This window comes from Chelon labrosus (assembly GCF_963514085.1).
Source record: "Chelon labrosus genome assembly, chromosome: 7".
NCBI classification, from domain to species: domain Eukaryota; kingdom Metazoa; phylum Chordata; class Actinopteri; order Mugiliformes; family Mugilidae; genus Chelon; species Chelon labrosus.
In genome coordinates, this window is record NC_140343.1 from 30,748,974 (window position 1) to 30,820,749 (window position 71,776).

Below are 71,776 nucleotides of genomic sequence, written 5' to 3' on the forward strand. Positions count from 1 at the left end.
ATTATTTAGAAAACAATGACACACCAGGCGTCTCAGCATGCACTCTATGGGAAGCAGGGAAGGCAGTGATGCGAGGAAAAATAATTTCTTTTGCATCACATAAAAAAAAGAAAGAAAAAGCAAATATATCGGAATTAGAAGTAAGAATTAAAGCATTAGAGGATGCCTACAACGCATCACCGGAAGAACAGACGCTTAAGCAAATAAGGAAAGCTAAACTTGAATTAAATGAAATAATCAATAAGAAAACACAGTTTATGGTACAACGATTACGCTTGGAGAAGTTTGAACACAGTGACAAATCTGGAAAATTTTTAGCCAACCAATTAAAAATTAACAAAGAAAAATCAACAATTCAATCAGTTAGAGACCCAGCAGGTAATATCACACATGAGCCCAACGCAATAAATGACACTTTTAGAAACTTTTATAGAACCCTATATTCATCTCAACTAGACCCATCAGACAGTGACATCCAGCAATTCCTGAACAACATTAACCTTCCAAAACTAAATGAAGAACAAGTAATGGCTCTAGACTCTCCCCTCACAGTGGAAGACTTACATGAAGCCCTTAAACACATGTCCTGCAATAAAGCTCCCGGACCAGATGGCTTCCCAGTAGAATTCTATAAAGAATTTTGGACACTACTGGCGCCAACATGTTTCAAAATGCTTGCACAAATTAAAGAGGTAAACTATTTAACATCAACCATGAATTCTGCAAGCATCATCGTACTGTTAAAACCAGGCAAAGACCCCACATTGCCATCTAGTTACCGCCCTATATCATTGATAAATGCTGACCTCAAAATAATATGTAAAACTTTAGCTGGAAGGTTAGAGAAAATAACTCCTCTTATAATTCACCCTGACCAAACAGGCTTTATAAAAGGCAGAAATTCCTCTACTAACATGCGCAGATTACTCAATTTAATAGACTATTCCAACATTAATAACCTAGAAACATTTATAGTATCTCTGGACGCGGAAAAAGCCTTCGACAGAGTTAACTGGAAATTTCTACTAGCTATTTTAAGTAAATTTGGTTTTGGTCCATCCTTTATTAACTGGATTAGAATCTTATACAACTCTCCTAATGCAAGAGTCAGAACAAATTATCACACGTCGCCTAGCTTTAATCTGCAGAGAGGCACCAGACAGGGTTGTCCTCTTTCCCCATCACTCTGGGGGTGGGTGCTGCCGGGGTCCCTGGGCGTGTGGCTTGGGCGCGGGGGCGGGTGCTGGCCCATCCCGGGCGGCCGTCTGGGGCGGCCTGGTCCTTGTGGGCGTCAGCTGGGCCTCGTGTCTGGTGGGGGTGGGGGGTGCTGCCCTTGGGCTCGTGGGGCCGTGGACCCTGCTCCGTGCCTGTCCCGGGTGGCCGGTTGCCTGAAGAGGTCGGTGGCTGCCTTTCTTGGGCCGCCGGGGCCTGCTCGCCGCAGCTCTGGGGGGGGGGTTCTGGCGGGGGGCCTCCTATGCCACCATCTGGATAGAGGCATGTCCCTCTGTGGTGTGGTGGTGGGGACACGCACCCTGGGGTTGCTGCTGGTGGTCAGGGTCCTGGGGCTTCCTGTCCATCCTCTGCTCTCCTTGGGGGAACGGTTGCACCATCACAGCCATCTTTAAACACTCTTCACCCTCATTCTGCATGGTGACACAGTCACTGCATCCTCTGGTGAACATTTAAACCGTGTATACAAACCGTGAACATTAAGGACTACTGTGGTTTCCCCAAGATGGCGCCCGCCTGGATATGCGAGCCGGACGCGAACGGTACTGTATTCCTTTTTTAATAAACTGCCTGTATACTTGCAAAGTTCTCAATGGTTCGGTTTACATGTAGAGACCCTAGTTATGCTACTGTGTAAGTGTGGTGATATTGTGAGCCTTGTTAGTGGTATAGAAATAGCGATTTCTTTTTATGTGTAGGTGTGCCCCGAAGGCTAGCGTTATACGCTAAATAGCGGTTTGCAAGAAAACTGGTCACATTTGACTAACAAAACAAATGCATGAAAACAAACACCAGAGAACGGTCGAACTCGGTACTCTTGTGTTATTAACCCCAGGTTCATTTTGCGCCGGAGTTCCCCTTTAAGGAGTCTCCTCTCCTGTACGAGCCTATCGATCTCTTGCTGACGCCTCGATCTAACCACCTGTCCCTCTTGCTTCTTCTGTTTCTCAGCCACACCAAATCTTTCCTTACCATAACCATAAATAAGATCTCCCATTTTCTCCAACTTACTCTCCGCCGTCCCTTTAAGTCTACCTAGTACACTAACCAAATCGCTATTGATGTCCTCCCACTGCCTAATATCTGATGCACCTGGCCATTTGATCCTTGCTTTCTGACCGCTAATTTTCTCCCTTTTTGGCTGGCTGGCCTCTCTGTCTGCCTCAGTGCTTGCACCTGCCTCAACATTAGGGGTGCTGATGTCCTGCGAACTGTGGGTTAACTCCTGTCGCTGGACTTCGACCGACTGACTTAATGCACTTCTTAAGAAATAGCTATCAATGCGGGGTCCCTGTGTTCCCTCTGCCAAACACTTTTTCCTCCCTTGGCGGATTCTGAGGCCCTTTACTGTTGTTATCTTTTGCCAGCCACACACACAAACCTGCTGCTTCTTTCCATCTCCATCTGAACTAGTAGCTTCCAGTAACGTGCCTTGCCTACTCGGTGTCAAATTCATTCCTGGGTCAAAAGCCGTGTCAGTCCAAACTGAGTCATCTTCCGCCCCTGCTCTCGCTGACTCTAGGGGTATTTTATCGTTAATCGTACTTGTAGCAAGTTAGGGTGTAGCCCATTGTAGCTGTTCAAACAGTTTGCAAAAGAGTACCAGTTCACACACATCACGAGCAGCCTGCATTATCCTCAAGCCAACGGAGAAGCCGAACGTGCTGTTCGGACCATCAAAGCCTTGTGGAAAAAGGACAGTGACCACAGCAGAGCTCTGTTGGCATACAGAGCCACTCCGCTGGAGCATGGGTTCTCGCCAGCTCAGCTGCTTATGGGGAGAAACCTGCGCACCTCCCTACTCCAACCAACGACCAAGCTGGATCCTAAGTGGCCGGATCTGCAGGCCTTTCGAAAGAAAGATGAGGAGGGGAGGCGTCAGCAGGCAAAACACTACAACAGCAGACACCGCTCCAGGCCTCTCTCAGAACTCACATCTGGACAGAAAGTCTGGATTACCACAGAAGGAACTACTGGGGCAGTCATCAAGCCTGCCAATACTCCCAGATCATATGTGGTAGAGACTGATAGGGGTCTTATTAGGAGAAACAGAAGTCACCTTCTGCCTACAGGGACTGTTACTAGGTCTGGTCGAGTGGCAAAGCCACCTGATAGAATGGACTTGTGAGCAAATAGAGAGGGTTCATGTAAAAAAATAAAAATAAACGATAAGTGTTTTGTTAAAGAAAAGTAACAGTTAAGCAGTTAAGGTTAAATAGTACACAGCACAGTTGTGTTCATTTGAGATAATGAGTTACTTTATTTCTGTGTGTTTGAAAAGAGTATGATTTGAGCTAAAAGGAGGAGGTGTAGTAGTAGGACTACTATTCCCATATGGCTCGGTGCCACTGCAATGCATGCTGGTTGTATGTTGTCCCGGGTAGTGAAGTAAAGAGGTTCTGAACGAAGTCCGCGGCGTCCAGTGTCCTTTATTATACAGGTTTTAGGGTGCATTCCTTCACACGTTTGAAACTTAGAGAGGGCTCGCTCACCTTCCGCTCTGAAGAAGAAGACGATTTTACAGTATAAAGCCTGTTCAAATTTAATAATGTCATTAAACGTCACAGGAGTGTCGTGTGATAACCCCGCCCGATTCTGTAACACTCTAGCTTGTACGGTGGCCTCGGTTGTGGTTAATTCCCGAACAGGAGCACGAGGTTAATGGCGAAGCATAATTGATTGGTAGGATTAATGACTATATGTAAGCAATGTGCTTTTTTCCTGAAGATTTCATCGTTGAGAATGGTTTGTATCTTTTTTTTAACACCCCCTCGAGGACTACGTACCACCTGCACGACTAATTCCAGCGTGTCATCCATCAGAAGGGACATGTTTGATTGCACTAATCTGTCGAGAAGATTCTGAAATTCATTAAGATCTATATCACCGTCGTGAGCGCCAGTGACAGAGATGTTGTTTAGAAGTCTTTCCCCACCCAATTCTAACTGCACCACATCCCCCTGTCTGGCATATGATAGAGCTCTTTCTACCGATTCTTGGACAGAACCCATCACGTTACAGTAAAACTCTGCATAATCAGGAACAGGACTGGGAGAGGGAAAATTTAGAAATTGTCGTATTTCAACGTTGTTAAATTTGTCTCTGGAAATCACCCTGGGGGGTTCAGGATTTTGTGCTGCACCCCTTGAAGCGGCAGGTGTTGCAGGTAGGCGGCTAGTAGATGGTCTGGGTAACGACTCATCGGATAGACGATCTGCATGCGCTTCAAAGGGGGGAGGTACATGCTCGTGGGATGGGTGACTGGTAGTAGAAGGTCCGGGTAACGGCTCATCGGATGGACGATCGGCACGTGCTTCGGAGGGGGGAGGTACATGCTCGTGGGACGGGCGACTGGTAGGAGGTTCTCTTAAACTCTCGAGGGCTCCATTCACATTCTCAAGATGCTGTAAATCAGAAGGTTCAAGGCGAGCAAGGGCCTCGTTTAAATTCTCTAAATGCTGTAAATCTTTTAATGGAGGTAAAGTTTGCGAGTGCGGCGGATCAAGACGTTGTTGAGGGAGTTCTCTTAAAGCTTCAATTTCTGCATGAAATAACTGAAGAACTGACAGCGGAACTGAATTTTCCCCTTGGTCATTGTCATTCATAATTAAAACATACAAATCTACCCGAGCGATGTTGAGACCAGATTCCAAGCCGAAGAAACTATGTTCCAGAATTCTCTGAGGGTCTTTCTTCTTGCTCGGCGCAGATGTCCTCTCCTTCTCGTCCTTCTAGTCGAGCTTATCACCATTCGGAGAGGCTGGGGCCTGCAGTCTTCTGAATGGTGAGAGACGGATTTTAAATATAATTGGACGCTGTTTAAAATGAAATTTTCAGATAAAATGTTCTTATCGACAGCCGGATCGCTCTCTTGTTTCTCTGACGGTCTGGGGTTTATGGGGTAAGGCAAATCTTCAGTGCTGGAGCTGTCATTCCCTTCTTCACCTTTCCAAATCAAATGTTAGAAAATATCATGACGAGTAACACCACTTACTTTAATCACATTGTAAATAAAATTTAAAAAAATAAAACATAATTGATAAAATGTTCTTACCGGCAGTCGCCTCGCTCTGTTGTTTCTCCGGAGTGTCCGGTATGATGATTAAGGCCTTAGACAGACCATTGATGCTGGAGGATTTACGGCCTTCTTCGTCTTTTAAAATCAGACAGTCAGAAAATATGTTAAACTATCATGACGAGTAACGTCAATTACTTTAATCAGTCATATTGTAAATAATGCACACATCATTGATAAAATGTTCTTACCGACAGTCACATGGCTCTGTTGTTTCTCTGGAGTGTCCGGTATGACGATTATGGGGTAAGATGGGTCCTGCTCATCAAGTCCCTGCTCGCCTTCTAACGTCGGTTCAACCTCTGTCAAAGTACAATTCAAATAAAAGTTTAATACCAATAAAATACAATAAAATACACATATAAATTCTGTATGCGTGTGTGTGTGACAAAGAGTTGGCTACCTTCAGCAGTCTGAGGCACTGACCAGGCTACAGTCTGAGCAGGAAATGCTACAAACAGAAAAATAAAGTGTTTATAAATAAAGTAACTATAACTAACTAAAATAAATTTCTAAAGAAGGATAAGATAGTTTAACTAACCATTCCGCACTGTTATGGAGGGTGTAGCGGGTATTACATCAGGGGTGTCTTGCATTAAATAAAAAGAAAAAGAAAATTGTCATGCAGCAGTTTTTTGTTGTTTTTTTTAAATATATGTAGTCGAATCAAATGACTGTCTTACTTAAGAGGCTCTGGATGTCATCATCATCATATTCACGGAAAAAGATACCTCTTTTTTCAGTGTCTGGAAGAAAGGGCCTTATGTTATCTCTTTACCGTATTAATAAAATATGTATTTAATCATCTAGGTTTTAAAGGGGTTATGTACAAGAATCCATTATCGCTGCTTTCAAAAAATATTTCTCAGTGTCTGAAAAACTAATTTGGGAAGCTATGTTAGGTCTAATAAACAGAATTAACGGATAATAAATCGAAAGAAGTGACTTACCCGCTGATGTGCTTCTTTGGAGGCTTTCAGATAGTCGACACCACAAGATGCTTGTCGGCCTATGGTTCTTGGGAGGCTTTCAAAGTTGATAGTTTCACACTGCAGCAAGATGAAATGCACGCCTGATGCTCAGTGGCCCACAGTTTTATACAAGACTTTGTTTACTGAACCCTGCGAATGTATTTGTGGGTCTCTTCCGTAGACGGGTTGAGGAGGTTAACTTTTCACACGTGTTTTACACAGGGGTCTATGTGCTCCTAAACATGACCTTTGACCACCAGCCTGCGACTGCTGACATCTACGTTTAAACACCCGTCGGCGGCTGCTGAAATCTGCACTTAAACACCATCAGATTTCTCGGCGCCTTCCATACTGAGGCTTCCTCAATGACGCTCACAGGCGTCTCACTAATGATCGTGGATGTGTACGCTCTCTTGCTCATTTTTATTTTTTAAATCTGGCTCGGACTGAAGCATGAAGCAGCGAAACAATCTCATCGACTGAAACTATCTTTAGCTAACGTTAGCTTTTCACCGCGCTCAGAACATGGACGGGCTCGGTGAGCATCACGTGACTGTATAGAAATAAGTCTGCACATGCTCATAAACTTCCGGTTAAACATGTCTGGGCTAGTCCCGGGAAGACTGGTGATGTTTTGTCCAGTCTCCCGAGGTCACCTCAGGCAAATGTATCATGTATCTTGTTTCAGCCTTTGTCTTATATGCTCCAGGGTCTTGGATGGCTCAGGACCTGCCACACACTGCATCCAGTGATACCACAGATCTCCTTTTGATGGCTTTCAGTCGGACCCATTGTGCTGTCGTTGGCGGATCTTGAGAACCCTCTGCAGGACCTCCTGTTACCTGTTTGGAAAAGGCTGAGACAAGAGAGCTTACTTGATCGTAGTAAGGCTTATAGGCCGTGTTTTCTTTCCAGTCCTCCTTTAGTTCCAGTGGCGCCCCTGGTCCTGGGAACTGATGACCAGTGTTAAGTTCAAATGGGTTGAATCCTGTAACGGAGTTCACCGAGCTCCTAATAGCCATCAAAGCAATAGGCAAGGCATTCAGCCAATTCATTTTTGTATCAGGACAGACTTTTGATATTTTCCTTTCACCTGCTGATTCATTCTTTCCATCTTTCCCTGCGTCTGAGGACGATACACTGTTCCAAACTTGTGTCTCAGTCCCAAGGCCTTCTCTACTTCCTCCAGATCTTTGTTCTTAAAATGAGTACCATTATCAGACCTGATAGTCCGGGGGAAACCATGTGTGGGCATGTACTGATTTATTAAAAATGTAATCACCGACTTTTCATATTTACATCAATCTTTGGCAACAGATCATACTTAGTTGTCTGGGCCTGCAGTACCACAAACTGTCCTGTATAGCCTGCCGCCTGCTTTGCAGCCACATCCGCTGCCTCATTTCCCTTAGCCTCCAGTGATGTTTCTGTCTGATATCCTTTACACTTTACAACAGCTATCTTTTGTGGCTTCAGTAAAACTTCCGTCAATCTCTTCATCTCATCTCCATGTTTAGTGGGTGTTCCTGTTGCTGTTAAAAATCCTGCTCTCAACCAGGCTGCCACTTCATAATGGATTGCATTGCAAACATACGCGGAATCAGTGCAAACCGTCACTCGCTTTCCTTTCCCCTCTTTCCACCGCCGAAACCTGTCCTGTCAGCTGTTCTTGTTGCACCACCTGAAACTGTCCTTCCTTGTACTGTACCACTGCAAAACCTGCTTCCAATCCTTCTGTAGGATGTCTAAAGCAGCATCCGTCTGTAAAGTACACTTCTTCTGCATCCTCCAATGACACTGCTGATAAGTCTGACCTCACCTTCAGTTCTTGTTTAACTACTTCCTCAAAGACATGTGGTTCACCCTCTCCTATGGCATTAGCCATGTTAATTTCCTCGTGTGTGTATGTGATGTATGGTTTAGTTAGTTCCTGCTCGATCTTAGTTCTCCTTACTGGAGAGAGTGTAAATGCTGTGGATGTAATGTATGCCATGATCCCGTGTGTCGTCAGCACCGTCAGTGGATGGCACATTACAATGTGGGCAGTTTTTTGCAAAAGTTTTGCCAATCCAGCCGCATATCGACTATGCCGGCTGTCTGTTTTCAGTCAGATCCAGTGTTATGCTCACATGTGTTAGTATCTTCCTACCTCCCCCTTAGTGTGATCTTTCAGAAACATCAAGAAAAAAAATGGCTGTGAGTAATCAGGAATCGCAAGGGCTTCCGCCTGTGAGAGGGTGGATTTCAGTTCAATGAACGCACGCTCTGCATTTGCAGTCCACCGCAGGGAGGCTGTGAGATGTCACACACCTTGTTCGTTAACCAAAGCTCTAAGGGGGCGGTGAGTCCAGCATAATTAGATACAAAGTTACAGCTGTAGCCCATATGCCCAAGAAAGGATAGCATGTCTTTCACCGGAAGTGATTTAGTGTGGTGAAGGATAGAAAACTTATGTGTTGGAGAAATGTTATGACCCCGAGCAGAGACCAGTCTTCCCAAAAAGGAGACAATGGGTCTGCAGCATTACAATTTGGATTTCGAAACTTTAAAGCCTGCAGTATGGAGAGTGGTCACAACTGTATGTGTTGCAGTTAGGAAGGTCTGTGCACTTTTAGACGCGATGAGTATGTCATCCACATACTGGATCACCACGGTGCCGTCCGCCAACTGTATGTTGCGGAGGAAAGTCTGCAGCGCCTGGAGAAATTTGGAGGCCAGGTATTTGTGTCAGGGACCAATCAGTTGCCTGGGAAAGTCGTTTGACCGTGGGGCCTAAATCTTTAGCCTGGTGATATGAGGACAGGTTGTGTCTGCCATCTGACACCACTCCAACTGCTTGAGATTGATCATTGCAGCTACTCTCTCCTCCCCCACCATAATATACAGTGACTCAATGGGCCACACGACTCCCTCCATCTCATCCTGAAACCTTTCTTGACACAGGAAGTCTTGATCTCTATCATAATACATTGCAAAATGTATAGATGATGTCACCCACAGAAAAACCATCACTGTTCGTGCTAACCAGAAACCATGGCTGACAGGAGAGGTTCACAGGCTCCTGAGGGCTCGAGATGCAGCCTTTAGGGCTGGTGACACCGCAGAGCTAGCAACAGCCAGAGCCAACCTGTCACGCGGAATTAGGGAAGGAAAACGACAGTACAGCAGAAAAATATCTGGACACTTCAGCGACACAAGAGATGCCCAGTCTCTCTGGCGTGGCATCCAAACCCTCACAGACTATAAACCCCCACCACGGACCTGTGAGAGCGACATCACACTGCTGAACAGCCTCAATGACTTCTACGGCCGCTTTGACACACACAACAGCACACCGGCTCAGAAGTCCCCACTCCCACCGAACGAGCAGGCCATGTGTCTGGCCCCAGCCAGCGTGAAGAGGACCCTCTCCAGGATCAACCCACCAGACAACATTCCAGGCCGTGCTCTAAGAGACTGTGCCGAGGAGCTCAAGGATGTCCTCACCGATATCTTTAACATCTCCCTGAGCCAAGCTGTCGTCCCCAAGTGCTTCAAAGCCGCCACCATATTCCCAGTCCCGAAGACCCCTAACCCATCCAGCTACAATGACTATCGGCCCATAGCCCTGACTTCCACCATCATGAAGTGCTTCGAGCGGCTGGTCATGCAGAACATCAAATCCATCCTCCCTCCCTCCCATGACCCGTACCAGTTTGCGTACAGGCCAAACAGGTCTACGGAGGATGCTATCTCCACTGCTCTCCACCCAGCACTCACCCACCTGGACTCAAAAAACTCACATGTAAGAATGCTGTTCTTAGACTTTAGTTCAGCATTTAACACAATCATTCCCCAGCAACTCATACCAAAACTGAGCCTCCTTGGATTAAAAACCTCCGTCTGCAACTGGGTGCTGGACTTTCTCACAGGGAGGCCACAAACCGTGCGGGTTGGCAGCAACACCTCAAAGACCATCACGCTGAGCACAGGAGCTCCACAAGGGTGTGTGCTCAGCCCGCTGCTCTTCACCCTGCTAACCCACGACTGTGTTCCAACCTACAGCACCAACCACATCATCAAGTTTGCGGATGACACAACTGTGGTGGGCCTCATCACCAACAACGATGAAGCCAACTACAGAAGAGAGGTGAGCCTACTGGTGCAGTGGTGTAAGGACAACAATCTCATCCTCAATGTGGAGAAAACAAAAGAGATTGTTGTCGACTTCAGGAGAGGTCACCCCCAGCATCCCCCGCTGACCATCGAAGGTGCTGCTGTGGAGAGGGTGAGCAGCACCAAGTTCCTGGGGGTGCACATCTCAGAAGACCTTTCCTGGACTAATAACACAACATCACTGGCCAAGAGGGCGCTGAAGCGCCTCTACTTCCTCCGGAAACTACGAAGAGCACAAGTTCCGCCCTCCATCATGTGTTCTTTCTACCGGGGCACCATTGAGAGTGTCCTCACTGGCTGCATCACTGTGTGGTACGGAGGCTGCACTGCCTCCTGCCGAAAGACTCTGCAACGCATAGTGAACACAGCCAGCAAGATCATCGGTGCCCCCCTGCCCTCCCTCACAGACATTTTCCACACCCGCCTCACTCGCAGAGCCACCAGCATTGCCAGTGACCCCTCCTACCCCCTACATCCCCTCTTCAGTCTCCTGCCTTCGGGGAAAAGGTACCGGAGCCTCCGGGCCCGCTCCACCAGACTGCTGAACAGCTTCGTCCATCAGGCTGTCAGGGTGCTGAACTCTGCCCATCTCCCCCTCCCCCCCCCGCCTCATGCCCCCTGCCGGACCATAACCCACCCATCACACAGGGACTCTACCTCACCTGCCTTCTGACGGCAAACTGCACCTTACCGCACCTTTGCACATTTTTTAAAAAAAATAAAAAAATAAAAATAAAAATACAAGCTGTAACTATACATTGCACTGATGTACATAGAAATTTCTATTTTCTATTTATTCACTATATTTATATTATATACAGATGTTTACATAGCAACTGTTTCACTGCCAACCTCACCCACTTTAGGTCTATTTAGGTTTTTATTTTATTTTATTTATTATTATGTGAGAAAGAGAGAGAAACGTTTTTTCGATTTTTCTGTATGTTGCAAACGTATTGAGAAATTGACAATAAAGAAATCTTGAATCTTGAATCTTGAAATAATACAGGGTGACAGGGAGAGGGCCAGTGGGCTCGGTATAGGGTTGGAGAAGGATTAGCCATGGCTTCCATTGTTGATACAGTGCATATAAGCCGGTCTGTGACTTGACCGTCTGGGAAGAGGACCTGGATGCCATCAGGGGAGCATTTGATGGTCGCTCCGCAGCGGACAAGGATGTCACGGCCCATCAGGTTTGGTAAGTGGCATATTGTCAGTGCTGGACGGTGTGAGGTGGGAAACGGTGGTGAGTCTGGATATGGCCCATGTGGCGGTCAGTATGACGCGGTGACGAGAGTCACCCATCTCGCCCTGGCTGTCCGCAATGGTGACACACATCTGGTCTTGAGCGAGGCCTACCTCCTCCTCCCCCACCTCTTTCTGGTGTTTTTTTAGATAGTGAGTGAGGTGACTCCCCCACTTGGAGCAGTCTGCCATGCGAAGGTCAGGATTATTTTCCATTTGTTCACTCACTCGTTTTGGGAGTCCATTAGTGAATGCGGAACAAAAGCCACTGCATGGGATCCATCCCGGGGTGTACCCCTGTAGACCCCAGCCATTCCTCCTTACACCTGTCTAGAAAAACTGAGTAGGTGACTCTCCTGGTTTTATTTTACATCTTCGGGCCAGCAGGGCCCTAAGATCCCCCATGGCCAAAGTGTGTCCCGTGGTCAACTGACATAATTTTCTTAGCCAATCACCTCCACCGTCTGTCATAGGTGGCAAGCTTTCAATTAACATATTCATGTCTGCAAATCTCAATGGCTTGTAACGAGCTCTCCCGGGACTTTGAATCAATGGGAGCTGGTGACACGGGGCTGGTCTGCGTGAGCAGGTGGAATATCTATGCTGGTGGGGGCCTGAGTGGCGCGTCCTCCTCCACTGTGGACCTATCTTTCTGTCCGCGCGACAGTTGTCACAACTGCAGGAAAGCGCTGTGCTGTGATACCTGGCCCTTTACCTCTACCTTCCCCAGTGCGTTTATGTGTGGTGTTGAGTGTGATGGAGAAGGACGGGACGGTCTGGGGTGGTTTAAAAGATGGCGGGTGGACCTTTTCGCTTCATGTGCCTGCTGGACCTGCTCCTGTGCTTGTGTTAATACATCTATTTCCCGTTTTGCTAATTCTACGCTAAGTCCAGCCTGTTCCCTGTCCTCTTCAATGCTTAAATCTGTCTTATCCTGCAGCTCTAAAATTCCTCCTTTTACTTCCATAACAGACATCTGAGTCAGCGGTGGATGAGGGTACGGAGGGGGCAAGGCAGGTTAAGTCAGGGCCGACGGAATCGAAACTGGCATTGGGACTTCACTCAAACTCTGCTTTCTCACTCTCTTTTCTTCCTCTCCCTTCTGCCTCTGTCTGCTCCGTTGCAAACGCACCATATTAGACTCCACTACAGCTGCAGCCAGCACATGTAACATTGCTCTTCTATTCGATATATCTTCCACCTCTCTCTTCCATTTCCTTCTTACTAAAATTTTCCCCGGGGGTTTTTCACGTAATTCATCCCACTTTTCTTTTGCTTCTCATTCTAATTTTGCCAATACAGATACAAGCTGAACCCTTTCGGTGCCTCCAGGGACCTTTCCCTTTTGTTGGAGGTCTTGCCAAACTCCTTTTACCTCTTTCATCTTTTCCTTTCTCTCCTTCTCCCTCATTCCACTACTCACTTGGGCAAGGATCTTTCCTTCCCACCAGTCCACTGAACATTATCACCATCCGATGGACAACCTCCATATACCTCACATTCCCTATCAAATTCACCTTCCATTCTTATTGTGTTTCCATGAAAATTGTTATACACGTGCACGTGACCAGTGAATGCCTCCATTGGGCAAATCAGGAGATCGTTATGACAAGCTTCTAGACCAAACTAATTTGGTCCGGTCACAACCTAGGGGTTAATTCCCAACCTCCGTAATTCTTTTAATTCACCAGTCAACAGTGTCACCCAAACCTCCCCGTACAGAAACGAGACCGGCAGGATAATCACAGATATCCTTCAATCAGCCCTTGCCTCGGGACCCTCCCTCACATATAACCCCGAAAACAGAGTCAAATCCCACGTATAACCCTTTAAACAGAGTAAAGACACACACTCTTACGGCGCTCCATACCGTAGGGCCTCTAACCCGGTCTTTAGGGACTTTAACCCAGGGCCTCTAACCCGGAGCGTTTTACACAACACTTAAGGCGTCACACGTACATGCGCAGCTTCTATGGGGTGTCTTTAAACCCGCACGTGTCTGATCCCAATTCTAAATTTACGTGGAGACATAAGGTCTCCAGGTGTGCATGCGCAGCTTTTACGCAATTTCTAAATTGCGAGGGTCTTTAAACCCGCACACCTGACCAATTCCAGACCGTATCTGCCTTTTAGGGGACTCTAACCCCAGGGTCTCCTAACCCACGGCCTCCATAATGTGAGTTTGGAGGACTCTAACCCCCCGGGGCCTTTCACCTCAAAGTGCACAATTTTAAGCTTATTTCTTTGGTTCAAACTACAGATGTCGTATTGATCAGACAGACAACTTTTTAGATTTAGCCAATCGCAGAACTTTGATTAAACAGGCATCTGCTTACCTTATTTTATGTGCAGCGGCGTTGTCGTCTGGTTCAACAGGACCTCTGGATGATTTCTGAAAACGTCAGAGTTCCTATCCTTGCCAATTGTCGACCATCACGTCGGGGTCACCAAATTGTTCGAGAAGACCATTTACAATCCCTTTTTGACCTCGTTCCTCTTCTCCGCGTGTTCGTTTAATGGACGACACTGCACGCTTCTATTTCTCAGGAGTAATTTATTAAAAGCAGCACAAAGAAATAAGCTTACAGAGCTCATTTTTTTCTTCCTGTCCCTGACAAACAACAAAGTCGTGTCAGTTCATGAAGTCTGACTACCTATCTTTCCCTGACCCAGTTCTAATATACTACTACAGAAAGTTGTGTAGGATGCAGGCGAACTTGGGTGTGTCGTCTTCTGGTTGGCTCGTAATCTGACTCCGTCACTCCTCTTCACCTGCCACTCATGCCCATAACATCTGACTCCATCCTCGCTCCATCTCCTCGAGTGAGTGCCTGCACACAACAACCTTAACAAAGAACACATTCTCTTCCCTGATATGGACATGCGGTTAATCTAGCGTTTGGTCATCTCGACCTGCATCCCCTTCCTTTATCTGTTACTGATTCTGTGGTCAGTAAGATACATTAAGCCAGTGGTTCCCAACCTTTTTTGGGTTGTGACCCCATTTTAACATCACAAATTTCTGGCAACCCCAGAGACATTTTTTTTTTTGTTTTATTAGTTTTTGATCATGTTTGTTATACTGTGTTGCAAATACAGAGTAGCCAGATTACTGCACAGTGACATTTTATTTTCCCTGATAACATAGTTAGGCGAGTCTGTCTTTACAGCTGTGTTTCCGTTATTCCGTAAGTACCTGACTTTGGCCGGTAAAATCTGCCGATGTCCCGTATTTTTCACCCCACCGGTCAAAAAGTAATTATTCCCTCAAAGCAAAGTTTTAATTTTATTAAAACAGGCAATTTTATTGGTCATTTTGGCAAAGAATTTTCAAGTGAAGACGAGAGGGCTCCTGCTAGGTCCGTGTACGACCAAGGTACGTCGCCGTCATTCGATTTCCGTTCTTAGATGGGAAATCCAAAATCGGACAACGAGTCGTTTTCCGTTTTTCGTTTTGAAATCGGAAAACGAAAAACGGACAACGAGTCGTTTTCCGTTTTTCGTTTTGAAATCGGAAAACGAACAACGAGAAATGACCCTAACTCGGTCAACCGACCACTCGTGTACGTCGCCGTCATTCGATTTCCGTTCTCAGATGGGAAATCCAAAATCGGACAACGAGTCGTTTTCCGTTTTTCGTTTTGAAATCGGAAAACGAAAAACGGAAAACGACTCGTTGTCCGATTTTCGTTTTGAAATCGGAAAACGAACAATGAGAAATGACCCTGGTTTGGTTTTCCGATTTTGGATTTCAAAACGAAAATCGGAAAACGACTCGTTTTCTGATTTTCTTTGATGTGCTTATGATTGGAAATGGGGAATAGGATCAGCTGGGCCGTATTTTCATAACCGATTTTGAATTAATATCTTTATATTTAACCCGGAAGATGTTTGTATATTACCGCGAAAATATTAACCGCGAAACGTTTGATAACGTTAACATTAACCTAATAAAAAATTAAAAAAAAGGAGAGGAAAATGGATTCCGAATCTTTTATTTTATTCCGTGGGAGCAAACGAGTTGCCATTAGGGAGGAGGACATGACGGTGGATAAAATCGGTAGCATTTTCCAGGTGCTGTGAATGAAATTAAATGTATGATATTTGTACAATATTTAAATTAATGCTCAATGTTATAACAGGCCGCTCGCTAATGCTAACGGTTACATTAAACTAGCTTGAGATGTTCAAGCTAACCCTTTAGTTTACCTCAGCTCATGTTGTCAGCAGCGGTCAGCCGCATATATTAACAAGAAGCCTACACCACTTCACAGTAACGCAAAATGAAAGTAGATTAAATATAGGCTAGCCATAAAATAGCACTGCGATATATAAGGAATGGCGTTCGAAAATTGATGCACCGCTGAAGTTGTAGCCTATCTTATGGTGTCATGGTGCGGAGCGGAGCTATTGCCAGAATACAGTCAAAACGCTCACCAACGTAAACTATGTCATATTTCACTAGCACGTTTGACAGAGCGCATGAAACTCAACCAAGCAGTGGAATAAGAATAACGATCTTGAATATGATCCAGTCCTGGGCTAGCGAACCCATGGGGGAGCCATTCTACCGCACAAGTTCTCTCTAACTCACCTTTGGACGTTCGCTTCATGGGCCTTCTTTTCAGCAAGTCACTCATGCATAAATCGGAGTTACTGGCTATACATCCACATTGCTAAAACCAAAAGGGGTGGAAATAACGTGGGTAAATAAAAACCTATCCATTTTCTTTTTATATTCGATTTATCTGTCGACACATCTACGGTGGCCTTAATAAAACCGTCGGAGAACATAACTACCGAATTAAATGTTGCCAGGTATATTTTCTTTCCAACTCAAGCAAAGAGCCGAAGGGGCTGGTGTATAGGGTCTGTAAGTGAGTTTGTGCAAGTGCAACCTCAAGTCAACTAACCTCAGTAGTAGCCTACAGCTAAAAATGATGTACAGTGCATTTACATTTACATTGGCATTCGGTGTCACTTTAGGCTAGGCTATTGTCAGTTTGAACAATTCACATGTAAATACATAATCAAGACGGTATAGGCTTATGTGTGCGTGTGTGTAGTAGTAGTGGTTGATGTAATGGAGCTTGGTTAAAATAAATTGGTTGAATGGTTATTACATATTTTTACGTCCATGAGTTTTTCATTTAGGTGCTGAATAACTAGTGTAGCTAAAAGGTGAAAAAATACAGTAACTCATTAGGTAATATTTGAAGTCAGTGAGTTTATGATCTAAATGATGAGTAACAATAGCACACAAAGTGTGCAGTCATTTTTGAGGTGACCATTACACTGTCATTACTACTGCAAGGTTGCCATCAGGTCAGATAGACCCAACACTGTTCCACATCCTGGTGTCAACTTTGGTTGTGATGAAGTTTCCTGACCAATGGGAGGTTTCACCCAGAATTCGTGATGAGCATCATTCTTCAGAGGAAGGAGGCTTGCTTTTGCATGCTGGTCTATGGTCTGGTGAGCCAACGGTAGCATTCTGTGAGGAAGGAGACAGAGCTGTTCAATATGGATGACCAGCAGTTTTTACAAACACACACTATATCCTTCAGAGAAGGCCAAGTGACAAACCTGGGGTTATCAATTATTTTAACTTGGCAGTCCAGATCAGATATGTAGATCATATTGTTATATAACAGAACCAGCTGATTTTTTTTTCTATCCAATCATAATTCTAAACAAAAGGATGTAAAGTAAACTATTTATGGGCAAAAACATGGATTATGATTCCATTACTGTTTTAAACACGCATAGAGAGAAAGAGACTTCACCAGGACAAATAGGCCCATGAGTAGGCCATAGGCTAAAACGCAACATAGCCTCCACATTGCATTTCTTTTCAAATGTCTCACATACGAGGACGGAGGGGGTCATTAAAGTCTATGTTGTCTTGGAAACAGAGGTAAGTTGTGTTTTGTAGAGTACTTAAAGTCGGGAACCACTACACGTTATCATCAACTTCAGATGTTCAGCTGAAACGCAGGTTGGTTGTGTTACAAAATCAGCTGATTAAGGCACAACATTGCGTATTAGTGCTTAGAGCGAAATTGTACCTACCAACTCTGCACGACCATGAAACGGAATACACTTAAAACAGAGATTTTGTTCAGAAATCTGACATTTTAAGCGATGTAGATGCAGAATTGAGCGACAAATACTTTTGAACGTACACTATTCTGCTATGTAACGTGAATTACCAGAGCCCGTCTTCCTATTAGACGTTCTGTGGAGTTGTGAAGCGAATTACCGGGTTACATAACGTAAAAATAATATTTTTGCTGGCATAGGGTGAGTATGCCTACCTTTGTGTGGACATTGAGCTGGAGCTTGTGTATCACACCATTTCTTAATAGAAAAATGTGTAATTCTTCATAGTGTATAACATGTTCAAATACACAAACATAAACAAACACTGGAGAATTACTTCCGTGTCATTCAAATCGCCCTGTAGGGCTGGGGTTGCATGAATAAATGACGTAAATCAAAATCATCACCAATCAGTTAGGCCAAAGAACACTAATAAGCAACACCGGCAAATGAGAGCAGGCTTTAAAACGCTTCTACCGTCTATGCCTTCTACTGTCATTTTTTTTAACAAATATTAATAATAATTTATAATATTTTTTTAACAGGCCATGTTGTTTAGGGTTGTTTTGCTTGCAATACTTAAGGTTGTTGTTATTTTCCATTCTATCCCACTCCACAGGTAAGGGCCTGCACCATGTACCTGACGGACGATTGCAATGGGGCCATATTCCCCCAGGAGAATGGTCACTTCCCCACAGGGACCCTCGAGGGCCGGGGACATTATGAGGTGAACGGGGAGCCGGACACCACAGACCCTGTGGCCCAAATACCTCCTGTCTCTGTTCCTGTCCCCTTCTCCTTCTCTTCCTCTTCATCCTCCTCACCCTCGTTGCCCTCCACCTCAGCCACAGGCCACCGAATGCTCCCACCACGGGCCTCTGGACATTTTGGGCGGAGCTTCCAGAGGTAACTTATGAAATATGCAAGTAAAATCTGCTCTTGAAAAGTCATCTTTGCATGACAATGAATGTGACAACCACAATCTGATTTTTCCTTAGGTCCATTCATGTGGCTGAGGTGGTGGGCAATCGCCTTATTCCCAGCAGCACCTTGAACATTAAGGTGATGGAGGCTGAAGCTACTGTGGAGGGCATCACTGCCAAGGTCCAAGATGCTCTTGGCAGTGAGGATGCCCTTATCCTGACGGACAGCCAGGGCTACGAAATCCTTGATTCCGATGGGACAAGAAGTAAGTAATGCCACTGGTACCACTGATATTGCTAAACAACTATCAGATGCATTCCTCGACCCACAGATGTAATCTAAATGTTTTGTCACCCTTAAGGTTCCCAGTACTGGAAACAGAATTCAAGGAAGGTGTTTGTCTTAACGGAGGAGGGCTTCAGAGAATTTCAGAGTGGTCGTAGGGCAAAATCAAGGTAACAAAGCTTGGCTCTTTAACACATAAGTTTACACCGTACATCTTAAGCTGATACATCAGTCTATACCAGTAGCTAGTACATACTGTATGTTGCTATGGATTTGGATGTACTTTAAACATTAATTCCACAATGGGTCAATCACCATCTAATCAAACTAGTCAAATTCCCTCTTACGATCCTTGATACTGTGGTACTTTCCTCTTCACTTACTTTTAAGACAATTTCCTCGTATTGTGTTGTCTTGTCAGTCGTACTGCAGAAGATAGCACCGCAGCCAAAGGTGTGCTGCTGAAGATGGAGGACCTGAAGCAGGCTGCTGAGGGCCTCCAGGATGTCTCAGCTGCCATACGCCACCTCTCCGAGCTTGCTAAAAATCATTTGAGTAGACCAGGCCTGCAGCCAGCAAAGGAGGCACTGTCTTGCCTTGTCTGCAAAGGTATGTATATGAGTCAAAAAACCTGTAAAATATAGAAACACGCCGTATTTTATCCTTATTATGGTCATGGTCTTTTGTTGTGGAGACTTCAAATTGTGAGAAAACATTAATAAACTGATGTATTTGAAGAGAAAATAGTGACCAATACCAAGTGAAAAAATAAACTGTTTTTTAATACCCTCAATATCACACTTAATGCACATTTTTCCAACATCTAAGGCCCTTTCGAAATTCAAGAGACATTTAGTACAGACTTTAAATTGTTTACACATGCTTATTATGAGTTGATCTTCCACCCTAGAAAGTTTGGGGAGGCTAGGGAACATATTTGTCAAGATATGAATGCCCAAAACATGGCATGTGTTCTTCAAGCTGTAAAAATGAAAGAATTTCAAGGTCTGATAAAGATATGAAGACAGATGATTTGCACAGAGATATTTTTACAGGCCTTGGTTTTAGGACCCATTGATGATATAGACAAAGTCTGAACAAAATCTGAGACTGTGCAGGAACAACCTTATCTGATTTGACACGGAATGACTCACATATGTATGAATGTAACACAAAACTCACATACTTTTACCTGTTCTGTTAGTAGTGTTGAGGTATTTCAATTTTACTGGTTTAATGCTTTTTAAGAATACTTAAGTTATGAATGTGGTTTTAAAAAAATGGTTGAATAATTTCAGGTTCAACTGTATATATATATATTTTTTTTTCAAACCTCTGCAGCTGTAATGGAGGACCCTCTATTTGCCACCTGCTGCGGGTCCATGGTGGGGTGCAGGGTCTGCGTGGAGCGGTGGTGTGATACAGCAGACACATGTTTGAAGTGTCGAGCAGAGGACTTCGCAAACCACATCCATGCTGTGAGGGGCCTGTCCGCTGCGCTGTCTTTTTTTTAAAGATTTTGAATAGATACTTCTGATCTACTTCTGATAGTTCTAGTTTTGTTAGTTCTTGTTAGATATTTGTTTTTGTTTTTTCATTGTGAAGCCTATGACAAACCTGTTTTAATAAAATATGTTTTTTATTGTCCTATATAATTCTATATTTTCTTCCAAGATGGAAGCAGATTGTCATGGCCTCATCAGTGTCTTCAAGGCAGAAGTTGATGGAGATGGTATGGTAAAAAAGAGTATAGGCATGTAGGCTATGTTGGAGAGATCATAAAATAAACTAGAAAAGCACTCCGAGAGCGCAGACCTCCGCCAAGCAAAAACATAACTGTGTGTCCGCCAATCTTGTATATTTTTAATCAATGTATAATCAATTAACTAATCTTAGGTAATTGTATTGTTCTAAATTCTGTAATTATTATTATTATTATTATTATTTAAACAATAGGCCTATCACTTCATCAGTCACATTGCATGCACCCATGTTCTATGCCCTCACAGCGCATAATACATCAACAAAATAATAGAAATAATTTGTTGAGATATATTTAAAGAACACTTTAACATGTGTTAGCCCTACATGCAGTGTTGAGAAGGATACACAAGTGTGTTTTACAAGTGTGAATCATTTTATTGAAGTTTACATTGCACCTTGTCTGGTGATGTCAATCAGACACGTCAACGCGCTTTGAAAGTGTGTATAATTGCGGTTCACAACATTTTGTTGCAGAGCCCGCATATCAAATTGGGACCCGAAATGTCCCTCCGCCCATTGCCGGGTTTCAATAGTGGGGAAGGGGTCTGTGGCAAACTGAGACTCCCATCTCAATGTTGCTCCTCCACCCATGTCCTGCTCGTAGAGGTCAGCAGCTGCATTGCCAAGGGGGAGCAGGTGCTCGGCCACTTTTGATGGACACCCTTGTCCACAGAGAATGTTTGGGATGCCCTTCCCTGAGAAAGGAAAATGTGTTGGTATGGGTCTAGTCAATGAAGTCAGTTGTAAAGCAAATAAAACAAACAAAACAAACAAAACAATACCGCTAGAATTCAGTGTCACACCTGGGATTCTGTGGGCATTCCATGACTCCACCACATTCTGCATGCCGATTCTGGCCACCTGCAAAGTCAAGCTTGACACACAGAATTTGGTGAGGTTGTCCTCCATGTCCAGTTCCTCCTGGTCTGTCATCTGGACCAGCGCGGTCTTCAGGGGGTAGCTGACCCGCTCATTGATTTCGACCCACATTCGTTCGATGACAAGATTCTGTTGAAGTAACACATTGACAGGGTTAATCTGCACCCCTATCACCAACAGGAAATGTGCTCGTGAAAAGTGCTCAAACAAAAAAAAGAAAAGAAATGTGAAAAGTGCTCAAACAAATTTTAAAGTTTTGTTAGCCTTACCCTTGTGGAGGGAGTCTGGAGGTATGGCAGCCTGTTCAGATTGTGCCTATAGGCAGCCAGCTTCTCCTGAACGTACAGGGTGAGGTAGAACTCCCGTCCACAATCAACCCTGACTTGATCCCACATGCCATAAGAAATGACAGCAGGTCTGAGGACAATAGATATAAAACTTATAGATATAAAACTAACAGATATAAAACATAACACAAACACAATTATCTGCAAAAAATATGACATTTATGTTAAAATGCATTTCACTGTCCAAAATTAATGCTGTTACTTATAAATGACGACTGAGGAAGTATAAGTGTTTGTGTATTTTTTTACCTGTATACTTCCTCGTAAATTTGAATATTATTTTTGACGGGCATAGTGCAGTGTCCCACCACCTTTTTGCTATACCCGTCAATGGCCATCACATGGGTCACTCCAAACATGACCAACTTCTCATTTTGGTCGATGTGAAGCTTATGACCCATGTATTCAGCATTGTACGGTACTGGATTAAGGTTTCTGGACCCCTAGAGAAATTAAAGGGAAGATAAAGCTCAGTGACATTGCAATGAATAACAACTGAAAAACAATTGTCAAGTAGCCGTCCTGTTCTGAAATGCACAAAGTCAACGACTCACTGCTTGTCGTGCCGCGTGATATGGCTGGTGGATTGTTTTTAAAACTCTACCCACTCGGCCCTCGGAAGCTTTGACCCCCTTCGCTGCAAGGTATCCGGTCATCAGCTTCCTGCCGAAAGATGGCCCATTCTGTAAAGGAAGGACATGTAGTTTTAATAGAAATTTGTTTATAATTTAAGAGCCTTTTAAATGAAGGCTAGCCTACTTAAAATAGAAGTTCACAGACACTCTGATTTACTTAAATAAGTTGCAATTACATAAGAAAATGCTTATTGTGTTTTCATTACAAATATTTATTTATTTTCGTCCCTTCCAGAGTGGATTTTTCCTCATTGTTTTCATTGTGGGAGTACAGTAAATCACCAAAAGAAAATTTTTCATTCCTGTTTTAGTCAACTTTACCAAAGGTGCCAATAATTCTAGAGGGTACTGTAGTATGTACCTACTATGCCTTGGAGCTTTACTATGCTGACTATACTATGACTTGATGCTTTTCGAGGAAGACATAGATGTGTCAAAAATCCCTATTTCGAATAGGGAAGAGGAATGACTGATAATGACGGACTCTCTATTGTGTTACATGCTCCAAATATAAAGCACTCTGAGCTGAATTCTGTGTATGACAGGTGCTATACAAATACAGCTTATTGTACACTATATTACCAAAAGTATTCGCTCACCTGCCTTTACTCATTCTATGAACTGAAGTGCCATCCCATTCCTAACTCATAGAATTCAATATGATGTCGGTCCACCTTTTGCAGCTATTACAGCTTCAACTCTTCTGGGAAGACTGTCCACAAGGTTGAGGAGAGTGTTTATAGGAATTTTTGACCATTCTTCCAAAAGCGCATTGGTGAGGTCACACACTGATGTTGGTCGAGAAGGCCTGGCTCTCAGTCTCCGCTCTAATTCATCCCAAAGGTGTTCTATCGGGTTCAGGTCAGGACTCTGTGCAGGCCAGTCAAGTTCATCCACACCAGACTCTGTCATCCACGTCTTTATGGACCTTGCTTTGTGCACTGGTGCACAGTCATGTTGGAAGAGGAAGGGGTCCGCTCCAAACTGTTCCCACAAGGTTGGGAGCATGGAATTGTCCAAAATGTTTTGGTATCCTGAAGCATTCAATGTTCCTTTCACTGGAACTAAGGGGCCAAGCCCAGCTCCTGAAAAACAACCCCATACCATAATTCCTCCTCCACCAAATTTCACAGTTGGCACAATGCAATCTGAAATGTACCGTTCTCCTGGCAACCTCCAAACCCAGACTCGTCCATCAGATTGCCAGATGGAAAAGCGTGATTCATCACTCCAGAGAACGCGTCTCCACTGCTCTAGAGGCCAGTGGCGGCGTGCTTTACACCATTGCATCCGACGCCTTGCATTGCACTTGGTGATGTGTGGCTTGGCTGCAGCTGCTCGGCCATGGAAACCCATTCCATGAAGCTCTCTGCGTACTGTACTTGGGCTAATCTGAAGGTCACATGAAGTTTGTAGCTCTGTAGCAATTGACTGTGCAGAAAGTCGGCGACCTCTTTGCACTATGCGCTTCAGCATCCGCTGACCCCTCTCCGTCACTTTACGTGGCCTACCACTTCGTGGCTGAGTTGCTGTTTTTCCCAAACGCTTCCATTTTGTTATAATAGAGCTGACAGTTGACTGTGGAATATTTAGGAGCGAGGAAATTTCACGACTGGATTTGTTGCACAAGTGGCATCCTATGACAGTTCCACGCTGGAATTCACTGAGCTCCTGAGAGCGGCCCATTCTTTCACAAATGTCTTGTTTCACAGTCTGCATGCCTGAGTGCTTGAATTTATACACCTGGGGCCAGGCCAAGTGATTAGAACACCTGATTCTGATCATTTGAATGGGTGAGCGAATACTTTTGGTAATATAGTGTATATATTTTTGGTGCGCGCTATGAGCGCGAGTCGCAGGTGCCGTTTTAAACATTGACCTAGGCATTTATGGTCAAATCTTCATCATGATTTAATTCCAAACTGAAATGAAGATCTAAGTAGAAAGAATAGGCTAGTCCATAAGCTATTTTAAGTCAAAATAAAAAACTCCGTGGGGGAGAGCCGTGACGAATGAAACAATTTTTAATGAAACGGTAATTTACAAATACATCGTAAAACAGTGAAAGTTAATATTTCGTCACTAGCAACCAACATCTGTCCTCTGTCAAATACAGTTGCATTTACAGCTCTGAACAAAACCGTTCAAGAGTTATTTAAGGAGAAGTCAAACATGCGATTTCTTTCATTCATCCCTCCTGGCAGGGACAAATTAAACAGCATGGAGGACGAATGAAACATACAGCTTAAACTATGTAAACTTACAATAACTTAAATATTTGACAACATATCATGAATGGAACTTCAAATATGTGTTAATTTAGATAGATTGCTGCTGGGCTATACGTCTTGGTTTATGTCTGTTAACTCATTGCCGTCATGGTGAGCGCGTATCTCACGGTTATGGAAATACCAAGCACTATGCCATTAATGTAGCTAGAATAATGCATGTTTCGAATTATATAATGTTTCTATAGTACAAAATGTTATTTCACTCTGCTTTTTATGTGGTTAAAGCCACTGCACATCCAAATAAGTGCCCATCATGACCCTCAGGCCGTCAGCCTCCATAAGTTAACATGGCAAAACTCGACCCCCTATGGCCTCAAATATATTTGCATCTTTCTAAAACTGCTTTTTCATGTCTCACTTATATAAGATATAGTATAAACAGATATGTGTGCATTGACTTAGGATAAATGGGGCTTACAGCGTGGTCGGGACAAATGAAGCGGGTGTTTCAATGGTTCCACCATACATTTAGCATTATAGGCTGTTTTGCATCCATTACAAACAAACATGCATTGTAAACTTCTGGGATTGGGGAGAGCACTAAATACTCTATTGCATGAAGTCGAATCTTTAGATGAAAAACACTCTTTAATAATCAAAAAAATAAACCGCTAATTTTGACCATCAAAAATCGTTTATGGCCTGTAACTCTGTGACAACAGGACGTAACAGGACGTAACAGGAAGGCATTTGGCTGAGCAATGGAGGTTAATATTCTATATGTTTTGTCCAAATGATGTCTGTCTATCGTCGTTGCACTCGGAGAAAACGGGAACGTTTCATTCGTCCTGTGTTTCAATCGTCACGGCTCTCCCCCTATATTTTATAGATGAGTTTTATTGTAGGTTAGGTCTACAAATGAATTAGCAAACACTGAGTACAATTGGCTGAAAGTTATTATTGTTTGGGGAAATATCATTTGGACATACATCAAGAACCTTGATCGGTGAGGGGCAGGAGTAACCATCAGCGTAGGCTTACTCCTATTAATTAGCTGCGCAAAACATATGCGCACTGGTTGCGTTTTGACGGGTGCAATGTGAGGCTGCAGTGAAAGACGGCGGGGCTTGGATTAAAACATGGAAACAATTTCATAATGGTCTAGACTTTCTGTCAACTTTCTTCTTTCTTTCTTCCAAATCACAGTGTTTTTTTTCACCCGATTAACTGACTGTGGAAATCAAACGCTCAACCGTGCAACTTAATTGGTAGAGTCCTAGGCTAACTACGAACAGACAAAGGGGGTGGGGGGGAGGGGTTAGGGTTGGGGGGGGGGGATTTGAAAGGCTACACTTTTAAATAGACGTTTCATAGATTTTTTTTATAGACGTAGCGACGAGGTGACTGCAATCACATGATGAAAATGAATATGAAAATGTGTCTCTACACTTGACACAGGATAGGCCTACCTCCTGAATACCTTTGGCGATCTCACACTCGAGGCGGCTGTCGGAACAAAAGTCCCTCATCAGCCCCTGTTCCCTGCACCACCTTTGGACATTTCTTTCGGAAAAACCCCTCTGGTTCCCGAAAGATGATACCAGTTCTGACGCGATGTCAACACAGGACAGTCCTGTGTTATTTTATTTCGAATGAAATCCTGGAATGAATCAAGAGCCATATCCTACAACTAACTTCAACCGCAACTACAACCGCAAAAGACTGCAACGTCTTCCGGGTTAAATATAAAGATATTAATTCAAAATCGGTTATGAAAATACGGCCCAGCTGATCCTATTCCCTATTTCCAATCATAAGCACATCAAAGAAAATCAGAAAACGAGTCGTTTTCCGATTTTCGTTTTGAAATCCAAAATCGGAAAACGAAACCAGGGTCATTTCTCGTTGTTCGTTGTCCGATTTCAAAACGAAAATCGGACAACGAGTCGTTTTCCGTTTTTCGTTTTCCGATTTCAAAACGAAAAACGGAAAACGACTCGTTGTCCAATTTTGGATTTCCCATCTGAGAACGGAAATCGAATGAAGGCGACGTACACGAGTTGACCGAGACCAAGGTACGTTTTAACCGTTTGATATTTTGGTATAAATAACACATTCAAAAACCAGAAACAGGTCGTTTTTTCGTTTTTCTAATTTTGGGCAAAAAACGGAAATCGACAATTCGGCTTGATTTTTCGTTTTTTTGTTTGTACTGACAAAACAAATTTACCACTCAATATTTCGTTTCCATTGGTGGGTGGGCCTTCGGCACCCCATTGCCTCTGATTGGCTAGTGTGTTCCATCAATTATATTTGTGCTGTGCTCTTCAAAATAAAGGTCCTCGCGTACGTCTTGGTCTTTAGACAGTGAAATGTTAACACAAATATATTGCGACAGACAGACGAGACTATGTTATGATCACAGACCATACTTATACTGGCGGCTATGACGGCCTTTAGCTTCATTATGCTCTCACTCCAGCGTGTCGAATCAAGAGAAAAAGCTGGGCTAAGTAAATAAAAACAATAAAGTAATGCAACAGCGTATTGTATTGACTGTTAATGTGCAGTTGATTGACTAAAACGCACCATGTCTTTTTTGAAAATGAAAGTAGTATGTTTTCTGAGGATGTACTGTGAACAGTGATGTCTGCTCTCAATAATTAGAAATATCACTGGCATAATTATGACATATGGCAAGGGGAAGCACGCCAAAGGTTAGTTGCAAAAAAATGACCAGCAGGTGTCGCACTATGTGAACCTTTTCATCAATAGATTTGTTCTCTCAAAAAATATAAAGAGAAATATAGATATCAAAAGGAAAAAATACCAAGGCACTCATCTAGAAATAATATTAAAAAGCCTTTATTAAATCACATGGCTTGGAAAGGTAAAAAATGCTCCTACGCGTTTCGGCTAGGGGCCTTCATCAGGGAGTGTGTCCTGAATAGTAAAGAAACAAACAATTAAAATAACTGGTGAGACTGGTACCAGGTGCTGGCACTCAATTCATCAGCACAACAGACAAAGGAAGCCATATTCAAAGTCCAACAGGAGGGGGCCTCGCAGCCTAAAGAAGATTCAAAAAGTATAATATCATGATCCAATATTCCCCAAAGGGTCACAAGCATATATATCAGCCCATCCATCATAAACATAAAGCTATCAAAGAGTTACAAGTGAACAGTTCTTACAAAAAATGATAAAATTCTAAATCCTCATTGAGTCCTGGATATTGTGTTGCTTTTAGCTTAAATATCCAAAAACTCTCCCGTTGGTTGAGTTGCTTTTGTCTATCACCTCCCCTTAAGGTGTGGGGTATATGATCAATACCTATAGCCCTAAGGATGGAGGGATCGCTGTTGTGTTTTTCTCTGAAATGGCGAGCCACTGGGTAGTTATCATTTTCTGTTCTGATTACATATTTATGTTCAGAAATTCTGTCTTGTAATCTCCGTTTGGTTCTGCCAACGTAAAACACCTCACATAGAGGGCATTTCAGCTTGTATATTACAAAAGTGGTTTTACAATTGATAAAGTGTTTGATTTCATAGGTTCCGTTACCATGTATATCTTGAAAGTTTTTGCATTTGGTCACGGTGGAACAGTGATTACACTGGCCACACTGAAAACTGCCTTGAGGTTTAGCTGATAACCATGTAGATTTAGGAGATGCTGGTAAGTAGCACTGATGATGAAACCCACCAGAGTCCCAACTCTACTGCAGATGAGTCAGATTTTTTAGACCGGAGAGACAGACAGCAGTCTCTGAAGCCACAACGGGGCGTGGCCAGAAGACAGGAACAAGGCAAATTAAGATCAAGGCGAAACCAACAAGAAGAGGGAGAAGAAAAGGTCACCAAGCCCATCCTGAGGAGCAACAGAGGGACACAGTGATTAATATATCTTGAAAGCCTCTATCTCCTAACTGCATTGATGTTCTAACCAAGGGCCTGTCTTTCTCTCCTACCTATACTTCGAGGGAATTTGACACGAAGATCGACCTTTTCAGATTCTATAGGAATCTACACCTCAAGGCCTGGTACAGTACGAACACTCGCCCCTCAGTGCCAGCTAATGACTCTAATAATGATATACCTAAGACTCTTTTCAAACCCAAATCAACTTTCTGTCCTGTTGTTTTGAATGCTACTTTAAATGCTTTTACTAAGAAAGTGGACTTTGAAGTTGAAAAACTGTATAAACAGAGGGAAATAAGGTTTAAACACCACAATTTGTCTAAACATGAACGTGAGGCATTGGAACAAATAATGAATGATGAAGATTTGGTTATTAAAAAGGCTGACAAGGGAGGAGCAGTTGTGGTTTGGGGTAAAGAGAAATACATTGAGGAAGCTAATAGACAACTGAATGATCCAGAATATTATAAAGTGTTAAATTATAACCCCACAGAAAAATTGAAGATTGAACTAAAAACTATTTTGACTGAAGCAAGGGATAATAACTGGATTTCTGATAATGAATGTAAGTTTCTCTTCAATGAACATCCTAGACTGGCCTCCTTTTATTTACTACCGAAGATACACAAAAACCTGGAAACTCCCCCAGGGAGACCGGTTATTTCAGGTATAGGCAGTTTTACAGAACCTATCTCCAAATTTATAGATTATTTTCTAAAGCCTATTTTGCCTTCACTTCCAGCGTATATACAGGACACCACAGCTGTCTTGAATGTAATAGAACAACTACGTAAAGTGGGAGAGGATACTCTATTAGTGACCATGGATGTAGAGTCACTGTACACCTCTATTATACATGAAGAGGGTCTAGCAGCACTGGAATATTTCCTTGATGAAAGATCCCTAACAGACTTTCCTCCTACAAATTTCCTGCTTAAGCTTACAAGATGGACTCTAAATAATAACGTCTTTATCTTTCAGGACCGCTTATTCCAACAGGCTAAAGGCTGTGCGATGGGAGCATGCTTCAGTCCTTCTTATGCAGGTTTATATATGGGAAAATGGGAACGAGATTTTGTATTTGACTCCACTAAGAACCCTTTTTGTAACAAAATCATTTACTGGGACAGGTACATCGATGATGTTCTATTACTGTGGTCTGGATCAGAGTCTGAACTATTAGCTTTTCATGAATTTCTTAATAAGACGAATGAAAACATCAAATTGTCTCTGGAATTAGATAAGCACAGGATTTGTTTTTTGGATTTGGAAATTTTCAAAGACAAGGAAGGTTTTCTACATTCCACTATATATAGAAAATCTACCTCTCGCAATACCATACTGCATGCTATAAGCTGTCACCCAAAACATCTGAAAGAAAATATCCCCTTTGGTCAATTTCAGAGACTTAGAAGAATTTGTGATCAAACTGATGATTTTGATGAAAAAGCCATAAAGATGGAAGAACGGTTTATACAGAGAGGCTACATTAAAAGTGTTGTCCATACTGCCAAAAATAAAGTAAGAAATCTTGAACGACAGCCACTCCTGAAAAATAGAGCTACTAGGCGGTGCTCAGAAAGAGTTTTCTTCTCTACGAGATTCAGCACAGAGGCCAATCACATTAAAAATATAATTAAAAGAAACTGGAACCTATTACAATGTGATGTCTCTCTAAGAAAGATTTTTTCAGAGCCTCCTATTTTCAGCTTTAAACGTTCACCTACTCTGAGTGACAAACTGGTCCATAGCTACTTACCAGCATCTCCTAAATCTACATGGTTATCAGCTAAACCTCAAGGCAGTTTTCAGTGTGGCCAGTGTAATCACTGTTCCACCGTGACCAAATGCAAAAACTTTCAAGATATACATGGTAACGGAACCTATGAAATCAAACACTTTATCAATTGTAAAACCACTTTTGTAATATACAAGCTGAAATGCCCTCTATGTGAGGTGTTTTACGTTGGCAGAACCAAACGGAGATTACAAGACAGAATTTCTGAACATAAATATGTAATCAGAACAGAAAATGATAACTACCCAGTGGCTCGCCATTTCAGAGAAAAACACAACAGCGATCCCTCCATCCTTAGGGCTATAGGTATTGATCATATACCCCACACCTTAAGGGGAGGTGATAGACAAAAGCAACTCAACCAACGGGAGAGTTTTTGGATATTTAAGCTAAAAGCAACACAATATCCAGGACTCAATGAGGATTTAGAATTTTATCATTTTTTGTAAGAACTGTTCACTTGTAACTCTTTGATAGCTTTATGTTTATGATGGATGGGCTGATATATATGCTTGTGACCCTTTGGGGAATATTGGATCATGATATTATACTTTTTGAATCTTCTTTAGGCTGCGAGGCCCCCTCCTGTTGGACTTTGAATATGGCTTCCTTTGTCTGTTGTGCTGATGAATTGAGTGCCAGCACCTGGTACCAGTCTCACCAGTTATTTTAATTGTTTGTTTCTTTACTATTCAGGACACACTCCCTGATGAAGGCCCCTAGCCGAAACGCGTAGGAGCATTTTTTACCTTTCCAAGCCATGTGATTTAATAAAGGCTTTTTAATATTATTTCTAGATGAGTGCCTTGGTATTTTTTCCTTTTGATATCTATATTTCTCTTTATATTTTTTGAGAGAACAAATCTATTGATGAAAAGGTTCACATAGTGCGACACCTGCTGGTCATTTTTTTGCAACTAACCTTTGGCGTGCTTCCCCTTGCCATATGTCATAATTATGCCAGTGATATTTCTAATTATTGAGAGCAGACATCACTGTTCACAGTACATCCTCAGAAAACATACTACTTTCATTTTCAAAAAAGACATGGTGCGTTTTAGTCAATCAACTGCACATTAACAGTCAATACAATACGCTGTTGCATTACTTTATTGTTTTTATTTACTTAGCCCAGCTTTTTCTCTTGATTCGACACGCTGGAGTGAGAGCATAATGAAGCTAAAGGCCGTCATAGCCGCCAGTATAAGTATGGTCTGTGATCATAACATAGTCTCGTCTGTCTGTCGCAATATATTTGTGTTAACATTTCACTGTCTAAAGACCAAGACGTACGCGAGGACCTTTATTTTGAAGAGCACAGCACAAATATAATTGATGGAACACACTAGCCAATCAGAGGCAATGGGGTGCCGAAGGCCCACCCACCAATGGAAACGAAATATTGAGTGGTAAATTTGTTTTGTCAGTACAAACAAAAAAACGAAAAATCAAGCCGAATTGTCGATTTCCGTTTTTTGCCCAAAATTAGAAAAACGAAAAAACGACCTGTTTCTGGTTTTTGAATGTGTTATTTATACCAAAATATCAAACGGTTAAAACGTACCTTGGTCGACCGAGTTAGGGTCATTTCTCGTTCGTTTTCCGATTTCAAAACGAAAAATGGAAAACGACTCGTTGTCCGTTTTTCGTTTTCCGATTTCAAAACGGAAAACGACTCGTCCGATTTTGGATTTCCCATCTGAGAACGGAAATCGAATGACGGCGACGTACACGGACCCTGCTACAGCCCCAAGTTGATTCCATCAAGTGCGCGAGGCGCCACCGCTGCAATCGGGCCATTTTGGGACACGTGACTAAGTGACTCGCACAACCCGGCTCATATTAGGCGTGTTCGACTTCATGCAGATCTGTGCAGATCTGACTTGACGTGATGCATGCTGGGTTGAACAAGTTCATTTTAACCAATCATATTCGAGGTCTATGAGCATGAACAACCCAGCATGCATCACGTCAAGTCAGATCTGCACAGATCTGCATGAAGTCGAACACGCCTATTGACTCGGAATGATCTGAATACCTCGAAAGATCCGGGTTACACTACTTCTGCAGAACCGAATCAAAACAGCGCTGCAGCAAAAATTCAGCTGCTGTACACCTCACAAAATGCGTAAAAAGTTAAAAAACGGCACTTTCAATAAAACGATTATAAATTGACATGCTTTAATATCATTCTTATATAGCCTGCATATCATTTAGCATTTTAAGCTCAATAAATTCAGATAACATTTGACCGGAATTTCAAACATTTGTCCGGTAAATTGAAAACCTGCCGGTCACGTTGTCCGGTGGCAATTTTTTCTAGCGGAAACCCTGCACTAAATCCAGCTTCACACACAGGAACGTAATTTGGGGGGGGGGGGGGTCGGGGGGGCACAGGGGACATGTCCCCTGCACTTTTTCAAAAGGCAGTTTTGGTCCCCTGCACTTTTTACCGCCCAAAAACAATGTTACGCTATAGTAAACATAGACTCGTCAAGCACTAGGACCAAGCGGGAAACGGCCGCTCAAGTTGAAGCCTGTTTCCCTTAGTTTAGACCCGCCCACAACCTCCTCTTGTGTGATTGACCGTCCCCGCTGTCACTCCACCTTGCTTGCACACCAGTCCTGCCTACGTACTTCCGCTCATTTGCATTCCCTACAGTACTCCGCCTGGAATCGCTTGATCCGCTAACGTTTACTCCGGCCAACTGGTTGGGGAACCAATCAGCGAAAGGAGGGCGGGTCCGAGAGCGTTTACGTTTCAGTTGCGCGCCAAGTTTGAAATGTTTACACGAACGGAGACGGATATACTCGAAGCCATTCGCTCCGTTGTGGATATGCTTCCTGGCATTACAGCACTTTTATTCCAATTTCGCGTCCTTAATTGCAATGGGGGATGGTAGAGTAGCGATTTGTTTACTTGTTGCGTTCTTGAAAGCGGAAGTACGAGGCAGCAGAGCCTGAAGGCTCCGGCGCATACGTCATTACCAAACGTTAGTGATTGGTTAAAGGAACTCCGATGATTTTAAACCTCAAACTGTGCCCTCCCACCAGGAAATAAACGTTTGCCAATGGAGCTAGGCCAGACTCTCTGCGAAGTCAGAGCACAGACTCTCTACGAAGTCAGAGAGTCTGGTATCCAGGCTACAGGACTCCTTGTTAATCTGCTAGGCTACTGTAAATTGTGCGTTTGTTCCGCCTGGGTCACGTCCAGTGGTGGACAGTAACGAAGTAAATTTACTTGAGTAGCCTACTGTACTTAAGTACAGTTTTTGAGTATCTGTACTTTACTTTTGCCACAAAAACTGATTCGTTTCAGTTTAAATGTTTGTTGTGCTTACCACGAACAAATAAATCACGGCCTACAAGAACTCGTCTTCCAACCTGAAAAAGCACGTCGTCGCGGTATGGAGAGTGTGTGTGTGTGTGTGTGTGTGTGTGTGAGAGAGTGTGTGTGAGAGAGAGAGAGAGAGAGAGAGAGAGAGAGACTGGGTGGGGGTGCGCGCGTGCGTTAGAATCGCATCAGTGGATTGTATAATGACAATAAAGCTACTTTCCTTTCCTGTATTTCCTGAGATACTTTTTAAATACTTTTAAGTATTTTTTTAAGCAAATACTTTAGTACTTTACTTAAGTAATATTTTGACTAAGCTACTTTTACTTGTATTGGAGTAATATTTGACAAGGAGTATCTGTACTTTTACTCAAGTAGTGAAGGTGTGTACTCTGTCCACCTCTGGTCACGTCAGCCAGAAGGGTTGTAATATCAGAGGTTTCATTTACATTAACGTTTGAATCTGTGTCCATGTGCGTATGTGCGTGCCGACATTTTATTCAATTTCTCCCCACCTGTGATGCCAGTTTGACCTGCCCACCACTGGGTGGTGCCAGAGCCCGTCTACGGAGAGCCTTCCCACTCTCTATTAAGTCCCATTGTAACGAATTTTGGTTGCAGTTCCACCAGATTTCCACTGGGGGCGATCGCCATGAGTGCAACATGAATGGGACTCTATGGAGCTAAACGGCTAAATGTGTCTCTTTCACCCGATTGTCGTTGAGAAATCTCAGATTTGATTGTAGGTTTTGCAAGTTCAACATGGGTTATAGGTCAAAAGTTGAATGAACGAGAACTTATGTCCTTTCGTTTTCTTACAGGTTGAGTTGTTGTTGCCCATAACATGCTAGCATTGTGCTAATGAACGCTGATTGGTCAGTGAAGGACTGATTACGACCAGATCCCGCTTGACGGCATCGTGGCATCCGAAGCGGGACCAGAAAGTTAAGGGCGGACTTTTTCGCCCAAGTTATTTTTTTTCGGCCCGGTCTTTTAAAACAACAAAACAGAAACTCTTCTAGCACGATTATTTACCCGTGTCAGCTGTGTTGTCCATGCCTCGAGAGAAAAGAAAGTGCAGAGCGCGAAAGCACCAAAGCAGTGACTGAAGGATTGCCGTAAAGCAGTATCTGGTCGTACGATGTGTATGACGTCATTGACATTTTAAAATACTTTTTAAAGCAAAATAAGTGACTCTAAAAAATCTAACACCCAGCAGTGTGTAATTTCTTTGCATCTCCTTTCAAATTCAATATTCAAATTACTGCACAAAAAATTATATCCTGAGAAAAGTGGATTTTGAGGGGTACTGCTCCATAGACCGCCATTCATTCTGCACTCGTCCTGAGAGCGCCCTCATATGGAACCAGAGTGGAACTGCAACAGTTCAGAACCCGGAAGTTCACTGAGAGTGGAACTTCTCCCCATATTAGACGTTCTCTGGTGGTGCTATGGTAAATGAGGTCTGTTTACCATAAATTCCATAAATAAGTGTAAAATTGGTGGTACTGAGTTGGAGTGAGGTTGACTAACAAGGTGAAACTCCAGTCACGAGTCTGTCAAGCTCCTGAAGTTTGTGGATGACACCACCCTCATCGAGCTCATCTCAGGTGGAGATGAGAGCGCCTACAGACTGGAGATTGACCGCTTGGTGACTTGGTGCAGCCGCCACAACCTGGAGCTAAACGCCTCCAAGACAGTGGAGATGATCGTGGACTACAGGAAGAACATAGCCCCACTCCTTCCCATCATCCTGTCTGACTCTACAGTCAACACTGTGGACTCCTTCCGTTTCCTGGGCACCATCATCTCCCAGGACCTCAAATGGGAACTGAACATCAGCGCCCTAATTAAAAAAGCACAGCAGAGGATGTACTTCCTGCGGCAGCTGAAGAAATTCCAGGACTCTGAAGCGTGCAGCTAAGATTGTGGCTGATCCCTCTCACCCTGGACACGGATTATTTAACAGACTCCCCTCTGGCAGACGGCTGCGATCCATCGAGTGTAGGACCACTCGCATGGTGAACAGTTTTTTCCCAATCGCAGTCCGTCTGCTGAACAATGCCAAGCCCCCCCCATGAACACATCAAACTCACTACCTCACTACCACAGTTCTGGTGGGATATAACTGTGTATATATTTTTGTATTTTTGTATTTTTTGTATTTGTGTATATAGTTTCTATATTTATTTTATTTTATTTCATTTTATTTTATGCGTACCAACACCAAGGCAAATTCCTTGTATGTACAAACTTTGCTTGGCAATAAAGTCTTTTCTGATTCTGATTCTGAAACACAGAATTGGGTGATAATGTTTTGCTACATGCTTTTCAACCAGTCAAACCAAAAAAGGGAACATTGAACTTAAATTTTTGTAAATATTGTGTATAGATTTTTGTTCTTTTTTTAGTTCTCTATTTTTTATTGTTGATTTTTAGCTTTTTGTTATATTTATGTATGGTGTTGAATGCCTGTACATTGCTGCTGCAACAGAGAAATTTCCCAGTTTGGGATTAATAAAAAAAACACACACTGAAATTTCGTCCATGACAGCATGGACCCCTTTATGATCGCTTGCGATCATCCAGTTTTGTTTGTTTTTCTGTTTAATCTCATGTTCCACATTCCAGTCCAGCTGGTGGCGGCAATTCACATTTAAACGGGTTTGCCAACCGCCATTTTTTTTTTTTTTTTAAAGAAGAAGAATGAGGAGGAGGAGGAGTCGCTTGCTGCTGTTGGCGCGGTCTCGATAGAGGAGTCGGCCATTTTGAATGTATATCTTTTCAGGGAAATTTGAGACATTGTGTGACATTACCACGACTCATTGATTGCAACCAAAGTCTTCTATGACACATGTTTCTTTGAATTTGCTTTCTAGAGTGCTGAAGTAAAGGAACCGATATGGCGACTGCCAACGTTATCTCGAGTTGTGAAGCAACCCGGTCGGCGGCTTCAACACCTCTTTCCCCAACACGAATATCTCGTTTACAAGAGAAACAGGATTTGCAGCATCTGAACGATAGACTGGCCTCGTATATCGACCGTGTCCGGGCACTGGAATTGGAGAACGACCGACTGATGGTTAAGGTGTCTGAGAAAGAGGAAGTGACAACTAGAGAAGTGAGTCAAATTTAAATACGATAGTTTTGCTGTGCTCGGCGATGTATTATCGCATAGCTTCGGGTCAGATGCTGTAGGCTAGTGTTAAATCTACCTAAACAACACATGGCCGCGTCTAATCAAAGAAGCACAGAAATAAATATAGGCTACCATAAAACTTGTAAATAACTGTTTGCACGACCGTTGGGTTCACGCATCTATTTTATAATTAAAGATATGTTGCATTAGTGTAACATACTTATCCACCGTAATCTAATAGACATGTAATAATCAAAATTCAGACTGAGCGGTTGGGCGTATGCGAGCCGATTTCAACCGTGAATGACTGGGTGATTAATTAATTAATTAATTAATTAATTAACTGTATTTGTGTTGCAAAGTGTGCTGTGTCGGGAGGTTTCTAAGACTCTCAGCTACAAGTTGTCTGGAGGCCCTAGCAGTGTCGCCAGGTCTCGCGAGACAAATAGGCATTCCGGGGAGAGAAAAATAAATAAACTGTGTGCACGGTTTTACAATCCGTGGGGACGGATTTTAAACTGTGGGTACAGATTGTCACTTTACATCGTATGGACAGATTGGTAAACTGTGCGCAATTTTGCAAACTTGCACCCACGGTACACAGTTTATTTATTTTTCTCCCCCCTGAGCTTCAGCAACTTTCTCTTACTCCCAGTCGTTGTTATTTTTATTCCCATGTTTCGCCCACTTTGTCCCGGGCATTTGTTCCTCAAAAACTCTCCTAAAGTCCACCATCATTGGCGCGTATTTTCATTTAAACGTCACTCGCTGACGTTTTCCTAACCAGAAAAAAACAGATTGCCCTGCTCTGCCTCTGATTGGCTAGTACTCGTTGTGGTGGGGAAAAGCATAAGCTCTCTCTCCTGTGTGTATGGGGAAAGGGGAGTAACAGAGGGAACAGGCAAGACAAACGCCTAGGTATAAATAAAATATAGAAAATATTTACTTGACAACTTATTATGGAGCTGGGAACAAGCCCAAATAAGCAATTACACTTTAGAAACAAGCCCAAAAAAAAAAACGCAAGCCGGGACTACTAATATTTGTAAGCAAATTTACAGAAAAACAAGCCCAAAGTCGCTTATAATAAGCGGACCTGGCAATACTGGGCCCTAGAACAAATGTGTACACAAAAAATCTGCCAGATAAGTCACTCATTTTTTACTTTTCGAATAATCTTATTACCACGTGTCTAAAAGCTATCTCTTCTTTTGAACGACCAGCCTTTAAATCCGAAAATTCGAGTTGATTTGAGTTATTTGACAGATTAGACCATGCCTATCATTATCGGCGTTCTTTCCAGCTGATTTTAGGTGGCCGTTCGCGTTCTTGACCGAGCTGATCAGTGTCTCAGAAAAACATGTTTCACCTTCATTCCCGTAGGATTCAAATTACCTGGGGACGTCATGTAATTAACAGAATTGCCCCCCGACAGCCCTATTTGGGATGATTTTGCCCCTCCACAGCGAAAAGGGAAAAGGAGGGAGAACAGCACCAACAAACTTTTTAGATCTGGGCCGTGTATTTTTCCTTCACAGACCAGCAGGTGAGCACACTGCCTTAAAACATCATAAAACAATGTTGTCACTTTTGACTCAGTGTACAGATAGCAGTGCCCATTTCATGTATCTGGCTTTTTGCAAAAACCCATTTCCACAAGTTGATGCAGTAGAACCAAGATCAAAAAACGGCCATATGTGTGCAATATTGACTATGTGTTGATTGTTAGTTTACAGTCCGAATTAGAGTTGCACGGTACCCACGGTACCCCGCGGTGCCAAATCGTAACGGTTCCAACTATACTAGAAATTCTACACGACAGTGCTACCGTGGATTACTATACTACCGATGCCAGTTTCCGCTACATAGCGGCCACCTCTACTCTCCTCCCGGCTTCTCACTGCATGCTACTCCCTTGTAAACAAACCCACATGGCAACTACTGCAACCGAACTACACAGCTGCTGAATGATTGGCTGTTTGCCTGTTACTGGTGATGTCCGGGGATATGATAGGCTGTTTCCGCACGCTGGGTCAGCCCGTCTGTTAGCTGATTGGCTGTTTGTGTGTTTCTGCCAGCAAGAACGAACTCCATGAAGACGGCTCCGCTTTGATAGAAATACGCTTCAAAACAAACAACAAGCTAAAAATTCTGTCTTGCCCAGACGCGCGCACGGCTTACAGTCACAAACACGAGACAGCACACTCACCACGGCAGAAGTACCGGGCCCGAGCGGCGAGTCTGCTGTGGCGGCGTCGTCAGTGGCACCACTAATTTTGCTCAAAAAAACAAACTCCAAAAGTCAACATTATACAACCAAACAACATAATAGTAAGTAATTAATAAGTATTTATAACTTGTACAAATACATTGCAGTTCATAAAAATAATAATAATAAAAAAAGGCCGTATTATCGCGATAATACCTGGAACCGTGATACTTTGTCTGGTATGGTATCGTGGTCATTTTGGTATTGTGACAACTCTAGTCCGAATATGCTTGTGTGCAAAGGCATAGTGATGATGGTGTAGTCAAAGTTAATACGCTGTTAACATGAGCTCTTTTGTCTAGGCATGGTCGCCAGTCTGACGAGTTGAAAATTGAAATGTCGATCTAGCCACCCGGTCAGGACGTGTACATGCATTTTTTTTTCTTTACAAAGTTCATATTTACAAATTATAAGGGAATTATGCATTACACGTACGGACTTATGGCTGAGCGCCATCCTTGTAGCACCTCTTGTTTCTACTAAGGCTAGAATTCTGTAAAGATTCCTGTGAGCCTTTACAGCCGAGCACAGAGCAGCTTACATGCCAGGACCGCTTCATTGTCAATGTGTATCTGATACTTTCTGAAAGGAAATAAATGGCTTAGCTATCATGTATGTTATCTGTGTACAGGGTAGGAGGGTGGTCTGAAGCCATACAGGGACAGGCCTCAAATACGGGTCTTATGTTCAGAGCAAACGATCTATGTCACAAAAGAGTCAAATTTGAAACGGCTCGCTGATTTTCAATTTCACTCTCAGGCCACCTAATATAATGTTAGGGGAAACACTGACCATGTTTACATGGTCTTTAGTATCCCGGTTTTGATCGGGTTTTTGAAGTATCCTGTTTTTGTGTTCGTCCATGTAAACACCATATCCCGATTCAGAAATCGGGATATGCCCATTTCCCGATTTCAAGAAACCCGGTTTTGCTACCTGGAGTACTCAGATAGAAGCCGGGATACTGGAGCATGTATACACCTTATCCCGATCTCTGACGGCTGCCCACTGTCTGCGCAGGCGCGAGTGACGCCAGGCGACGCACTAGATATACAATCAACATGGCGGCAACGAGAACTTCTCACTTTTGGAGCGACGAAGAGACTGAATTTTGCCTTAAAATAATGAAAGAACTCAACATAACTACGTGTTTAGATGGCAGAAAACACAGAAATGCCGACATATTCAAGTCTGTTGAGGAAAAGCTACGTGACGCTGGTTTTCCACCTCGCACTGTTGAACAAGTTAGGTCGCGTTGGAAAACATTGAAAAAGACGTAAAACACGCATGCGCAGATAGGATGCAGCGATCGGAAAACGGGATACTGTTATTTATCATGTATACGGGGATATGAATAACCGGGTTTCTCTGTGTTCCATGTAAACACCATATCCCGGATATGCTCAAAGCCGGGATAAGCCTCAAAACCGGGATACTAAAGACCATGTAAACGCAGTCACTGGTTTATTGTCATTTAATAGAACTGAACATATATGTATGACAACAGATATGTTTAATGTTCTCTCATTAACTAAATAAAAGTGAGCTGCATTTCATAATAAGAAAATAAATAAAATAAAGGGAGGAAATGCTTGAATTTCCCCTTATCTGTTTCACGTCTTGACTCAGCAGTCTCACCCGGTTTTACACATAATAAATCTCAAAACTTCTTATCAATTCAACACTCGTCTGTTTCTCTCCCTGTTTTTGCTACATGTACTGCTGTCTTTCTTTTTCTGTCTGTGTAAGTGTAAGTTGCCGCGAACTCTCTCATCTGTCTGTGAGAGTTGCAGTGTTTACTGCCTGGAATTCACAGACTTGGTTGACTGAGTGTTATCACGTGGGATGGCTTAATTCTTATGCAGTTAGTCTGTGCCTTTCCTCGGCCGCTAAACCGCTACCGGAAGCAGTTAAAATAAATAAATTGCCCCGTCAGCTTTTAAATCATAACCTTCTGTCTACAGGTCTGGGCCAGTATGAGGCGACTTCTGGGCCCAGACCTGGACTGCGGTCCACCTGTTAGTGACCTGTGGTATAGACAGAGGTGGACAGAGTACACACCTTCACTACTTGAGTAAAAGTACAGATACTCCTTGTTAAATATTACTCCAATACAAGTAAAAGTAGCTTAGTCAAAATATTACTTAAGTAAAGTACTAAAGTATTTGCTTAAAAAAATACTTAAGTAAAAGTATTTAAAAAGTATCTCAGGAAATACAGGAAAGTAGCTTTATTGTCATTATACAATCCACTGATGCGATTCTAACGCACGCGCGCGCGCACACCCACCCACCCAGTCTCTCTCTCTGTCTGTCTGTCTCTCTCTCTCTCTCTCTCTCCATACCGCGACGTGCTTTTTCAGGTTGGAAGACGAGTTCTTGTAGGCCGTGATATAATTTGTTCGTGGTAAGCACGACAAACATTTAAACTGAAACGAATCAGTTTTTGTGGTAAAAATCTCAAACATGGGTTTGAGATAAGGCCATGGGTGCTCAGTGGGAGTTTCTCCAGTTTCTTCCTCCATTGTATGGCATGACGTAGTACAGGTATAGCAATACGACTAAGACAAACCATATGCGAATCAGCAGAAACAGTTTATTTTCTCAGAATTTTGGAAAAAAAATAAAAATAAATATATAAAAAAAATAATCAGCTGACGTAAGCTCAAAAGTAGTGAGTAACGAGAGCATCAACAGAAATGTAGTGGAGTAAAAAGTACAATATTTGTCCTTCAAATGTAGTGGAGTGAAAGTAAAAGTATCCCTCAAAAATAATACTCAAGTACAGTACTCAAGTAAATTTACTTCGTTACTGTCCACCACTGGGTATAGAAGTATAATTTCCTGTCTCTACTGAAAAACAGAAAAAAAGGAGGGACACATACAACACTAATAATCACAGTTTGAACCTTGAACTCCTTAACTCCCTCAACCACCCACCCCAACACCCAACCCCCTCCTATACAAGTGACTGGGAAAACGTGCAGTTTTCAGGTTGTGCAAACAAAATCTAGTTAAAACTAACAACTTTAGTTCGTGGCTTCACAAATGACAATTTAATACGATATGAATTTTAAATGATAAGACAATTTGCAGCACTCTCATTTGAAGAGAAAATTAACTTATTTAAGTTATTTATGTCATCTATAATTGTACCTTGCTGCTCTGCTCTCGGGTGTGTTTGATATATTGAATCAAATTCTCTGTTAACCCTAGTATTGGATTTTTCTAACCTTCTCTTTAGGTAAAAGGCATCAAGGCTCTGTATGAGGCAGAGTTAGCTGATGCTCGACGGGTTTTGGATGAAACTGCTAAAGAGAGAGCCAGGCTCCAGATAGACTTCGGCAAGGCTCAGGCTGAGCTGGAAGAAGCAACGCGCAGGTATAATGATAGTTATAACAAGTTATAGTTCAGACAAGTTTCTTTATTTCAGATCAGTGTTGCATAGAGGCAAATTAGCAGTTGGAGTCAGTGTGCATGTAAGTGCAGGTTTAATAGCCAATTGAAGGCAATAACTGTCTTCTCCCTCCCGTGTCCACGTCTAGTGTCAATAAGAAAGAAGATGATCTTGCTGAAGCATTGTCCAGGGCCAGTGGTTTGGAAGACCAGCTGCATAAGAATGAAGCGGCACTTTCTACAGCTCAAAGTCAGAATGCTACTTTGACTTCTGAGCTAGCTAATGTCAAGAGGCTGCTGGCTAAGGTGGGTACTGCAAGGTTTTCTGTTGTGAAAAAGCAGTAAAGAGAAGAACTACAAAGGGTTAAAGAGATATTTGAAGTTAGATTTTTTTCTTGGAAAAGGTTGTTTAAAAGGGTAATGCATTAATGTTGTACATTTTGTGATGGACCACTGCTTTAGTAATATTCCCCCATTCTTATGCCTTCTTTCATAGAGAAACATAAAGAAATTTAAAATTGTAGCACCCTGCTGTATCCTGTCATTTTGTCAAGCATAATTAAATGACAGATTTGTAGCAAACTCAATATAGAAAAGACTATTAAAGTCAGCTGGGGCTGTATTCACAACATCATCAAGGGGAGCCCAGTGGCAATGATGAGAATGACTTAACTTAAAGAGGAACTACTGTTTTTTACAACCTGGACCTTATTTCTGGCATAAAATATGTTTACTCACCCATGTAACTTTGGTGTTATTTGGAGTCGTTTGGACGATATTTACATCCGTGTATATTAGGGCTGGGCGATACGGACCAAAAGTCATATCCCGTTATATTCAGGCTGAATATCGATATATGATATATATCCCAATATGGAGCTTTTTCGGGTTGTGGATGGCTTGCGACTGGGGCTTCTGCAGCGCGCAGTTTCACACACTCTTCGTACTGCAGTTTGTGCCACTGTTTTAGGTGGTGAAAAAGATTTATAGTGCTTCCACCCCTGGCTGTAACTTGTTTATGGCACTATCTACATATAACCATTGCTCGCGTTAACCGAATATTTTCCGTCATTGACCGTTTTTTTAAAACTGTGACGGAAAAATCTGAAAGCCATCTGTCATTTTGACAGATTGCAATTCACACCCCTGACCACTTGGTGGCGAGTGACATTATTAATTGGCTCGTCTCAAATTGCAGTTTGCATTCCAAACATCGCGGAACTTTTATCAGTGCACGATTTCCTGGTACACCGATTATACTGATGCACACGTCAGAGCTCGGCTAACCATAGACATATATACATTATATGTGTATATATGTCTCTGTCTATGCGGCTAACAGCTACCAAAATGGAGGAATCGGATGAAAGCATGGTGCTAGGACTGAAGAGTTTTGTGCAAAATAAAAGTTTGCATACCACCGAAGCACTTCAACCCTACGGTGCCGTCTAAGAGCTGTTAGCGCTAGCAGGAGTCCATACTCGGACCGGGAGTACGGTCCATACTATGGACAAGACGTGTCGGCAGCCCAAACTTTTTTTCCCCTACCATTTAAAGTCAGTACTGTCAATACTGAAAAAGTACTTAAAGTTAATGAAATTTTAATGAAAATTAAATGCATTAATTGCATTATTATCACTTAAAAAAAATTAAAGTGACGGGTAAAAATGGATTATGACGTAATTTTGTTGCTCATCTCATACTTTGAATCTGAACCATCTCCAAATTACTGAGCCACTGCTTTTGCTTTTACTAACCAATATCTCCTCCGCACACTCCGCCACCGTTGTTGCGCCCCTCCTCTGTGCATGAAAGTGGAGGGGCGGGGGCGCGGGGAGTGTGATATAGTCTAATTCCAAATCACATTAAAAAATATATCGATATATTTTTTATATCGATATATCGCCCAGCCCTAGTGTATATCCATATAGTGGGAGTGACTGGGGCACCGCAACGCAGCCTCTAAATAATGCATTATCTGCCGCGAAACTCGTTCTTTTCTATAGTGCTATTCCCCATTGAGTCCAGAGTTACCTGTTATCTATTTGCTAAAGAGGGAGGAGCACACAAGAAGAAACCAGTCCAACAATCAAGGGAGGGGAAACACCAAGGAAAAACTTTACAAAATAAAACAGAAAACACAAGGAAAACTAAATGGGGTCACAGGAAATACGACACACAGAACCATGACAAAAAGCGGAGCTTAATACCATATTGCAGTTTTCCAGACTGCCAAAATAACTTCTGCAGTCACTTCAGCTTTTGATATCCAGCTTGCTCATGAGGACTGTAATTTTGCTAATATTTCTTATAATGTTACATGGTGTATAGGCAGTGGACTGCCATGCTGTTGCTAAACGGCAGTTGGAGGCAGAGACACTCATGCGAGTGGACCTGGAAAACCGCTGTCAGTCACTAAGTGAAGAGCTGGAGTTCAGGAAGAGCATGTTTGAAGAGGTAATGGTGTGTGTGCAGAGGACTGCCACAAGTATATAACTGATCTAGCGATTATTTTTATTATTATAAAATGTCATATTTTCATGACAAGTTACACAAGCCTAAAGAAAACGGTGTATTTAATATACCTTCACGATCACTTGTCAATTTTTTGTTTGTTCTGTTAACTGATCTTATGGTTTGTATTCAGGAAGTGCGTGAGTCTCGGCGTCGTCAGGAGCAAAGAATAGTGGAGGTTGACTTGGGAGTTAGACAGGACTGTGACTTCAAATTGGCACAAGCTTTACAGGTAATTTGGTGGTAGGGGTTGTTGATTAAGAGTAAAGCTACTCAAAGACACTACATAACAACAGTAGCACTATTATTTTGTCTGTATTAAACAATCTCTTGTTTCCAGATTCACATTCCGGTAAGAACTGAGTCAGGATATTGTATAATTGTTGTTAAGTTGTTTTGGCTTTCACCCGGTTGTACAGTTGTATTCTTAGAATAAGCACTGTGAAAATTTAATGTTTGTTAAATTTCACCGTGTTATTCTTAAGGAACAGCCCAGGAGTGTTTCATTTGAGAATATGCATTGAACAGGTTTGTATTATCCCACCAGGACTTAAGGAGGCAACATGTTGAGCAAATCTCTCTTTATAAGGAAGAACTAGAACAAACTTTTCAGGCTAAGGTGAGAGACTACACATTTTTTCCTTTGTCTTTTGGTTCTGCGATACTCACACATAGTCTGTCTTGGTCTCACTCTAGTTGGATAATGCCAAGGTCTCCACAGAGATTAATGACAATGCAATGAGCACAGCCAGGGAAGAGCTACAGGAGTCCTGTATGAGAATAGAGGGCCTTGGATATCAGCTCAGTGTTCTGCAGAAACAGGTACTACCTTATGGATTGTATACACACATCTGGAACTCAAACAGCTATCACACTTTCTCTTTTAGCTTACCATTAGCTTGGTTTATTGGTCAATTCTGTGTATATTTGTATTTGTAGGTGGCTACATCAGAGAATCGTATCAGAGAGCTTGAAGAAATTCTGTCAGCAGAACGAGACAAGCACCGCCATGCCATTGAAGCAAAAGAACAAGAGATGACAGAATTGAGACACACAATGAACTCTCAACTAAGTGAATATCAGGAGCTGCTTGACGTGAAACTAGCCCTAGATATGGAGATCAATGCATATAGGAAACTCCTGGAGGGAGAGGAACACAGGTACACTTGAAAGTCTAGGCTATCTGCCATAGCGGGGTGTCCATAATTTCAATCGGCAACGACCGGTAGATCACGAAGGTAGTGCGGGTAGATTGCGTGCCATTGGAAAAAATAAATGTTTTAGATGTTAGTCTAAAACATTTATCTGTTGCACCTCCAAAACAAACAGCAAGACAAACGTTGATCTTTATTTATTTTTACTTCATATTTGCAAAATGCTCTCAGTTCAGCGGCACACATCCCTAGCCAACTTCACCAACAACTCAAGACTACAGTCTTTCTTAAAGAGACAGCGCTATTTTTCTAAAGGTGCAGTGCGCCAATTTTTCTTGATAAAAATAAAAACGAAGATGGATAGAGCTTTTAACACTGTAGCAACAATTAATGACTTAGGATGTATATATGTGTGTGTGTGTAAGTGTGTGTGTATATACAGTGGGGAAAATAAGTATTTGATACACCGCAGATTTTGCAAGTTTCCCCCCTTATAAAGAATGGAGAGGTCTGTATTTTTCATCATAGGTGCACTTCAACTGTGAGAGACAGAATCTAAAACAAAAATCCAGAAAGTCACATTGTACGATTTTTAAAATAATTTGCATTATATTGCATGAAATAAGTATTTGCCGAGATCAAACGTTTCCTATAGTTCTTGACCAGGTTTGCACACACTGCAGCAGGGATTTTGGCCCACTCCTCCTTACAGATCTCCTCCAGATCTTTCAGGTTTCGAGGCTGTAGCTGGGCAACACAGAGTTTCATCTCCCTCCAAAGATTTTCTATTGGGTTCCAGTCTAGAGACTGGTTAGGCCACTCCAGGACCTTTAAATGCTTCTTACGGAGCCACTCCTTACTTGCCCTGGCTGTGTGTTTTGGGTCATTGTCATGCTGGAAGACCCCGCCACGACCCATCTTCAGCGCTCTTACTGAGGGAAGGAGGTTGTCGCCGAAAATCTCACAATACATGGCCCCATCCATCTTCTCCTCAAAGCGGTGCAGTCGTCCTGTCCCCTTTGCAGAAAAGTACCCCCAAAGCATTATGTTTCTACCCCCATGCTTCACAGTTGGGATGGTGTTCATGGGATTGTACTCATCCTTCTTCTTCCTCCAAACACGGCGAGTGGAGTTTATACCAAAAAGTAAAATATTGGTCTCATCTGACCACATGACCTTCTCCCATGCCTCCTCTGGATCATCCAGATGGTCACTGGCAAACTTCAGACGGGCCTGGACATGTGCTGGCTTGAGCAGGGGGACCTTGCGAAGGCTGCAGGATTTTAATCCAAGACAGCGTAGTGTGTTACTAATGGTAACCATTGAGACTGTGGTCCCAGCTCTCTTCAGGCCATTGACCAGGTCCTCCCCTGTAGTTCTGTGCTGTTCCCTCACCTTTCTCATCATCATTGACACTCCATGAGGCGAGATCTTGCACGGAGCCCCAGTCCAAGGGAGATTGACAGTCCTCTTGAGTCTCTTCCATTTTCTAATAATTGCGCCAACAGTTGTTGCCTTCTCACCGAGCTGCATGCCTCTTGTCGTGAAGCCTATCTCAGCCTTGTGCAGGTCTACAATTTTGTCTCTGGTGTCCTTAGACAGCTCTTTGTTCTTGGCAATGGTGGAGAGGTTGGAGTGTGATTGATTGTGTGTGTGGGTGGGTGTGTGTGTGTGTGTGTGTGGGTGTGTGTGTGTGTGTGTGTGTGTGTGTGTATATACACTACTCACAATAAGTTAGGGATATTGTTATTTACATGAGTGCTTTTCGTATTTGGTCTGAATTTTAATGAAATAAGTAAAAGTTCCCTTTGATATTACTAATAATGAATGAGAAGAAACACCATTTCCATTAGTTTAATATTTAGTACCCCAAAAATTTAGACAATAACAAGGATAGCCCCAAATAACAAAAATTGACAATGTCAGTAGCGGGTGTTTCAAACATTTGCCGCAATGACAGCTTGACAGTGACGTCTCATGCTCCTCACTAGCCTCATGATGTTGTTCTGAGGCAATGTGCTCCACTCTTCCACAAGTGCTACACGCAGTTCTGCCAGGTCACGTGGGGGTGGGGTACGATCATCCAGTCTCTGCTTCAGCTGGTCCCAGACATGCTCTATGGGGTTCAGGTCAGGGGACATTGCTGGCCATACCATATGAGGCACTCCGACTTCCTGAAGTCGAGCTGTGACGATTCTGGCACAATGTGGTGGAGCATTATCATCCATGATGGGGTGTGCTGGCGGAATATGGGGGATGATGATGGGTTCTATGATGTCTCTGAGGTAAGAATGTGCAGTGACTGAGCCATCTACAATAACCAAATCTGTTTTGCGCTGACTGGTGATGCCTGCCCAGACTGTTGCACCTCCTCCACCAAAGCGAACCCTGGGGACCATGTTGACCTCGGTGTATTGCTCACCTCGCCTTCTCCAGCAACGCTGACGACCATCATTTCTGTGCAAGGTGACCCGACACTCATCAGTGAACAGGACGGTAGACCACTGCTGCATTGTCTATCACCCCAATACAATTGCCTCCCTATCCCAAAAATCTCTGAAGTGAAACAAACACCGTATGTATGACATCCACTGAGTCTCTCACAATATCCCTAACTTACTGTCAGTAGTGTATGTGTGTATGTATATATGTATATAAATATATATATGTGTGTGTGTGTGTGTGTGTATGTGTATGTATGTGTGTGTTAGGGCTGCAACTAACGATTATTTTAATAATCGATTAATCTGTCGATTATTTTTTCGATTAATCGATGAATCGGACAAGAAAAAGCATTTAATTTCCAACCCTTTATTCAAAAACAGAGCTGACAGAGCAGAAAGTGCATAAACAGGTTGCTCCTTGAACATCTCTTAGCTGTTAAAGTAATCATTTAAAAAATTATTCATTCAATCATTTTTAAAAAATCGGTAGAGTCTGCAGTTCGCCTAATAAGGATTGTTCAGCATGTTTCAGCTAATCAACGAAATCACTTCATTCAAACTGTAACAGCCAGTGTTTTACATGGAGCAGTACCAGTTTACGCCACACGGCGGCGCCTCCTTTGTTTTCATCGCTTAGTTCAGCAGGTGTCACTCTTGTTGCATCCATCTCTTTTTTTTTTTTGACTTCCTCCATCTCCGTTATGTGGACGCTGGTGAAGGCTACAAGCCACGAACGTTTTATTATCTGTTATTATATTTTGTAATATGCCGTGAGACGCCTTGCTACTTCATGTTGAAGCATACTACTAGCAAACGTGGCTAAGCTTCTCTCCAACTTCACGTTACAAAGCCAGCAATCATTAAACTTACATCTTGCCCATTTACCAAGTTGACGAGGCTCATGTGACAGAATAAGTCTCGAATCCAAAAGGCATAAATCCATATCGCTAACAAACGCTACGCCTGCGCCGTACGACCCTACCATACCCGGAGCAGCAACACATTACAAACCAGGCTGAACACTGGATTCCACTTCCAGGTCTCATTTGTAGTTTAATTTCGGCGTACTGCACCTTGGATGACTTAGGTTGTACTGATTTCTCCGCCTCAGCCATGTTTCAGAACAACGTTAGGGTCTCTCCGATGGTCTTTCCTCCACGTCCGCTCCGCGCTCAACTTTTTTTTTTTTTTTTTATACATCAAACATCTCCGTGGCATAATAATCGTGCGACACAACGAACCGATAATGAAATTCGTTGCCAACTCTTTTAATAATCGAATTTTATCAATTTTATCGATTCGTTGTTGCAGCCCTAGTGTGTGTGTATATGTATATACACTACCAGTCAAAAGTTTTAGAACACCCCACTTTTTCCATTTTTTTACTGAAAATTATTCAGTTTAGTGCACTCTGAAATGAAAGCATAGAACAAATAGGCAATTCGAGTTGAAAAATAAAACATGGAATCAATTTATAGACCAAGTGTATTCTAAACTTTTGACTCATCAAAGTACCCACCTTTGGCAGATATAACAGCTGAACACACCCGTGGCATTCTTTCTACAATAGCAATCAAATATTCTTCAGAAAGTTCTTCCCAAGTCTGTTGCAGAAGTTCCCATAAATGTGTGGTGCTTGTAGGTTGCTTGGCTGTCACTCTTCTGTCCAGTTCATCCCAAACCAGCTCGATGGAGTTTAAGTCTGGAGACTGTGCTGGCCACTCCATGTTTTCAAGCTTACCATCTTGTTCTTTTTTCCTGAGGTAGTTCTGGCATAGCTTGGACTTGTGTTTTGGGTCATTGTCTTGCTGTAGGATGAACCTCTGACCATCTAGGCGCATACCAGAGGGTATTGCATGGCGCTGCAGAATGCTGTGGTAGCTGTTTTGGTTCACGGTGTCTCTCACTCTGTACAAGTCACCGACCCTGGATCCAACAAAACAGCCCCAGACCATCACACTTCCTCCTCCATGTTTGACAGTTGATGTCACACACTGTGGAACCGTACGACTCGACGGCGTACAAAGATCCTGCGTGATGAACCGAAGATTTGAAATTTTGATGCATCAGTCCATAATACCTTCTTCCAGTCTTCAGTAGTCCAATGGCGGTGTTTCATGGCCCAGGCGAGCCTCGTTGTCTTATTCTGACATCTTAGCAATGGCTTTCTTGCTGCAACTCGTCCTGTCAAACCTGCAGCTCGAAGTCTTTTCTTCACAGCTGAAACTGAGACTTGTTTACTACGACCCCTATTAAGCTGTGCTTGAAGCTGTTGTCCTGTGAGCTGCCTATCACGCAAGCTGTTAACTCTCAGAAACTTGTCCTCTGATTCAGTTGTGGCTTTGGGTCTGCCAGACCTCTTCCTGTCAGAATTTCCCCCAGTTTCTGAGTGTTTTTTGATGGTGAAGAAAACTGTACTCACTGACACCTTGACTTTCTTTGCAATTTCCCTGTAGGAAAGACCTACATTTGTAAGTGTTATGATGGTCTGTCTCTCTTCCATTGTTAATTGCCTTTTTTGTAGCAACACACTACTTTCTGCAGTACAATACTGTTCACCTGATGCTCATGAGGGTCTGATACCACAGTGTGTTCCAACACTGCTTTTGTGCAGACAGAGGGGGTTGTAAGTAACCAAGAAAAGTTGGAACACCTGTAGGAATTAGTAGCACCAGCTTTCAAGGCTGATTCAACCTTCATTGCTGCAGAACAGCTTTAAATTATTACCCATTTCTTGTTCCCTGAAAGAGGCCTTTTTGTATAATTCTGGAATGTACATTATTTTTCAGTTTTGGGTAATCAAACCTTTTTTTTTTTTTTTTAACCTCTGGCTGTTCAGTATTTACCTTTGTACCATTTCAAACTATTCATTGGACTTGCACGACTTGAATTGCAATAAATAACTGGCAAAAATAGCGTGTTCTAAAACTTTTGACCGGTAGTGTATGTATGTGTATGTATATATACATACATGTGTATATATCTACGTAGATCACTTTGACTTGGTCATTGTAAAAGTAGCTCGCAAGCCAAAAAAGTGTGGGCACCCCTGTGCTATAGCATACTAAAGGAAAAAAAAAACAAAGGAAACAAGTGAACACTGAAAACAAGTAAACTCAAAAAGCAATGCACTTAAAATCGATTGGGGGTGGGGAAGGAAGGTGCTCAAATCACCTATATCTGAACAACATAGCATCACTTTAACAAATTCCACCACTGAGAGGGTCTTTAAGTTGGAGCTTGTTCCTTAAAAAATAACGTTAGCAGTACTGAGTTTCTATGACTCACAGCAGTAATTGTGTCTTGTTTTTCTAATGGAAGCTGTCGATAAAATGCATGAGCACAGGTGGAATCATTTTGTTTGTTTGCACTCTCATTTAAATATTGTGTGCTGTCAATTTATAATTTGAATGGGAGATTGTGATTGTCCTCTCTGTCAAGGAGCAGTTGAATTCACTGATGACTGATATCCTTTTTTCAGACTTAAGCTGTCCCCAAGCCCATCTTCTCAAGTTGGTGTTTCCAGGATTAAAGGATCTTCCTCATCTTACTCCACTAAGAGGAAGAGAGCAGAGGTGGACACTAGGGATGCATTTGAGATGGGAAGAGGAGAGGGACAATTGCTGGTTTCTGAAGAAGCCACAGCTAGTGGAGCAGTCACCATATCACCAACTGACATGGCTGGACGTGCTGTCATTCTTACCAATGATACTGAGCAGGTTTGTAAGGTTGAACTATTCTGCAGAGATTGACTGCCATTAAGTGATTATTGCATCACACTGTCGAAACTAAAACTGAATATGAGACTTTGAAGTTGGAGTTATCCCACCTATAACAAAATAAAACTGACAAGAAGTACACAAAGCAGTTTATTGAGTTCTGAGGAAAGTTCAGAAAAATGGCACGTGATAGTGAATGGACTGCTGTTACATAGTATGCTGTTATATACTCTCTCTCACACACACACACACAAACACACTCAAAGTGAAACAAAATCTGTTATGTATGCATATTCCTTTTGTTTTGCAGGACCAACCTTTGGGCAACTGGAGACTGAGGAGACAAGTTGACAATGGGGAAGAGATCATCTACAAGTTCTCCCCAAAATTTGTCCTCAAAGCTGGACAATCAGTCACGGTCAGATAAATAAAGTAGAAGATTGTTGAAAAAAAAAACACACAAAAAAAACAAGTTTAGTATTCATTTTACGTATACGTATTTTGTTTATAATTTTGTGTCTATGCAAAAAGTTTCAGTACATACTCATACACACACACATTTTCACACATGCAGTTGTTGATATATGTGCTGCCAACAGTGTACAAAGGAGGTGAAAGTAATGTGAATCCAGAGAGAGAGAAATTCATCGTCAGAATGACATTCAAACAATTTTATATAATTTAATCCATACAATGTATTTGTACACAGATCTGACTTTCTTGACTAAATCTGCATACATGACACTTTAACCCTGAAGCCAAAATGTTTACAGGCATTATCACAGTTTCACAGACTGACAGGCAAAGTAATCTTTTACATTAGTATTTAGGCTTAAACTACCTCTGCCAAAAGTACATGTTAAATCAACATAGACAATTTTTTGATTTTGTCACATTCTAATGTAAAATAAGCAGGATCAAAGCCACTGTATGTATACCTATTTATTTTTTAATTGTAATAATGTGTTTACCTGTACTATATATTCAGGTCTGGTCTGCTGATGGTGGTGTGGCCCACAGTCCACCATCTGACTTGCTGTGGAAAAGCCAAGCTTCTTGGGGTACAGGAAGTGACATAGTTACCTCATTGATCAATGCTGACGACGAGGTAGAGACATCCTTCCATGGCTAACTAGACCTCTTTTGCTTGAGCATGATTTGTCTGTTTTTAGTCACATGGGCTAACTGACTGTCCTGCAGGAGGTGGCCAGGAGAACTGTGACTAAGACTCCAGTTGAGGTCCAAAATGGAGAGGAAGAGGAGGAAGTAGCAGAAACGGTGACTACACTTTTTTATTCTCAGATTTACCTGTATGAAAAGCATAGAAACATTTCCAGTTTCCATTTTATTTTACTATCCTTAGTATTTACTTTTGTTGGACGTGCTAAGTGACACATTCGTATCTGTTGCCTCTCAGGCAAGAACTCCCACTCCAACTTTTGCAGATGAAAAAAATACAGGTTAATTTCTGATTAGAATCAGCATAGGACTTTAGATCATACTCAGCACCGTCAAAACATACTCCAGTTGCACCATACATTTTCCTTGTGAAGCATTGTAAGGCCTTCACTGCAACTGTCTTAAATTTTATTTTCCTCCAGTCTTTGCGGAACATTCTACTTCTTAACCTTTAAGGACTCCTGGTTTGCTTCTGTCTTCAGTCTTCAGTCTTAACATCAGTAAACACTGGTGACCCAGTGCAATTTGAAGCCAAGCATGCTTACACATCACACTCCTATCACCGTGTTTTGCAAATGATGCTATATGCTTCAGATCTTGAGCCATTTCATATCTCCTCCTATTCTTCCATCATTAGTACAGGTTGATCTCATTTTCATCGGAGCAGTACTCATCAAGTGTTTGTATTCTTTAAGCATATGGCACCTTATGTGAAACGCTGTATTTGCTCTTGTGAAGTCTTCTCTTGACTGTTGTCTTGGATCTTCTGAAGTATACCTCACTTAGCTCGAAGCTGTGAAGGAGATTTTCTTTTTCATAAAAAAAAAAAAAAAATCTGAGATCATACACCACTGTTGTCTTCCGTGGACCCTGAGACCTCTTATGTTGCCAATATCACTGGTGTGTTTTTCTCAATAATGTACCAAGCTGTTGATTTTGGCTACTCTCGTTTTTATTTATTTATTTATTTTCAGTTGAATGTCCTTTTATCTAATTTCCCTTTTTACAGCCTGAAGATGGCTTGTTTCAAATGCATGTTACGAATTCACAGCAGACATTTCCAAATGCACATGCCACACTTGTTTAATAGTCAGATCTGAGATATTCTTTTTTTTTTTTTTTTTTTTTTTCCCCATTTCTTCAAGTTGTCAGTCAATAAACTGATTATCTATTCATCACGACACCTATTACTGTGCGGGATATAATAAGCAGTAAGTGAACATTTTGTCCTCAAAGTTGATGTGTTAGAAGTAGATAAAAATGGGCAAGTGTAATGATTTGACCGAGTTTGACAAGGGCCAAACTGTGATGGCTACACAATTGGTTCAAAGCATCTCCAAAACCGCAGCTCTTGTTGGGTGTTCCCATAGTTAAAATTTCTGAAAAAAATGAGAATACATCGCAGTTTGTGTATGGGCCTGCATAGTTGCAAACCTGTCAGGGTACCCATGATGACCCCTGTTCACTGCCAAATGTGCCAACAATGGGTTTATGAGTATCAGAACTGGACCACCGAGCAATGGAAGGAGGTGGCCTGGCATGGTGCATCACTTTTTGTATCCCTTGGGAACATGTGGCATCTAGATTCACTATGGGAAGAAGACAAGCTGGCAGAGGCAACGTGATGCTTTGGGCAATGTACCTAAGCATTGTTGCAGACTGATGGCTGTGGCCTCTATCAACAAGATAGTGAGCACTGTTACAAAGTAAAATAGTTGAGGAATGGTTTGAAGTGTTGACTTGGTCTCCAAATTCCTCAGATCTCAATCCAATCAAGCGTCTGTTGGATGTGCTGGACAAACAAAGTCCCATCCATGGTAAATGGTAATGGTAAATGGCCTTGTTTTTATATAGCGCTTTTCTACTTATTGGTTCCACACTAAAGTTGGCCAGACACGGTTTACAAAACACATGGTAGACTTGCGATGACAAAGGTGAACGTGTCACACCACGCAGATTGAAACTTTGAAGCGTATTTTTTATTTTTTTGTTCGTTGTCTCCATCTTGCTCATTTTGTGTAGCCTGGAAATTGATGTGAGCTTGGACGTGGGCAGTGACGTATTGCACACAAGGCACAAAGGGCGGGAGCGTTTGGGTTGTCAGGTACTACGACACATGAAACATCATTGACTCATTACACTTTAAAATCGGGGGATAGTGGTAGAAATTACAAATCGGGAGCAGGGCAGGAGAAATTGTTAAAAAATCGGGAGACTGTCGCATTAATCTGGAGTGTTGGTAGGTATGGTGCAGTGTTGATTTCTTTTGTCTTCTTGGTGTTGAGGCTGAGGTGGTTATCACCAGGCCGCCAATGCTTGGACCTCCTCCCTGTATGGGTGCCTCGCCATCGTTGTTGATTAGCCCCACAACGGTTGTATTGTCCGCAAATTTGATAAGGGTGTGGTAGGCCATGGGTGGCGACGCAGTACAGCATGTGCAAGACTGGACTCAGAACACAGCCCTGAGGAACGCCAGTATTAAGGTGATGGCGGAGGATGTGCTGGTGGAGGATGTGGAGGTGCCCATCCTGACATGCTGGGGTCTGTTAGTCAGAAGTCCTTGATCCAGAGACAGAGGGAGGTGCCAAGTTGCAGTTTGTGCAGTTTGTTGATCAGTCGGCTGGGGTTGATGGAGTTACGCCGAGCTGAAGTCAACAGCATCCTGATGTATGTTTGGGGGTGGTGTGGGGGGCGATGGAGATGGCGTCGTCGGTGGATCTTTTGGACCTGTAGGCAAACTTGTGTTGGTCAAAGCCGGGTGGGATATGGGCCTTGACATGTTGTAACACCAGTCTCTCCATGCATTTCATGATCACCGGTGTCAGGGCTATGTATTATTTAGGGATCCACCGAAATGAAAATTCTTGGCCAAAACCGAAAATGAAGAGACCATGGCTGAAAAACGAAACACTGAAAGAAATTATAATGATAATTATTAGTACCATTGCATTTATGGCTATGACTGTGTACTAACCTCACTAAAATCAAGGCATTGCAGTTGCATAAATTAATATTAATGTTTCAAAGAATAAATCAATTACAAAGTTATGAAAATATTTATTTAGCACATTCCAACAATGCACAATATAAAATAAAATAATATTCATTAATACACAGGATTAGATGTTACAATCCCTTGTGCCAAAATCTCAGGCAAAACACATTTAAAGGCCCTATCCAACTGAGAAACCCTAATAAACATTATATGCACTGTTTCGTGTTTTTCTGTGACAGACTGTGAAAACAAATTTCCTTATGGGACAATAAAGGTTATCTATCTAAACCTATAGTCATGTGATATGACGCTTAACCTATAAGCTAAATGAACTAAGTAAATGCTGCTGGCTTGTAGGCCCACAGAGCAGAAGAGGATAATTCGACCTCGTGAAATATAAGCTAACCTAACACTGCTGGCTTGTATGGCCCGCTCAGCAGCTAACCATAGCTGCCAAGTAGGGATGCAAGCAATTAGTCCTTGTGGGGGCGCGATTGACGCCAGGCGTACTTGACGCACATGCGAAGCAGGGCTCTGACTACAACAACAGACAAAAGAGAAGCGGTACACTGACAGGATGAAGAAGGCAAAATGGAGTGCAGTATGGAGCCACTTTAAGTTGGTCAATGACGACAACGACGTCAAATGTACAATATGTGGAAGTATTTTAAAGTACAACAACTCCACAACTTCGTTAAATTACCACCTAAATATGTCACGTTCAGCCGTGCTACAAACAGCGAGTGGTTCTCAGCCTAGGAATGTATTTTTTTTTTATGCTGCTGCTATTAATGTTTCCAATGTCGCAGATGAGAAGCGAGAATTTATTTTCATGTTAAGTAGCCTGTGTAATATTTTGATATTTTCTATTCAGAATATGTTTGATATGCTACCAAAATGTTATTCCTTGCCCTCAAGTGAGCCCAGAATAAATCTTTGATTAAGGAATATGATTTGCATTTTTTCTTTATATCATAAGGAAGATAGCATTTTATGTTACATATACAGTAGATAGAACCTATTTAGAGGGAAATTCAGCTTCTCAGAAAAATTGCCGCTTATCAATTAATCGATCATAGATCGATAAGATGAAACAACTATCGATTAATGAATTACTCGATAATTTGCATCCCTACTACCAAGCAATATGAAGACATCAGGAACTTGGCCTAAACAACAGCAGTATGCAGCATGTCATTGGGGTTTTCAAGTGGGCACCTCCCTTCACAGATGTTTTGTTAAGTTAGGCCCACGACACCTCGAGAAGACTTAACAGTGACTTCCAGCGTCCTGGAGTCACCCCCCTCCACGCTGCCACTGCAAAACCCCGTTTTCCTCACCATTCAATGTCTATCAACAACTAATATTCCAATCATTAGCCTAGTCCTTTTATGAACCATGAGCCAAACAAACAAATCTACCATAGTTCGCCCCGTTGATGTGGACTGAACCATGTAACAAACAAACAAATCACTTAACAAACAAACAAATTTACCGTGGTTCGCCCCGTTGATGCGGAATGAACCACGAACCAAACCTACCACATCTAACATGATTTGCAAACACACTAAAGTCACGCAGCCATCCTTACCTTTAGCTAGTTCCCCAGCTAGCATGCTTCCTACGTACCCATAGCCACACACTCATGTGTACATTAAATAATAACGGAGCAGAAGCTTTTGCAGCTGGAAATCTGGAAATTAAGAAAAATTGTTGCACTGAACCTTTAGAAAAATAGCGATGTCCCTTTAAGAAAGACGGTAGTCTTAATTGAAGTTGTGCATGGCTGTGGATGTGTGCCGCTGAACGGGTATGTTGCAATAAGCAGTGGAAAAAAAAAAAAAAGATGAACGTTAGTCTAATCATTTATCTGCTGCACCACCAAAACAAACAGCAAGACAAACATTTAAAACAGTTTTTTTTTCCTCCAATGGCATGCGATCTACCCGCGCTGCCTTCGTTACTTGGATGTATGGATTTCAGGTGATAAATTAAACCCGACATGGAGAAAATCTTTGCAGATGCACCCCTCCTGAAATTTCAGCATTACACGTTTTGCAAATCGCTATCAGTGGGTCTTTATATAATATTTATATAATGCTTATATATTGAAATACGTCCACATGGCAGACATGCCCGTGCTGGCTGCGGTTGTTGCTTGCGTCTCACAACATCCTGTTTTTGGGCCGTGTTGTTTCGGTGATAAAAGTCTAAAGATAAAATTTTCGGTGGCCGAATATTCTGTGCATCCCTAGTATTATTCAGTATTAGTACACAAGAACAATAACAAACATGTTGCATTTTGAATTTTGTTGATCAAAAAGGTCACCAGTATGCTGTTTTTCAACACCATGTAGGATTGTGTAACCATGTGCCACTATTTTAGTTGTGCTGTTGAACAGAATAACTTTCAACAGTCTTCTTTCTATTCTTGTTGAACAAACAGGACAATGTCCAATATTGGTGACTTAATGGTTCATACTTGTAATGGATTGTTTTCGACATCTCTACAAAGTCAGGCATTTTGATCATGTAAATGGGTACACTGTTTTTCCCAATGTGAAATGCCCACACTTCTGCTTTCCACTGGTGCCCTGTCTTGTATTACAGGGGGACACTGAAATATGCAGCAGATAAAGTGTGTTAGGTAGTGTGAGAATCTCGTAGTCAAATACATTGCTCCCATTCCGCTGCATAGGTGCGGCTATAAACGAATTTTACACAACACAGTGGTCTATTCCAAGTCACATTTTTGGAACGTTATCGTTGATTTGGTACTGGAGTATTGTTATGACATCCCTAGTATTGGATAATCATTCAAATAAGTGGAGTTTTACCTGTGTTCGTTGGGGATCAGATGAGTCTAAGACATAATTGCTTATAGTTTTTCTCTCCACACAAAGAAATGGTGATGATTTCTATTAGTTGGCACTGCTTCTTTTTCTAAGTAATTGTGACCTGAAATCTCTTCCACTGCATCTATTGTTTTAATTTTCTTTTTGCTGCTAAATGAACCAAAGTATTTGATAAAGACAAAAATGCCTCCTGATTTTTTTAAAATGACAACCAACCTTTTGTTTCCCCAACAGGGCAAAGTGCCATCCAGAGAGTGTGCCATCATGTGAAGCCGTGCTGTTTAATGGATTTGACTTCCCCATTGTATATATATTTTTTTTCTCTAGAGCCTCTCAGATATGAGCTTCTTCATTGTGTCTTCATTTGATGTTTTTATTGTTCAAGGCTATAAAGGGAGTTTTTGAATAATATACTTTTTCCACATTTCTGGATTTGCTTTAATATGGGCCACTTCCTTAAATGACTAAATAATATCAATGGATAACTCAAAGATGATGGATCCAAACACTGAGACTGTCGTTTTGGAATTTTAATGTCCCCAACCCTACTAATGGTACTGTATATGTCAATGACAGATGCCTTTAAAAGCATAGCAGGAAGACAGTATGTGTGTTCCACATTTCTTAGCAACATCAAGGGCTTTCTGATTGTGATTCCTATCTCCTGCATTAAATTGTGTGGTTGCTCAGATTGATTTTGGCTACTACAAACTGTATTCATGTCTTGCTTTGATCTGCATATAAATGCAAATTATACGAACAAGGAAATTATGCATTCTTGTTAATTTACATATTAGATGTTGGACTTAAGACAACTTCAAATGAAACTGAAAAACTTGGGATATGTTTTCCTTATTAGAAACAACAGTAAAACTAAAAGTAGGCATTGATTTATAAAATGTTGCATAAAACCATATCTAATTTGGTTCTGTATTTTTTTTACTTTTGTATCAGCACCCCTCTTTATTTACTTTACCACTTTAATTTCTCGTCGTAATGATTCATTTCTAATTTAGTTTGTGCATTTAATTCACCTTGGTGTCCTATTTCGCTGCTTGTTTGTATAAGATCTCTTTTGCGAGCAGAGACATGTGGTCGGGGGAGGCAGGTGAGGCACATGAAAAGTAATGATGATAAAATATTTTTTTTGTGAAAACAGGGAGCAAGTTGAAGCAGCAGCCCACTGAGCCACATCTTGGATCTCTCACAAACTGGGTTAGGCTTGTGTCCTTGACTCGTGTCCTTGGTGCATGCCTGTGGCTAACTCTCTGAATTCCATCAATATAATGGTTGTGCACATTTATATCATGTGTCCTAACTTCCAATAGCCTAGTTAATGCATTTCATGTATGAGTGTAACATAGTTAGTCTTGTTTATCTGACATTAAACTGCACTGAAAAAGCATGAGATGAGGTGGCCAGTACTTCTGCCTCATGGGAGACGGCACTAGTGAGCCACAGGTTAATGCTGTTGCTCTTCCACGCTGAGTAGCACGCTTTTACGGACGTGGTGCGTTTAGAGGGATCTTTTTTCTGTGTGAAAGCCCAAAATAGAAGATTGTATATCTAAGCTTAAAACATTCTCAAAACTAGACCTTCAGTCAACACAGGAAGTGGTAAATGATGGAATATATTTTGTTTAACATTCTGTATTAAATATGGATCAGATTATCAGAAGATTTAGCAACTCAGTATTACTATATATATTTGATTAAGGTGATGATTTGGTTTTAAATGCAAATATTTCCTTTTGTGTTTGTTTTGGGTACTCGGATCCTTTGGCTAAATGTACCTTATACCTATATGTGTAAAGAATGCTCATTTGAGATATGAAATGTACCCATTTAGCTCAAACAAACTTGATGTTCTCCAGATTTGTCTTTCTGTAAAATGGCCGATATACATTGCCTCGCCAAAAAAAGGTCGTTGGACCGCCTTTAACTTTGATTACAGCACTCATTTGCTGTGGCATTCTTTTTATAAGCTTCTGCAATGTCACAAGATTTATTTCCATCACTGTTGCATTCATTTTTCACCAACATCTTGTATTGATGAGAGTCTGACCACTGCACAAAGCCTTCTCCAGCACGTCCCAAAGATTCTCAATGGGGTTAAGGTCTGGACTCTGTGGTGGCCAATCCTTGTGTGAAAATGATGTCTCATGCTCCCTGAACCACTCTTTCACAATTTGAGCCTGATGAATCCTGGCATTGTCATCTTGGAATATGCCCATGCTATTAGTCAATCAATCAGTCTTTATTTATAAAGCACTTTAAAAACAACAAGGCTGGCCAAAGTGCTGTACACAGACATGAGGATATAAAATACAAAGAAAATTAAAAAACAAGATTAAAACCAATCAAACAATATAAACAATAAGAACCAACCACTCATGCTGAGTTAAAAGCCAAAGAGAAAAAATGTGTTTTAAGAGAGGATTTAAAATGAGGAAGACATTCGGCCTGTCTGATGTGCCAAGGCAAGTTGTTCCATAGTTTGGGGCCAGCAACTGCAAAGGATCGGTCACCTCTCATCTTCCTCTTTGTCTTTGGGAGAACCAACAATGAATGATCTGCTGACCTAAGAGAGCGTGAGGGAGCGTATGGCTGGATATATTGGGAAGAGAAAATCCACTGGAGGCTTCGGCCGGCTCTGAGCGAATCCGCAGGGATTCGCGACTTATGAATCTCTGCTTAACCGACAGCAGGGAGTCAACAGCCACTCACTCGTCAGCAGAGAAGCGAAATTTAACTGACTCGGATTCATGAGTAGCGAATCTGCAGGGATGCATGACGAGTGAATCCGCGGGGATTCGATCGCGACTTGTGAATCTCTGCTTAACCAAAAGCAGGGAGTTAATAGCCACTCACTCGGTCGGCAGAGAAACGATCTAATCGACTCAGGGATCATTCTCATCTCAGAGAAAACACAAATGCTCTTAATCTGTTGTCGCCTATAGCCAGCCTAAAGACGAAAAAAAACTGACCATATTTTAAAATTTAGACCATTAATCACAGACAAGAATCTGTTTTCTTCTAGACTGAGTAACGTTATGATACTGAATCTCACTGGAGCCTATTGTGAGTGAATTAATAGCCTACTCTGCTTCCACTCCACATACATTTTAGACCATAAGAAAATAAAATATTCTTTTATACTCGTGACCCTGTCCTCATTCTAATTTTGAGCTTTAGGTTTAGGATTATGTAAGCTACTTGATATGATTTTCAGTGGCATGTTTACATGATCACAATAGAATTTCAAAAAGTAGAATGGGAGGCAGAGCTTTCAGCTATCAGGCTCCTCTCCTGTGGAACCAGCTCCCAGTTTGGGTTTGGGAGGCAGACACTCTCTCTATTTTTAAGGTCAGGCTTAAGACTTTCCTTTTTGATCAAGCTTATAGTTAGGGCTGGACTAAACCATCCCTTAGTTATGCTGCTATAGGCCGAGGCTGCTGGGGGACGATGCACCAAACACATGTCCTTCTTTCTTCTCTCTCCCCTCTCGCATCCTCCACTTTCTTTTCTCTGGCACAGAGCTCTTGCCCTCTAATTTCCTATCTACTACTAGTCATGCAATTCTTTGCTATTACTATGTAGAATGTTTACTGCTGTGTGTGTGTGTGTGTGTGTGTCCCCCCCCCTTCTTGTGAGTATCTCTGGCCTGGAGTTGTGCGTTTCCTGTGGAGCTCTATACTACATCTGTTGTCGTGGTCTCATCAGCCTGCCCAGTCTTCATGGAATCCTGCAGTTATCCACTCCTACCTGAATGAACAGTTCTCCAACCTGCCTATGATTCCTCTTACATTTTCAAACTGTCATGTAACATCATCAGTTTGTATCATAAGATTCCACATGTACGCTTTAGTCAGATATGTGTATCTATGACAGATGTATCTTTATCTTGCTGTTCTCTTCTCTTCTCTCTTTGCTGTTCTCTTCTCTCTTTCTTCTGTCTGTACCCGGCTGGCCTTAGGCAGATGGGTCCCTCCATATGAGCTGGGTTCTGCTCGAGGTTTCTTCCTGTTAAAAGTCAGTTTTTCCTTGCCACCGTTGCCTTCAGGCTTGCTCTGGGGGTTTCAGGCCGGGTTTTTGTAAAGCGTCTTGAGACGATTTGTATTGTTATTGACGCTATATAAATAAAATTGAATTGAATTGAATCACAATGGACTGATAAATGGCAATAGGTAACTGTAATAATGCGTTCTTAGGTGTTTACTATACTTTATTATGTCTCGAGTGGTACTGGAAACACTTTTGGGTCAAGTGACTCGCACAACCTGGCTCATGTCAGTGAGTGACTCAGAATCATCTGAATCCCTCGAAAGATCCGGGTTTTACACTACTAGTACCGTCACGTGACTCCGCGGTGCCAGGTAAGGCCCGGCATACACTGTAAAGCCGGGCATTGTGCGATTGTCGGCTCATTTTGAGACGATTTGCCACTCGTCCGACTATTTTTTGAATCAGGCCAAATTTCGGCTCAATCGCGTGTCGTGCTTCGTGCAGTATACGTGGGGTAACGAGGAGAGTAACACCTCACGACGACCTCCCGATCACAAATCGTGTGCTCGCAAGAAAATCAAACTTGTTTGAAATCCTGGTCGCTTCTCGTGAAGGTATCGTACAGTAGAAGCAGTGCCACGAGCCGATTTGCCTCAACCTCTCGCACAGAGCATGTGCGATCGCTGAAGTTACGTCAAAACAACTTCCATAGATATATATACTGATGACTAGATGTCGCATTGGGCATCGAAGCATACGTCAACACCGCCGCCATCTTGAAGCGGGGATCTGAAGCGCCAAATTAGTTTCCCGCATTCAGATCAACTGTAAAGATGCCGGACTTTTGTGCTCCATATGGATGTTATATATGTTATATACTGTAGCCCAATCATTTAATAAGCTGTAGTAAATACTGGAAGATGTTTTCACACTACGTACGCACGTTATGTTTGTTTTGTGTAATGTAACCATTTTATGCCGGGTCATTGTATTGCAGGCTTGCTGATGTACAAAATAAACAAGTAGCCTACAATTCAAATGTTTTAATTAACATGTATTTTTAAGTATGGATATCACACCATTGTAGCCATTTTGTGTGCAGTAGGCTAGGCTAAGGTAAGTAACGATAGTTAATTTTAAGTTCACTGAAGTGGAAGAATAATAAACTTACACCTTTTGAAGTAGATTAATATCAAAAGCTTCAATTTTCTCTGGACTCGATCATAAATACGTGTCTGTCAGTTGGAACAAACCAAAAAACTAAAAAAATCATTTGAGATTTGGACGATTTATGATAATTTAATTTCTGCCTAGATTGACGCTAATGCATTAAAGGGGGTTGGATCCCCGTGGCAAGATGGCGTCTCTATTGACGGGTTCCTCTTCTTCTTCTACTTCTTTTTGCCGTTGCAGTTCCGGATACGAAAGTCCGACGTGTGGTATATGGACGTACAGTGTGAGCAGTCAAGTCGCATCAGAGCATCAGGCCGTATAGTGTGAGAACATGATTCGTAGGCTGTGAACTTTTGAACTCGGCGATCTAGTCGTGCAGTTTGAGATGGAGCTGAATCAAAAGATTTAAAATATCTTAACCAAACACCACCCACCGCTACCTGCCAGGCCCAGCCAGCAGCAGCAACGCATTACACACAGCGCAAAGACGGAGCAGGAGAATGCAGAGAGAAAGAATAGGGATGTTTGGTTATATTTTCAGGCCGAAAATGAAACGATAGCAAGTCGTATTTGCAGAAAGGCTGTAAGATACAGTGGTAACATATGGACATTTTTTAAATCCCCATGCCCCGACAGACAAAAAAGTGCACTAAAGGGGAGAAATGTCTTAATTTTGTATTGTATTTCCTAAACACTTCCTTAAATTATTTGTAATATTTGTTGTTGGGTGATCATTTTGTACACTTTATTTAAGAAAAAGAAAAAAAATCCAGAAAGAAGTACAATGAAGGGAGATATTTAGTTTTATTGTAGTTTCTGAACACTCTGCCTGAAAAAATAATTTGTTTTTATTTGTCCTCAAGTGATCATTTTGTGTTGATTCTAGGGGTGTAACGGTACACACAAGTCAGGGTTCGCAACGTACCTCGGTGTGGGGGTCACGGTTCGGTACAGGTTTGGTACAATGGAAAAAAGCAACAAAAACTCACACATGTATAAAACTAGCTTTTTTTTCTCCATTTATTTTGAACAGACACCAATAAAAACTAAACTAAAAACCACCTTTTTGGTTGATGTTGAGAGCAGCATGGCGGCGCCCGACGTTTATGGAGTACGTGGCGTTCGTGGCGTTCTGATAGTGTTTTTATTATACGGTCTTGCTATCAAACTCTTTGCCGCTGGTCAAGTTTTTAACCTTGTCAGATCTGACATAAATGACCACTATGCACAGTTTCAGACTTCAAACTTTTTTAATCTCGAGAGACCTAAAGTTTGTAAACACTTTGGACTCGGAAACAGTGTACTGCTCGATACCCTTCTCTATTCCTCCCGGCGCAATACAGCTAAAAAACGGACGATGACAAGTCAAAAATACAGGCGAAGCGACAAGTTTGTCATAATACTTTGTCTGTTACTCTCCGGCGACATCCACCAATGCCCCGGTCCAAATTTTAATGGCATTGCATCAAACACACTGACGGGAGAAGCAAGCAGCAACAACGGGGGGAGCAGTGAATCTACAAGCAATGAATGTTTCCACCTGCCTAACCTTAACACCGATGTCTGGTGTCCGAGCGACGTGTTGGAGGAGCTGCTACCAAGGCTCGATGGTACACCTGCTCAAGCGCGGACTTTGACGGGCGAGGGCGGCGGAGGAGGTCCTGCCGCTGGCTCTTCAACTCTGCTGCCGGCGTCTACGCGACCTGACAGTGGCGTGGAAACATCCCCGCGCACCAAAGGCGGCTACAACGAAGCGGTGAACACAACACTCGGAACAGACGGTGAAATGGCAGTGAATAGTCCTTGTATGCGGGACAAGTTTGATGTACTCAAAGCAAAAGGTTTGCATTTTATGCACTTAAATGCCAGGAGTATTTTACCCAAAATGGACGAGATTCGATTCCTGTTGAACAAAACGCAGGTGGGCATTTTATGTATTTCTGAAACCTGGCTTGATCCCAGTATTAATGACTTTGAGATTGAAATGGACAACTATAGACTAATTAGGAAAGACCGAAACAGGAACGGATTCGGGGTTTGTGTGTTCATTCGATCGGACCTACACTTTTTAGTAAGGGAAGATTTGATCAGTGATGAGGCTGAGATCCTAATGATAGACATATGTCTTCCAAAAACCAAGCCCATTCTCTTAGGGGTCTGTTATCGACCTCCCCAGCAAAATTCATTTTATGACCACTTGGAGAATGTATTAAACAAATATCCTAAATGGATGGAGAGGGAATGCATCCTAATAGGTGATTTTAATACTGATGTCATTAAGAAAGTTTGCCCCACTTACAATGGTTATTTAAGATGTTGCCATACATTCGGCCTTACCCAATTAATTAAAGACCCCACCAGAATTTGTGAATCTACCCAGAGCATAATTGATCTAATTTTGGTTTCAGATAAGGAGAATATCTCCCAGAGCGGGGTAATTGAGTATTCCTTGAGTGACCACTTTCTAACATATTGCACTAGAAAGATGCAAAGAGTCACATTTAACAAACATAAAACAATCAAAATTAGGTCATTTAAACGCTATTCAGTAGATAGTTTTAGAGAGAAAATCCAAACGTTGGATTGGTTACCAGTCCTAGAAGCTAGGGATATCAACCTGGCCTGGGTCAAATTTAAATCCCTGTTTCTTTTTGCCATCAACTCAGTGGCTCCGGCAAGATCAGTCAGGGTAAAGCAAAGGTCCCAGCCTTGGTTTGACTCAGAGGTACTTGAAGCCATCAGGGCTAGGGATAAAGCCATGTCAAAGTACAAACGCACAAGGGACCCAGCTGACTTCTCACAGTTTAAATCTTGTAGGAATGAGGCCCAACGTATAATTAAAGAGGCCAAAAGGACCTACTTTGCGGAACAGATAAATGAAAATAAGGACAAACCCCAAAACCTGTGGAAGGTTCTGAAAAATCTAGGATGCTTATCTAAGACTAAAAGTACTCCCTGTTCTTGCATTACTCTCTCCATTGATGGAAAAGAGGTAAATAAGAAGGAGGATATTGCCAATCACTTCAACACTTATTTTACCTCAGTTGCCCATAAACTTGTGGAGAAGTTACCACCCAGCCCAAGTTTGTATGGGCCTGAACACATTCAGGATTTTTATGCCAAGATCGGTGTGACTCCCAATAGTTTTTCCTTCAATCCTGTGACAGCAGGTAAAATCTGTGACATGCTAAAGGGCCTTAACCCTGCCAAAGCCACAGGGCTAGATAATATCTCAGCTAGGTTCTTGAAAGATGCAGCTGATCTCATAGCCCCTTTTATTGTTCATATTATTAATCTGTCTTTGGAGCAAGGCATTGTTCCTGATGACATGAAACATTCTAAAGTCATCCCACTTTTCAAGAAAGGTGATAGGTCTGATCCGGGAAATTATCGACCGGTTTCTATTTTGAGTGTAGTCTCCAAGCTCCTGGAGAAAGTAGTTCATGAACAATTGTATCATGTTGTGGATGCCAAACTTCTTTATGAATTCCAATCAGGGTTCAGACAGTCACATTCAACAGACTCATGTCTGCTGTACCTAACTGACTTCATTAGGGGCGAAATAGATGTCGGCAAGCTATGTGGTATGATCCTAATTGACTTACAGAAGGCCTTTGATACGGTCGATCATAGCCTACTGTACAGTAAGTTGTCTGCCTTGGGCGTGTGCCCTTCCGCCTTAAGATGGTTTGTTTCCTACCTCTCCGGGAGATCCCAAAAGACCGAATTCCAGGGTCATTTATCCAAAGATCAACTGGTATCCTGTGGAGTTCCCCAAGGGAGCGTCTTAGGGCCATTACTTTTTTTTAATCTACATCAATGACATGAAATCCGCCTGCAATGAGAACTTGTTTTTATACGCTGACGATTCAGCTATTATAGCCTCCAACAAAAATGAGCTTGAGCTGCATGCCATTTTGCAAGAGGAATTTAGTAAAATCAGGGTCTGGCTATTAGACAATAAATTGTCTCTTCATGTGGCCAAAACTGAATTCATAGTGTTTGGCTCAAAGCCAAGACTGTATAAGAAAGAGTTGTCCAGTATCAGCCTTGGTGGGCAGCTCTTCCCTGCCAAGCCCTCAGTGACCTATTTAGGATGCTGCCTAAACAGCAACAGCCAACAAGATTTTTGCTGAGATCGAATTGCTCTAAAAGTCTTTCTGTTAAGATGTGGGGTTGAATTGTGTTAAAAGCAGACGAGAAATCTATAAATAAAAGCTGAGCATGTGTTCCCTTTCCTTCCATATGTTTAAAAAGCATGTTCATCAGAGTGACTGTGGCATCCTCAACACCTCTGTGTGGCCTATAGGCAAACTGATATTGGTCAAGATCGGACTCTGTCTTCATTAAGATTACATTTCTAACCAGTTTTTCAAAAGTTTTCATGACAATAGATGTCAATGCAATAGGCCTAAGATCATTCAGTGCTTTGGGGCAGCTTGTCTTGGGAACTGGAACAACTACTGCATCTTTCCAACATTTTGGGACATGCTGAATTTGTAAGGACTTATTGAAAATGTAATTAAAAATTGGACAGAGTTCTTTAGAGCACAGCTTAAGCAGTCTACCACAGATATTGTCAGGTCCATAGCTTTTATTTGGATTTATGGATGAGAACACTTTTTCAACATTTCTCTCTTCAATGATAAAGTGGTTCTGGTCAACTAATTTACAGTTACCCTGGAATTTCCCTTAGATGCAGCTTTCTGCCTGTTAAATTACTTGTAATTGTATTGTAATTTTACAATATTTTATTAGACATTCTAATATCTGTCAATTACACCAAGTATAGCAAACCACATTTACTTTTATTACTTTTATTATTTTCACTGTGCAGTTTTTCCTGAATGAGAAATCAGTCTCATCCCCTTGCTTTAGAGAACCTTGTGATGTAGCATGTCAAAGTTCAGTCAGGCTAAACTCAAATATAAACCAAACCATATCTATTGCACAATTACAGACTATCCGCAACTTCGCCTTTTTGTATTTTATTTCTATTACATCATACATCAACCATCTCTCATCAAAATTCAACACAATTTTTGTCAGTGAGCACTCGTGTTGACTAAGTAATTAAGCTGGTCCAGTAAAGACAGGAGGCACACAGAAAGTGATCTGGGAAGATTACTTGATATTGCGTAATATGCGACGAGCATGACCGGTTTTCATGGAAGACAGAGCAACTTCTAATGTGGAGATGAGGTACAGCAGGGTACTGGGATCTGTCTGGAGAAACTTCCTGTTGAAGTCACTGTGGTTGTCACAACTTCTTGTAAAGAGCAGACTCATGGTTACCATGGGAGAGACCTCTTGGCGGACTGAACGACTTGACAACTGAAAGGAGAATTGGAATATTGTTCAACAATTCCAAAACTTTAACTATTATGAGCACAGATCATAAATGGAAACAAGACTATATAGTTTTTTAGTTTGTCCACATTCCATACTTACAAGATTATGACATCATTTAATGTCACGCCATACAGACTTACAATGTCTGACAGTGGAAAGCAATTCAGTCACTGATGCTGTAATGTTTGTAATTGACTAACTTAGTCTCCCTCCACTCAAATACATTTTTATTCTATTCTACTCCACAGTTTTTACATTAATCTACTGAAGGAAGAATGATTCTTTGGCCTCACCTTAAATCTAATTTAACAAAGTGAGCATGATTTGTGAGAAAAAAAATAAACTTTCCCATTCCCATGCAGAAGTGGAATGAATCCTGCGCACATACTGTACAGTACAATGATGAACTTTATGGAAGTAAGGAGACATCTTGTTTCGAGCCATTAGACATTTCAAGCTGAACGATGGTTACTATTTAAAAGACTCTTTCTTTTTGAAAAAGAAGAGATTTTTTAATTATTTTAATTATTATTCCAAGTACACTAATTTACAGTCTTGAATATGTCTTGAGAGAACTCTTAACCGTTTATGAGGCAAGAAACCATATTTGGTAACTTCACACACATTTTAAACTGCATCACAGTGGCTCTCAGTGAGGTTTAGAAGCATGTGGTTTTCAGCCAGCCAATCAGCAAAGATCAAGGCAAGGGCCACCTCTGCATAAATGCTGAGCATAACTTTATTGGGTAACATGAAGAAGTAGCCTAATGCGGTCTGATGTGATAATGTGAATGTTGACAAGTGCCTGAATCAGCACTTATGTTCTAATGGTCTAAAATACATTTTTACATTTGTTTACCACTTCATTTACCTTGATTTTCTACATGAAAAGTATTCTTATGCCCCACAAAATTTCAATGAGTGCCCTTTAAAGGGTTAACAGCTACTAACAAACCTACAACACACTTATAAATACACAATACAAGACACCAAATAACTGGTCATAACAATAATCAAATACAGTTTATAACACACCTGTACATCCAGTCTCCATTCCAGGTTGTGGTAGGCAGGCAGATTGGAGGGCAGCTGGCTCAGAATGCTGTGTATCTGATTGTGGTGCTGCAGGTAGAGCTGCAAAAAAACAGCGCAGTCCAACAGTCCAACACACTGACAGATTGTAAGTTTGTACTGCTCAAATAATATCCTCAGATAAATAAAACAGATTAAAATTCACCTGTAAGAGGATCTGGTTAAGATCTTCACCAAACCCCAAAACCAACACTGAGTCCATGAAATCCACTTCAGAGATCTAGACACACACACACACACACACACACACACACACACACACACATTATTGTCCTTTCTTCCTCCTTCCTTATAGGCAGTTTAGACTTCTGCGTTAAGTTGACGCAGAAGCTACGGCGACTGCGCAGACCCTAGCACCGTAACTGATGTGCACCTTCCCAGAAATGTAAAGTAGAGTTTATGGCTCTGAGGGATCTAGATGCCACAACCTACACATGTAGCCAATGCTGGTGCAAACCATTTATACTTGTGCATTCGTCAGCCTGGCTCGCTCTGTAACAACACCACCAAACACTAGTTACTGCTGTGTCGTCTTTGCCAGTCAGGCTAATTTTTGTTTCTACTTCCTGCTTCATTTTCCACTTCCTGCTTCACTTT

General features: G+C 42.1%; 3 protein-coding genes across 5 annotated transcripts in view; 1 reads left to right on the forward strand and 2 right to left on the reverse strand.

Annotated features, from left to right (window-relative positions):
* Positions 1 to 21,135: 21,135 nt before the first annotated feature.
* LOC311490364 (uncharacterized protein) lies at positions 21,136 to 22,666 on the reverse strand (the record flags this gene model as incomplete). The annotated part of the gene is made up of 5 exons (XM_084547808.1): positions 21,136 to 21,446; positions 21,555 to 21,759; positions 21,900 to 22,047; positions 22,227 to 22,420; positions 22,532 to 22,666. Coding segments are annotated over 5 exons (993 nt in total), but the record flags the coding sequence as incomplete, so codon positions are not given.
* A 13,945-nt stretch (positions 22,667 to 36,611) lies between these two features.
* lmnb2 (lamin B2) lies at positions 36,612 to 60,474 on the forward strand. Of its 2 annotated transcripts, XM_084548726.1 has the most exons (14): positions 36,612 to 36,669; positions 36,775 to 37,016; positions 42,547 to 42,683; positions 42,848 to 43,004; positions 45,030 to 45,155; positions 45,346 to 45,444; positions 45,760 to 45,831; positions 45,909 to 46,034; positions 46,152 to 46,372; positions 52,292 to 52,529; positions 52,840 to 52,947; positions 53,518 to 53,637; positions 53,730 to 53,807; positions 59,793 to 60,474. In XM_084548726.1, the coding sequence occupies exons 2-14, from the start codon at positions 36,798 to 36,800 to the stop codon at positions 59,826 to 59,828; spliced, it is 1,737 nt and encodes a 578-aa protein (XP_084404852.1). In that variant the 5' UTR covers positions 36,612 to 36,669; positions 36,775 to 36,797; the 3' UTR covers positions 59,829 to 60,474. The 2 variants fall into 2 exon arrangements, with proteins under 2 accessions (XP_084404852.1, XP_084404851.1); XM_084548725.1 differs by having other exon boundaries at positions 36,624 to 37,016.
* A 6,312-nt stretch (positions 60,475 to 66,786) lies between these two features.
* Positions 66,787 to 71,776, reverse strand: part of commd2 (COMM domain containing 2) — a 14,124-nt gene continuing 9,134 nt past the window's right edge. Inside the window, exons 4-6 of one of the 2 annotated variants that reach the window (XM_084547961.1) lie at positions 71,325 to 71,399; positions 71,123 to 71,257; positions 66,787 to 70,069 (exon numbers count right to left, since the gene is read on the reverse strand). In XM_084547961.1, the coding sequence (XP_084404087.1) occupies positions 69,860 to 70,069; positions 71,123 to 71,257; positions 71,325 to 71,399 (420 nt within the window). In that variant the 3' untranslated portion in view covers positions 66,787 to 69,859. The remainder of the gene's footprint in view (positions 70,070 to 71,122; positions 71,258 to 71,324; positions 71,400 to 71,776) is intronic. The other variant, XM_084547962.1, reaches the window with a different exon arrangement.

Excerpts from the sequence above, each read along its gene's own strand:
- lmnb2 (XM_084548726.1), top strand. The coding sequence starts at position 36,798 with ATGGCGACTGCCAACGTTATCTCGAGTTGTGAAGCAACCCGGTCGGCG. Across the intron at positions 37,017-42,546 it reads AGGAAGTGACAACTAGAGAA|GTAAAAGGCATCAAGGCTCT; the intron begins GTGAGTCAAATT and ends CCTTCTCTTTAG. Across the intron at positions 52,948-53,517 it reads AAGCTGGACAATCAGTCACG|GTCTGGTCTGCTGATGGTGG; the intron begins GTCAGATAAATA and ends CTATATATTCAG.